Raw genomic sequence first — 72,089 nt, 5'->3', positions numbered from 1 at the left:
CATAACCAATTCTCTGCATTACATTTCCTTGCTGTAGGCTACTTGAAGTGTATTCTGCTTTTCTTGATAGATTCTGCTGTTGGCTGGATGTTTATGATCCCCCAAATACATATGTTGAAACCCTAATCCCAATGTGATAGTAGTTGGAGGTTGGCCTTTGGGAGGTAAATCATGAGGGTAGAACCTTCAAGAATGGAACTAGTGCTTTAATGAGAAGAGGCCAGAGAGCTAGCTTGTTCCTTTTTCTGTTATATGAGGATACAAGAAGTTAGCAATGTGCAACTCAAAAGAGGGCTCTCACCAAAACCCAACCATGCTGGGACCATGATCTCAAACTTCTAGCCTCCAGAATTATGAAAAATAAATCTCTGTTGTTGATAAGCCACTTAGTGTATGAACATTTTGTTACAGCAGCCCAAGTTTAAACAGATACTGACACTATTTCACAAAGTCTGAGTTACTTGGTCTTATTCATGTTCACCTAACTTTTCATAAAAAAATGTATCATATTTAGTCCTCATACTAATGCTGAGGAATAATTATTATTCCCATTTATAAGTAAAGAAATGAAGCTTAGAGAAGTTATATATCTCACACACAGAAGGTCACAGTGCCAGTAAGTAACAGCGGTTGAGATGCTAAAGAGTTGAGAAAAAGTTAAAGTGGCTGGTCATGGGCAATGACAAGTGGGGAGCAGGTGAAGTGTGGTTAGCAGACACCAGGAGAGTTTACATATCCTTGGACAAAAGTGTAAAACCATTCTGTAATCTGTTTCATGTGAACACAAACTATTTTGTATTCCCACATTAGTAATCAGAAACAATGCACCCAAGGTTGTGTTAATCTATTCCAGCACCAATATCACATCTGACACAGAAGCTAAACTTCATCACTACGTGGCTGAGTTTGTAGTAATCTGCGATCATCTTCCAGGATCCACCAGGTTTATGCAGGTGCCAGACTAGTAAATAGAAATAGAATGGCAACCACTATCTTAGATTTTTTACAACTTTAAGGTTGGTGCTGATCACTGCCATTCTTCCTCAGATAAAATATTGTGATTTTCTATTTGGTCAGGGTCTGGCAGGCAGAGTTAGATATTCTATTTGATTTTTCCTACTACAATAGCTCTTATCCCAAAGACCAAAGAATAGGGAATGTGCCAAATATAAAGCATGTCTATTCCAATTATACAATCAGAAACGGGGGAAATGATGACTTTGGAGCCAGGCCTAAGTTTACTGCATTTTATTGCCTGGCTCCCATTATGTCCCCACTCTAACAAGGCATTCTGATAGCAACCTGGACCCCATACCTAATAGTTCTCAAAAGGTTTGGGCATTCTTCTTTCCACATTCTAGAGTTACCTTACTAAATGCCCATAAGTCCCTTTGGAGAAACAGCTGGGGACACATTGCTAAGTACATTGCCATGGTGTTGCAGGGTTCTTCCTCTAGGGGATCTGGCATTTGGCCTCTCTTTCAGTCAATGGAATCCTACTGTGAAACTGCTTGAGGGCCAAGGATCAAGACTTTTAAGTAAGGCAACTGCTCTCAAGCTTCTGATCATTGATTCTTGAATTCTTTGTAGAGATTAAATAGTAAATTGTTGGTTATCCATCTATTTTACTGCTAGAGACACCATGTTCTATTAAGCATCTCCACACTTAGAATTTCATGAGAAGACTGACCATTTCTTTCCTATTGCATCTCTTCTCATCAGGAGAGGCCAGTGTCTTTAATTTGGTATAAAGAATTTCAGAACCCTAAAACAATTCTCATTACTAACGTACCTATGTCTCATAATATCTATGAGATGTCAAAGTCAAATATAAATATCAACTTGCAGGTATAATCCAGCCTATGAGGTGGTAACTGTAGCCATCCTGCATTAGGAAGGGCTTCCACTAAACTTGAAAAGAACAGACTTTGTTGACATTTGAATATTTAAAATTGTGCCAATACCTTACTTACTTTTAAACTAGGAAGAGAAAATATAAACACTACTTTAATTCCTTCATCCATAAGGGTTTTTTTTTATCTCACAAACTGCTTCTACTTTCCTTTCTGTCGTATTGCATAAGAGTGCAAAGAAACATAAAAGTTAGAGAAAGAACACTCAGGGAATGACTTCACTATTGAAATGGCACTACTAGGTAGTGGAAAGATGTTGAAAAAAAAGAAACTGTGGTTTCACTGCAAGATTTTTAACTATAAATATTTGGACATATCTTATCCAGACCCAACAGGGCTGAAAGAAGGAACATTTTTATTTGTTCAAGCTTTCAAAGATACCGTGGAAGAAAATTAAAAAAATCAGTAATTATATATTAACTGTGGCAAACCATATAGGATATACGTAAACTCAGCAAATACTGACTTTTCCCATTTTTAGAGCTGAACTTGAAAGAATCCAACTGCTGTGTAAAAATACTGACGGTGGGGGGAAATGGTATGTATAATAATCAGAAGAGAAAATGGGCTCTTAAACATAACATGAGCAAGTAGAGAAATGGGGTTATTTAGAAAGGTGTCAAACAGAGGGTGAGTGATTTTAATTAAAAAGAAAACATGGAAGAGGTACCTGTGTTAGCATAAGGCAGGTAGAATTGGGTGGGAATGTGGTGTCAGTCTTGTCAGGTTCCTTACACATAGGTTCTATGAGGGCAGAAGTAAGGAGGAGGGCTATGTACACTTTAATGGAGTGTGTAAATCATGAAATAAAGACATCTTACACGCTATCTGTCCCCTCATAATCTATTATGTATACAAAGGGAGAAATTATACATGTACATATACTTTTCCCCAAAGTTGTTATTTTATTATATCATATCATAAATCTCAGTTTCTCTAAAATACCACTGGCTAGACCCAAACTTGTACCTGCCTTTGGAATGTGTTTCTTTGTTTAGTTTAGTTTTGTTTTTAGATGTATGGTTTTTTAGTATCTCTAATCCCTGGAAGCTCTCTGTTTTTCAGGTAAACAAACAAAGAGTACAAAATACATTCACGATATAACTCTGTTTCCCTCTGCAATCTGAGTATGACAGAACTTCATACTCTCAAGCTCAGATTCAGCTCAAACCAGAACTCACCAGTTAAACAATAATAATTTTGGATCACTCATTCTACTATTAAATGGAGTAGAAATTATTTTAATCTAAAAATCCTTCTAGTCTATACTTGCTAGACCATAAAAACTAAATATCATCTAAGAAAAGGACATTATTGCCATTGTCTTAAATTGATTCATAAAAATAAAAACAATATCCTCATTCTTAAATATTAAAATAAGTAATTACCACATTAATAAGGATATTGCTGAAATAGCAAATCATATCTCAATTTTAATTCTGAATTCAATTAAGTGATATCCATACCAATGATAGAAACAACTTTCTTATGCAACAGATATATAGATACTTAATGGATTGTCTCCATAAAGTTCTAATTATTGAAATTTGTTATAATATTAACCAAATTAACTGAATATATGTTTATGAAAAGTCAATGAGTATATTCATCTGATATTTGATATAATTGTTTTCAAACTAGAAGACCAGACTTCATAACCCAAACAAAAAAACAGCAGATCCCAGAGAACAGAAGCTGTATTAGGGCAGGTAAAGACAAAGAATTAACGAATTTTGGGAGGTTTATGTAAAGGTCTGCAGCTAGTTTTTGTCTCTAGAAATAGTCAAATGTGTAATTGCTTTTCTCAAAGTGTTCAGAAATCTAACTGATGAATGAAATTAAAAACATGGAGACTGAGGTAGAGATGGGAAAATGAAATCAGATTACAGACAGACCATCTGCCAAAAGGTGATAAATGAACAATGGGGGAGGGGGGGCAGGAAAAGCTCTGAAATTCACCAGTAGCAGCCATACAAAGAAAGAAATCCAACTTTCTTCTATGAACTTTGAAAAATGATAGCCAGGAAAGAAATAGGATTCTGGCCAGAAGAGCAGAATTCCTAACTAGGGCCTCAGAAGCTATATTGGAAGAAAGAAGAAGAATCTATCAAATTCTGACAAATGTCACCAATACTACATAATTTCTATGTAATTAGAAAAAAATCATAGTAAAATCCTCAAGAGTAGGTGCCCAAATTATTAAGACAGGGTCTTGGACCCTCAGCAAATGCAGAAGAAACTTCAAGGCTTTCCATTTTACAGGGCTGTCCTCTGAATTGAGAAAATGACATGAGACCCCAGATTATACTGTCACAAGACTAAGGGTCCAACTCCAACTAGAAATGGATAAAATCTACAAACAGAAAACAGAGGCTAGGTCATCCAACATACGCTGCGTTCAGGCCTTAATAAGATCACCTCTTTCCAGTCCTATCCCCATCAGCAGCAGGCTTGAAAAAGTTCAGTCTTACCCCATCAGCAGGCTCTGAAAAAGTTGCTAGAACTCACATAACACAGCTCTAGATCTAAGCTCACAGGGAGGAATAGTTCTCAAGTATGGTAAAGGCAAATTGTAACCACCCACTCTCTGAATCAGTTTCAATTTTGTTTACAGCTGCTCCTATTTATCATAAACTAAATGAAAAGTAACTTAGGGAGCCTGGTGCCTCAGTTGGTGGCACATGTGACTCTTGATCTAAGGGTTGTGCGTTCAAGCGCCCCACGGGGCATGGAGCATACTTTAAAAAATAAATAAATAAAAATAAATAAATAGATAAAAATACTCTTACTTCAGATGGAGACTTCAAAAAGAACCCTTAAAAAACAAATGAAAAGTAACTACACATACACTCATACACATTACACCAAAATAAAATAAAATAAAATAATCATGGGAAATTATGGCATGCAAAAGCCAGATGAAGAATTTATTTGGGGAAAAAAATAACCAAACTCAATGAAAAGAAGATATTCCCTACAAGCACATCATGCTATAAAAGAACTTAATAAGGACATAAATTCAAAAATATAAAAGCTCAAAGCAAAGATAAAAAACCAAATGAAATAAAAAGACAAACTCCAGAGCTACAGAAACAGAGATCTCAAACACCATTTGTAAAGCAATAAATAAATTATAAACATCAAGCCACAGACATACAAAAAAGTATGAGATTTTTTTATTTAAAAAAATTTAACATTTATTTATTTTTGAAACAGACAGAGACAGAGCATGAACAGGGGAGGGTCAGAAAGAGGGAGACACAGAATCTGAAACAGGCTCCAGGCTCTGAGCTGTCAGCACAGAGCCCAAGGCGGGGCTCGAACTCACAGACCGCGAGATCATGCCCTGAGTTGAAGTTGGACACTTAACCGACTGAGCCACCCAGGAGCCCCAAAAAGTATGAGATTATTAAGTGCATATAAAGGACATGAACTAAGAGTTTAATCAAGTAGAGAGAACATGCTACGTGTAGAAGGAAAAGCGGATCCAGGACAAGAAAAGAAGTATATGTGGTGTGGCACATGCAACAAATGACACAGAGAATATGTCCAAGATATAATATTGAAGTTTTCTAAAGTAATGAAAGAACTAAAATGGCAGATTGAAAGATTTAAGATGTCCTGAAATATAAAACCTATGAGGCTTTCCAGAGAACCAAAAGGTCCAATCTATCAGAAGATAAACCAAAAGAAAGATCTCAATAGAAACAATGTTAAAAAAGGATTATGCTGTCTGATGGGCACTGGATCCACCTACATGCAGAAAAAAAATAAAACTAAAACCTCAGTGACATTTACGTTCTAGAAAAAGAATGCTATTCTAACATTTGACAAAGTAAAGGGAATAGTATAAATAATAAAAACACTGAAGGTCAAGTAAGGAAGTTGAAAGCAATATAAGGACTCACTTTCTTACTTTCACATAAATAAGAAGTCACATAATACTCCATAAAAATTAAATTTAGGGGTGCCTGGGTGGCTCAGTCGGTTATCCGTCTGACTCTTGGTTTCAGCTCAGGTCATGATCTCACAGTTTGTGAGTTCAAGCCCTGCATGGGGCTCCACGCAGGTAGTGCAAAGCCTGCTTGGGATTCTCCTTCTCCCTCCCTCTCTGCCCCTCCCCTGTTCACTCTGTCTCTCAAAAACAAACAAACAAACAAAAACAACAACAAAAAAAAACATTAGATTTGGAATTTTTAACATCATATTGATGCTTTTATAATCTTTTTTCTTAATTTTAAGGGGATATTTGTGGACGTTTGTGGTAAAAATTATTTTCCAAACTAAAAAATCTGTTTAATTTTTCTTTGTGTTAAAACATTAGATAATATGGCTAAACTAGAGTTATTACATAACTCATTTTATGAAAATTATTGCTATCTGTGTGTATGTGTGTTGAGGAGTATACATCTTTGTCTGGGACCTGAAGCATAGCAAATTGTCTGTAATAATATTTACTTAAAGCTAATGATTTTTTTTTGAGATTATAAAATTTGTGGTGATACTTTGCTTTTTTTCTTTGTTGTTCTCTATTTTGATTCAATTTTCACATATCATTATTATATCAATAAGAAAATCATTTTCCCCTAAAATTTGTGAAGAATTAATGGCTAAGATAGTGACAAGTCACACACACACTTGGAAATATTTTGCTATTTCACAGTTTTCTTGGCTGAGACTTTGTTGAGCTAAACAATTTTATCCTAAAGAATAAAAAGCTTTTAGCCAGCTAAAAATAATGAGTTTTCAGAGAGGGAACTGGACAACAGAAGTGCAATATTTTTTTTTTTTTTGAGTCCAGCAAAACACTTGGGAAAAGCCTTATTGACAATAAGGGAATAATAATAAAATTTTGCATTGCATAGTACTTTCCACCTTCAAAGTTTTCTTCAGAGAATATTTATGTCTTATAGAATACCCTGAAGATACTAGGAACAATCTTGTTTTTCATTACTTAATAGGAGAAACAGTTACAAAAATAATGTCTGCTTCCCTCTAAATTTATGGATGATTGTTGGTTTTACAACATACTGAGTGTGGAGCAGGCAAATTAGTGATTTGAGAAAAAGATCACAATTTAAAACCTAAACAACACTTGACTTTTACATCAATGCTAGACCAATACATTTATATTTCAACCTAAATGTACATCATTCTCATGAGACTCATCATCCACCATTTGCAGAAGCATATTATGAGTTCAAACACCTACTTAGAGTGATAGAAATTAAACTAGAAGAATTTCTAGCTCAATTTCTCTCATTTTACAGGTGAGAAAATTGAAATCCTGAAGCTAAAGGGGCATATAATTCACCAAAATTCATTTAGCTTGAGTTCAAATTCACATCTTCTCTCAGGCCTTTGCTCTTTCTATACCACACAGAAAGATATAAGCCATCAATGCCTTCCAAAAATGGTCATTGGATCCTTAGAACAAACTTTCCTTTAGTTATACTTTTACATAAGTGACTTTTGTTTTTCCAGAAAATTGAAAGCAATAGGAAAATAACACAGAAGCAACAGTATGATTAAGAGAAAGATGATTAGAAAGCAGAAGACTAAGATTCAAAATAATTCATATGTTCTTGCACAGAATTTTTCAAAAGTCCTAATTAGAAATACAAAGTCTTCATTTTACCTCATGTCGAGGAAGACTGCTGTAAAATAATTATAACCCAAACCAAAGGATTTTATCATGATTACACATAAATGCATAGCTTACAGTCAGTGTTCCATTTAACTTTCATCAAGAAGTGGCAAAAAAAATAACTAAAAAATGAAGCCCACCAAAAAACATCTATAATCTAACCAAAGACATATTATACTGTTTTGTCCAGATTTTTAAAAAAAATAGAAACCTTTATAAATGCATAGTAAAATAACAAAGGCATGGGAGACATATAATTTAGATTTTGGACAGCTAACCTTAGGACCCCAGGTATTCTGTGCTGCTAGCTAAAGACTCAGTACCAAATATGGGCATTTTTATAGAGTATAAGCCCAGAAGGTACAGCCAATAACCAAAAGGTAGGCACAGGGCAGAAGGAGCCAGAGGAACATGAGCTACTTTCTCGAGGACCCACATATGTGGGTGATGATTTGTGCATGATACCAAACTGAAGTGGGTAGAGGCATGAATAACTGACAACCCACATAGAAAAAGGGAATTCATGAGAAAGAAGCCTGGCACTTGGAAACTGAGGGTAGGACCAAAACACATGTACTAATGTACTAGTTGCAGAAAAAACAAAACCAAACTCTTAATTCTTCCCTGTTTCAAGACATAAATCTGAAATGGGCTAAAATAATAGAAAAGGATTATTAAATCCAGGATAAAGGGTATGGAGACAGGAGCCAACAAGGACATTGTACCTAATTTGATGTCTGGCACCAGGTCAATAATCCATATTGATTTGTTGACTTTAATTGATATAAGACAACATTTGGCATGGTCTGTTCCTTGCAAAATAGTATACATAGCAACCTCTAAAGAGAACAAAACTGTAGGTGGAAAAAGAAGAGGGTGATAAAGATTTTCCTCTTTCATATCCTAGGAACTGACTCTCTTCAATTTAAATCTCTGAAAGCTCGTTAGCTAACCTCACTAATAAAATATCTGTACCCAAGCAATGGAGAGTTCTAAACTTTACAATGTCACTGACAGCAAAAGATAAGCAATGCTACAGTGCAATCCAACAAGAATCCATCATTTCTTTTTTTTTTTTAATTTTTTTTTCAACGTTTATTTATTTTTGGGACAGAGAGAGACAGAGCATGAACGGGGGAGGGGCAGAGAGAGAGGGAGACACAGATTCGGAAACAGGCTCCAGGCTCTGAGCCATCAGCCCAGAGCCCGACGCGGGGCTCGAACCCACGGACCGCGAGATCGTGACCTGGCTGAAGTCGGACGCTTAACCGACTGCACCACCCAGGCGCCCCCTTCATTTCTTTAAGATAATCTTTTCCCTACATTTTTGCTAAATATCCAAAAGTAGAATTCAATGACATCTTCAGAGGCTCCCAAGAGTAAGTCTCTTACTTTGCTAATTAGGTACATCAAAAGCAAATGCAAAAAAGCTAGATATACCTCTACAGTTTCACAATACACTATATACTTCTCAGTTTATATTTACACATTTATAGACTGAATATTCAGAATGATTTGGTTAAATTGGCATCAATGCCAAAATCAACCCTTCTGACATCTTCTGTCTTTAAAAGACACTATGTTAATGTACCTTTCTGTGACCATAAAAGCAGTAAGGATAATAAACAAAAAGACATCATTTGAAAGCAACAGATACTACTTTACAGTAAAAAAAAAAAAAAAGACTTTAAATGATACTGTGAGTACTAGGAAAGAGATTTTTGTCATTTATACTTTATTAAAAATATAATTTCACTCATTACAAAATAAGAATTATCAATACTGTTATTCTCTCAAGCCTATAGCCAGAGACCAACAAGATTTATCCAGATTGTGCATCTCACCGACCTTGTGCTATTTGCCTCTGCTCAGATTTGGGCCTTTGTAACATGTGGAAAACCAGAGAAACTGACATTCAGGCAAATGTTTTAATGGTTTTAAAAGTTCACATGGTGGCAAACATTTAAATCTATAATTAATGTGAAGTTTTAGGAATTTCTATCTTTCAATGACCATAGTTCATCATATAACCAACTGAGGCAAATTTGAGATTAACACAGGGGTAATAGCACTGGCTTTGGAATCAGAGACTTGAAATAGAATCCTCACCCTGCGTCTTATTAGTAACCTGAGATAATCATTCAACCTCTCTAAATCTGTTTCTACTTCTATAAAAAAAATAAGAACAATATTATTAGTTATCTTTTGGAATGTTGTGAAGATTAAGTCACATCATATAGGTAAAGAACTGAGCATTGCTTGGTGCAGAATAGCTATTCATTGTTCTAGAATCTTCGTTATTCTTATAAATAGGATAGCGCATAGGAAGCTTTCAGACAAGTGTTGGAGATGTGATTCTAATCATTAGCATTTAGCAGTTAACAATGCCAGCCACTGCTAGTTGGCAGACAAGTACTGACCTTCACCAGAAAGTCCCTGTGATTGACCGAATGTTAGCTCCCAACACTACCCACACATAAGCTAGTGGGAAAGCCTCCCTCTAATAAATGTCACTAGTGTTTCTAACGTGCCCATGAAGTATTGAAAGAGAAATTCAGAGGGCTCTTCCATTTCTAAGCAAAATTATTGGATTTGATTCAAACAAATAGTCTGCCCATTCCCAAACTGTTTGAAGCAATCCCCAGAACACAGAGCAAAATGTTTTTTGTTTGTTTTAATTAGGAATGTCTTTTTGATGCTGTGTCATCTAGCAGCAGGGGCCTAAGGAATACTTCCCTTGCTAGTCATTAAAGCTGAGACCTACAAAGCATTCATAAAGCTGAGACTCCCACTTTGAACAACCATCAATCTCTAAATTTAATAAACTTTCTAGCCAGAGCTTCCACTGCCAGTATAACGGGTGACCAGTATACACTAAATGAACCATGGTTCTTTGTCTAGCAACATATTGATTCTGATAGATGGCAAAGGCCAACACAGAAGAGACCCTTAGGGGAGCTGTTGAGAAGTTAGCAGTATTGCCTATTAAACTTAACACCATCCATCTACACATACCCTGCGAAAGGTCTGAAAAATCACGTTATTCTTCTCACATGTCCATTGCGGTGTACGCATTCGTTTTAATGTAGGAGGTCTTCAGGGATCTCAATGTCTGGTTCTTTTTAACATTTTATGTGCCACATAGACTAAATGGAGTACAAGGAAGAATGATTCTTCCTTTCTGTGTCCTAAAGGAGAATGCAAAAAACATTTATTCATATCAGCCCTTATGTGGTACTACATTTGAATTGGAAATGAGAATTATTTTCTATCTCCTTATTTACTTCCTTGAATGTAGTGTGAAGTAGAAAGAAAGGGCACTAGAAGCCAAATAAGTGATTTGCCAACAGACAGAAATTACCCACTTGCATCACACTTGAACTATTAGTATAATTTACTTCTTGCCATTTCAGTGCCATTTTTACCCTACAGTGTGACAATTGAAAAGAATCATCATCCAGGCACCAAGCTGTCACGAACCAGGAGTAATAATTCCTCAAAGAAAGTGCAAAATTATTTAACTCTGCTAACCCTTGCACACTAGCATAAGTATCTTTCCAGTCACTTTGAGTAGAATCTGCCATGATACTCAGTCCCCTTGAGCATTAACAGGAATGCAGCATGAGCAGGTAGGAGGCCCATCCACGTCTTCCACTCCCAGCCTACTCACTCACCAGCCAGGCCATGGTGAACCATGCTCCCCCTGAGTATAGCTGCTGTTCTTTACTGCTCCTGTGGAAAGGAAAGTGAAACATCCTTTCCAGAAAATCCACTGCAGTTGCAGCTTTTGGTAGAGGATACTGAGAAAGGCTTTCTTCTGCCTGGAGACAGAGTTGAGGGATGGAGAATGTTTGAGAGGAGACAGAGTTGAGGGGTGGGGAATGCTTGAAAGGAAACTAAATGGGTTGAGGGCATTTTTTCAACATGTGGGTTTCAACATGTTTCATTTCACTTCAAAAGAGGATGGTTAGTAATATACAAGGAGGGGAAGGAAACAATGCAAATACAGTGTTTTGTATATACTAGTAGTCCCTGCTGGTTTATGATCACCCCAGGTAGTATGAACTTCTACAGGTAAGATATAACTTCAGCCAATTTTTGAGGAAATACCAACACAGATGGAACCTGATTTTGAAATAAAAGGTCTAAAAAAAGAATTAAATCCTCCAAATGCAAACATTCTCCAAGTTTTCAATGACTATTTATATGACTACATAAAGAATATTTCTTCAATAAAACTTTATTTTTATCAAGTTTTTAAGGAACCACTAGACTAAGTATTCTTGAAATAATCTGAGATGTGAACAAAAATGTATTCAAAACAAGTGCTAACTTCAGATCAAATTTATAATAGTAAAAAACAAGAAACATTTTAATGTCCAAAGCACTGCTAATTAAGAAAATTATGTATTCCAATATAAGAGGGTATGTATACATTAAAACTGTTGTTCACAAAGTTTTTATTTACATGGGGAAATACCCATAACATAAAGTTAAATAGAAAAAGTGATGTGAAATAGAAAAAAGAACATATTTGACGAATCTGCCAGAGAAAGTGGGGGTATTTGTTTTTCTTCTCTCCTGGGAGAAATGGGGTTGAGGAGACAAGGGAGGAAGGAGAGTAGGAGAGATAACCAAATAACATGAGGAAATCACGCAAGATCTTTAAAGAATAAGAATTCCCAATATTCAATTTTAAAACTGCATTTGCCAAAGTAAACTCTTTTTGACCCTCTAAGACCCCCACTTGGTGTATGTTACAAGCAAAGTCCTTGTGAGAGAAGGGTATTTGGGAGGAATTCAAAGACAGATGCTGATTTCATCTTTGGGTACATGCTTGGATAGATATAGAGAACTTCAAATGAGAATTTGCTAGGGACAGTAAGCTGGTACCTGAAGTGGCCGCAAGGTTTGGGAAGGGCTCCAGGTTTGAAAAAGAGCATGTGATCAAGGTCCTATAGTGAGCAAGTGGCATGGCAACATCTACACTTTTAAAACAATGGTTGCCTTTTTTTTTCTACTCCATTGCCCATCAGTGGGCTTTCCAAATCATTCTCTAATGGAAATAGTTACTTTGACAATTAGGAAAAATAGCAGCCAATCACTGTAAGGAAGATATTTTAGTACCTACATGGTTTAGTACCATGCAAAAGCTGTCCAACGGCACTTGGGAAACAACCAGGCCTATAGTTCAAGTGGTGGATAACATATCATTTGGTTGGAAAGGGAGCCCAAAAGTGGTCAAGCAAAGAAAAAACAATTTAGACCCCAGGAAGGAAAAGTAGGCATCATAGAAATCAAACAAAACATGCTGGGTATTTTAAAGGAAAGCAGCAATATCTTGGAAAGCTAGAGTCGTTTGGTAATAACAATCATGGGGCGTTGACTGAGAAAGGCCCTGTGATAATTGCTCTGTGTGTATTAGTTCATGTAAATTCATTGGTTTAACAAATGTATGAGGTAAATGGTATGGTTATCACCAACTTAAATATGAGAAAACCAAGGCACAGAGTGATTAAATAACCTAGCCAATATTACTCAGATAGTAAGTGATATTGCCAGGATTTGAACCCAGATAGTCCAACTCCAGATCTCCAAAAAATAACAATAATAAGGACTTACTATGTGCCCTGCACTGTGTTAGGGGCTCTTGCATGAATTATCTATATAATCTACACATCAACCTCTTGAAATAGGTACTACTGTTACCTATATTATAAATAGTAAAACCATCTCAGGCTTATGGGGAAATGTAGCTCGTTGGTTCATACTTTACCATAACTTACGGTGCCAAAATCTTTTTATTCTCTTATTTAAACATAAGCTTTTAATCCCATGGGCAAAAAGCATACTAACATTATAAATATGTTGATTATTTATACAATCATGCATTTATTCCTTCAGATGACATTGTATAATAACCAGATGTTAGTGTTTTCCATGACAAAACATGAAAGTCACTTTTAGGCAGGAAATGTGTTTCAGTATATCAACCTTGGCTTATATACACCTGCATCATTTTTGTGAACTACCTATATGTTTGTGATTCATGGTTGTATCAGCAGTTAAGGCTCAAGCGATCTCAAATGATTTAATATTAGTTGACATAAGATATGATTAAAGTTTGGTAGAGTTGTTGGAGGTAATATGAGGAGAATGGAAAATAAAAAGGAAAAAACAGAGAAGAGAGAACATTTTAACAAATGTTTTCCAGGCAAAAGTCTAAGCTCTTGAGAATACCTGAAGATTGGCTATGCCACTGTACTTTGTTTCAGATGGCTATAGCACCCTCTGGTGAATAGCACATGTATTTCACAATTTTCTCCAAAATAATATAAATAATAACATAGAGTGGCTTTTAGAAGTAGCTCTCTGTTTTTTCTTTGTTTGTTTTTGTAAGGAAGAATATGCCCAAATTGATTCACTTCATCTCAGAAGCTTTTCTAACACCAAAGTGAGCGTTATATAACATGTAAATTCTACATATAGAAACAAATAAGAAAAAGGGGGACCTGGGTATTTTGAATTAACCAATTTAGTTGTGAAGCATGATAGTTTAGAAGAAGCAGAAGACTGTGAATTTTATATATAATGTATACCACTAATTTTTTTTCTTCCTTTTTATGTTTAAATTTCAAAACGTCACTGAGCTGAAGCACATAAGCATAACCATACAACTTTGCTTCCCTACTTCTTTTAGGTCTCTACTCATGTGTCACTTTCTCAGTGATATTTTTACTAATCATCTTACTTATATTCACAGCCCTCAACACCTTAAGCCCTTCTCTGCTTCATTTTCCACCAGTTAGGATGGCCAAATAAATTTTTGTCCAAACCAAGACATCTTTGAGAGTGAAAAGGGATGTGTGAGTATTTAAACTGGGACAAACAGGCAATGGGAACACTGTGGCAAGGTCATCTCACTCATAACACCTATAATATTCTAATGTACTACACATTTTACTTTTTCTTTTTCTTTTCCCAATAAAATGAAAGCTTCACAATGAGCAGGAGTTTTGCTTGTTTTTTTTTTCCTCATAGCTATAACCCCAGTGAGCTCCATAATATTGGTTGAATAAATGAACATGTTTACCTGCTGTGATTATTCAACGTGGCTGCAAATTCTTGTTCATGCTCCTCATTGACAGGTGACACTTATTTCCCCTTTCTTTGAATCTAGGCTGGCTCTCTGACCACCTCAACCAATAGAATGTAGCAGAAATGTGCCATGACAATTCCAGGCCCAGGCTTTAAGAAGACTGGTAGTTTTTATTTTCTGATTCTGAGAACTCTTGTTCTTGGCATGCTTTCTCTTGCAACCCAGCCACCAGGCTGTGAAAAGTCCAGACTACTCTGGTACAGCAGCCCAGCTGAGTTTCCAGCTGACAGCTAGGTTGAATGACCAGGTTTTCAGTGAGCCATCTTGTCTGTTCCAGCCCATTTGAATCCTCAGGTGACTACAGTCCCAACCATCATCATATGGAATAGAAGAACTGCCCAGGTAAGTCCCAGAGAAATAATGAAATAGTTGCTGTTAAGTCACCAGGTTCTGGTGGTTTTGGCAGCAATAGGTAATTGTAACATCTGCTATATCTATGGTAGGCACTGTAAGGACACAAAGTGAGTAGGAAAAGATCGGTCTTAAGGGACTATGAGTTTAAAGGGAGAAAAAAAAATCATTCCCATGAATAATGTTTTCTTGTAAGGTCATTACTGCTAGAAAAAAGCCAAAAGTAATTTAGGAGTCTATAGGAAGGATGCATTCAACAAGAATTTGGGAAGTAAAGACAACTACATTAAGTTGGTGGAGAACAAGGAACACATCACTAGACAGAATTTGGCAATTAGAGTCAGAGGGGCAGAGTTACTGGAGGAACAAAAGCTAACAGCACAAGCACAAAGGTAAAGAAAGAAGCATGAATAACTATTCACCTAACAAGAAGCTTGGTTTGACCAGGACGTGGGCTTTATGAAGAGAAAGGAAAGCCAGAAAGGAGGATTAGAAATACGTAGTCCCAAAAGTTGTGCTAGTACTTGGATTTCTTTCATGGTCAGAAGTAAGTCAGATGGATTTTATTTTTAACATCCACTGAGTTTTCCATCAGTGATTATAGACATTATGTGTAATCACTGTAAGTGGAAACTTTTTAAAATATGAGAAAGTAAAATCATTTTAAATTCCTCTTCCCAGAGTTAATCACTGTTAATCTTTTCTTCTTACATTTCCTCAACAGAAACATGATTACAACTGGAATGCGGGAGTTTGTATCCTCACTCTTTTGCTAAAATTTATTTCATAACTATCCACTAATTAAGGATCCTCTGAAGACAGTTTTAATTATGACATAAAATTTATCATATGAAAACACAAAAATTTCTTTAATAAATATCTTGCTAGTAAATATTTACATTGTTTCCAAATTTAGATATAGCTATTATGAAAATGAACACCAGTTGTGCCTTTACCCAAATATACTTGGGATAGCGCCATTGACCTCTACTGAAGGATTCTATAAAAAAAATAATCTTACAAAATATTGTCATAACTATTATGGATTGAATGTGCCCCACTCTGCAAATTCATATGTTAAAGTTCTAACTCCCAGTGTGGATATATTTGAAGATAGAGCCTGTAAGGAGGTGATAAGGGTTATATGAGGTCTAAGGGCAAGGCTCTACTCCAGTAGGGCTGGTGCCCCTATAAAAAGAAGAAGAGTTACCAGGGTGCTCTTTCTCTCTGCCACAAGAGAAGGCAGACCTCTGCAAGCCAAAAAGACAAACCTCATCAGGAACCAAACTGGCCAGTGCTTTATCTTGGACTTCCTAGTGAGGGCTGGGAAGAAATTGTAAGAAATACTGTTGTTTAAGCCACCCAGTATGTGGTACTTTATTATGGTAGTCAAAGCAGACTAATATAGTTTCCATAAAGATTTGGCTGAGAACATTGTTAATTACATTGTAAAGTTCATGTTAATGAAAAAAATTTCATTTTGCAATGAGAAAATAATTTTATTATCTCATGGACATCAAATTGAATATGAATCTTTATGTTCAATTTGCTTCGCTTGCTTGAAATCTTCTAGGCAAATATGTGGCTCTCTTCTCTTTGTCCCAATTTCCTCATTTCTTATTTCATATTTAATTAGAGCATATTTATCTTTATAAATAACATTAATCCTTTTTTGAAACAGGCAGTTTGCAAATAAATAAATGAAAAGATGAAATTAAATGAACATTATTTTAGCCACTTAAGAATAATTAAATACAACAGAGTAGTGTTATGATGGAGCTAAGCATTATACAACTGTTAAACCAGAATCGTTATATGAATTGATTGACAAATATCACTATTATTTACATATAAATGATATAGTGGAACAGTAACAGAAATCATGGAAATTGCACATTCGGTCAGAGGCAAAGCTAAAGAAATATACTTATTTTCCCAAATCATAGCCAGACAAAGAAATGAGATTTTAAAATTCCTTGAATAGAGAAAGTTTAATAATTTAAGGAAAGGCAAGTGTTGCCTTCATAATTTCATTAGGAGAGAAGACTCAGAGGCTGGGAGGATAATAACAACAAGACTCTAAGAAGATCCAAGCTAAATAAAGTAGATGATCTAAATATTTTGCAATTCGACCTTCATTGTAAAAAATACAATCTTCATTGTATTTTCAATGTGATCAACACAATGTGCCTTAATGTTGAATGAAAATTTAATTTTTTCACGTCTCCAAAATAGCATCATACTAATAAATGCAACCATATGGATCACATGGCTTCCTAAAGGTACAAAACAGTTTTCACTGACAGCAATACTAAGTTTTAAGAGGTTCAATTAGGCATACAATGTATGTGGTAGTTTGATCTGAGCTTTGAGGAAGGTTTTAGGGCTAAGTGAATGATTGCAGAGTGGGAATATTTTGGCAGTAGCTGAACAGTACTATGAGATTTTCAGCCAGTGAAAGTTAAATGCAAAATCTGTTCAGATATCTTATGTAATAAAAAAAAAGGAAGGGGTGAATTCTTTAAAGGGATGTAGTTCTTTATATTTTGAAGGGAAATGTGTAAAATATACAAAGTGTCATTTTCTAAGAGGTAAGATCTTCAATCCAACCAATACTTCTAATTAGGATACTTGGGGTTTTTTTCCTAAAAAAATCTAGTGAAAAATTAACTAGAGACATTGAAAGTGTATTTATGATAGCTATGGCTGAAATTAGTGAAGCAAGAGAAAGAACAGGCTAGACAATATATCAAATGGCACTTCCTATCAGATTTATGTGGTGTAGTATATAGAACATGGCTTTGAGGACCAAATGTTCTGGCTCAAAACATTATTTCTATGATCCGTTGAAATATGGAAACCCAGTCTATATACATTCATTTTCTTTTTTTTTACATTTATTTATTTTTGATAGAGACAGAGCACAAGTGGGGGAGGGGCAGAGAGAGGAGACACAGAATCAGAAGCAGGCTCCAGGCTCTGAGCTGTCAGCACAGAGCCTGTCGCCGGACTCGAACTCACAAACCGCGAGATCACGACCTGAAACCTAAATGGGAAGCTCAACCGACTGAGCCACCCAGGTGCCCCAAATATACATTCACTGTCTAATCTTCAACATTAGCCCGTGTTATGAATGAAGAGACTGAGACAGAGGATATTAATTTGTATGAGATAACAAAGCAGGTGAGTGAATCAGAATTCTGATACAGATTACTCTAAAGTCTGTATTCTTTCTGCTTCATGAAAATGAAGTGGAATACTTGCAAGAACTGTGAAGGACCTCAGATTTTAGCCTATCATACTTTCATAAGTGTTAGCAGAAGACATGAAATTCCTGGGTCAGAGACAAAGGGCTTTATTACTCATAGCACAGAAGCAGCATGAGCTTCATATTTAAATCTCTTCTCCCCCCAACTAGTAAACCCCATGGGGCAATAGGAAGGCCCCAGTGGGCTGAGCACACAGTGGGTTTGGTCACATTTTATAAAGCCTGAGTTTAGGAAACCCCTCAATCTTTAAAGAGTAAAGCTAACTAACATTGTCATTCTTTGTCCAAGAGGGAGATAACACTTTCACTGTCCTGGTCAGGAATAAAATCTGCCCTTTACCTCTATAGGGGGTATGGAGACCAAGACTGTATGATATACAAACATCCTTTAAAACATAGCCAGGGGCAAAAGCTGCCACAAGTCACAGAAAAAAGCCATGAAGAATTGTCACCCACACTTCAAATAGTATCTAAGGAAACATCTAAATGAAGTAGATTGTGAGGTCCATTAGGCAGTCTGACAAAGGCCCAGAGAGGTGTGATCAAGTTGTGTGTGGTTCATGTTCACATATATTAATATCTAAATGTGATTCAAATTCAGGTCCTTTAGGCCTGGGGTCTATGCCATCAGCTCATTTACAAAGGGACACAAGGCAGAGATGGTTGTGAGCAAGGAAAAGACATGTATCTTGGTGACAGAAATTAGTAAAATCAAGTAAGATATACGAGCTTCAGACAAGGACACTATGCTTAAGGCAGAAATTCATCCTACACAGGAAAATCTAAGCAGAAAATCAGTTGTATAAATTAAGTCCATCTGTAAGGACAAGCTCCATTCAATTTACTGAGCACGCAGGAAGTTAGTATCTCACTCCAGGGCAGGGGCAATTTGTTTTCTGACCAGAATAATAAAGATAATGTCTCCCTCTGGGGCAAATATTGTGCAGTTTAGCTTGATTCACGGATAATAGCTAGAATAATTCTAGACTTGGTGGACTTAAAAGCTTTAATACTCTTCTCACCTAGATAACAATTGGCTTGCTAGCTGGGCAGGGCTGTGCTTGTTGATAAAAGCACTTCCAGGGGATAGAGATCTGGGGAGGCAGAAATTGACAGAGAGAAGAGATAAAGAGCAAAGTTGGAGGTCACTTTTTCAAAAAGAAAATGACCAAGTGAAATGTCAACAGAAAAAAAAAATACACGTGCCTTTCTACACAAGCTAAACTACAGCAATCTTTGCCCAGGAATTAGAAGTGAAATGTCAAGCCAATTCAGAGCAAGAGCCTACCTGATGGCAGAGCCAAAGAATTAGAATTAGAATTTGCAGAGAAAATGTTCCCTCCTAGTTATTTAAAGAAAACATTATTGAGAGCTCAGTTAAATTAGGTCCAAACTGGTTTGAAATCCAACATATTACTTTTTTCATGTAATCCCTAGTCACTAGGTAACTAAACACTTGCAAGGTTTTAGGAATGCTCCTTTAAGCACTGTATTGGGAGAATATGATCTTTTTGCATAGTTTTCACTCTGGTAAGCAGTCTCAGATTCCGTTATATTTGAATCCTGCATTCATTTCTTATAAAAAGGTAATAGCATGTCATGTATTATATTTCAGTCATTTCCATAATAAAAGTTAAAGTTAATGCTGATAATATCACTAATTAAAAGAAAGTCATATATATATATATATATATATATATATATATATATATATATATAGCAAATAGCTAAGAATAACTGAGAATAAGCTAAGGGACATAATTTTTATCTACTTAAGAATCACTGTATTCTCTTGGTTTAATTTAAAGTTTTGATCATAATAAACTTTTCCTAGGTCTGAGAGAGCAAGAGCAATAATCATTTATCTTCAAACTTTCTGTGGAACAAAGAATAATTCTCATTTAACTTTAAAAAATTGATAAAGGAAATGACAAAAGATAATTTTTTATTCAAGTAACTTTAACTTCTTCAGTATAATAATCATGCTTGCATAGAAAAACATTTATTAAAAATGTAAAATGATGAGAAATCTGGTTCATTTTCTCAGTTACGATTTATTGCCTAAAAACTGAAAATACTTTAATTAAATATATGAATATAGTTTGGAAAGGAATCTAAAACTTAAACATATTTCGTTTCCAAAATTTCAGTGGAATTAAAAATATTTCTTATAAAATATAATGTATAGTGTACAACATGATGACTATAGTTAATAACATTGCAGTTAATAGATCATATGTCATCTACAATAACGTAGTTAATGTTATATACTTGAAAGTTGCTGAGAGTAGGCCTTAAGCATTCTCACCAGAAAAAAAAAAAATTACTTACTGTGTGAGATGATGGTGTGTTATCTTGGTCTTCATAACCACTCTACAATGTGTGTGTGTGTATAAAAATCATCACATTGTACACTCTAAATGTATACAATTAATTATATTTGTCAATTATTCCTTAATAAAGTTCGGCGGGGGGGGGGGGGGAATTCTGTAATTCGTAAAAGTAATGTGATCTTGGGTGCCTGGGTGGTTCGATAGGTTAAGCATCTGACTTAGGCTCACGTCATGATCTCATGGTTTGTGAGCATGAGCCCCGCTTCAGGTCAGCACAAGTCCTGCTTCGGATGAGGCCCGCTTCTCTCTCTCTTTCTCTCTCTCTCTGCCCTCACTCATTTGCACCCTCTCTCTCTCAATTAAAAAAAAAAAAGTAACGTGATCTTTATTTTCAAGATTGTTTTTTTAAAAAATCTTTATAGATTAAAAAGTATTTTATAATTTCAGTATTATATTTATTATTTATTCTTAACTGAAGTGAGAAAGTTAAGTGAGGGATACAGAAGCCAAGCAAGTCTACCGAAAATATTAATATGCTACATTTTCAGTTTAGCACAATTTAAGTTATGAATTTATGGTGCCAAGAATGTAATGAGATTACCTGAGAAAATTAACTCAGGTCAAAGAAAAATATATTTAATGATCTATAAGAAAGAGAATTTCTCTGCAAGTATGGAGAGGTCCTTCAGTCTAAGCCAAATGTTCTAAACCATCAAATCTCAAAATGCTGGAAGTGTTGGACCTAGAAGTTATTACTGCTCTTCCATTCCAAATTGTGAGAACATAAACATGTCAAGGGGAGACAAGTGCTTGTGGGTCTCTGAGTTAGAACATTAGGATACAACAGCCCAAGTTGCAGATATATGATTCCTGGGCTTGACTTTTCCTAGCTGAAAAGGTTAGAAAGGTAGGAGGGAAAAAAGAAAGAAAGGAAAACCTCAAACTCAAACTTACTACTTTATTGTTAATAAACATGGGTAATTATATTTTAGCTATAAAACTAACAAGTGCTTAACTCACTACCTCCTCTGACAAACTAAAAGCTACCTTGAGCAGGTAACCACAAATTTTTAGTATTTTTAAAAATTATTAAACAATTTCATCTACCAATTTAATAAAGAAAGGATTTATGCTCAATATAGAAGAATAAAGTTATACAGCATGTTACAAAGGAAGCTAGGCTTTACTTTTTAAAATCTTCATATGAAAATATCCTATCTATCCAATACTCTAAAATTATAGGTAGAAAACCAGAACAAGGGAAGGACTATTTTTAAATGAATTTTACTGAACAGAAGGTCTTCAATTATAGAAAAAAAATAAACTCCAATTCTAATCTCAAAAATAGATTAAAAGCAGTATGTTTGAAGCTGAAATAATTCACAAAAAGAAAACACCTTTTACCCTGGACAGCAGTAAGAAGGGAGAGCTGTGTCCAATCCCTGCCACTGACCCTGAGCTGAAGCTGGGTGCTTCACCACCTTGCAAAGCTTTTCAACCGCTCTGCTGAAACCAAGCTAGTTACCTCTGAGGACCCTAACCCGGAATGACTGACTTCAGAGTTGGGATATTTCAGGCTATCAGTTCTGTCCATGCATCTTACCTCTCATTCTTTGTTACTGCCTTTTCCTGAATTTAGACTTTTTCTCCTTCACTTTCATCACCTAACTACCTTATGGTTTCTTCACAACTTCTGCACAATCAATTGCCTCTTTCCACACTGTTCTCTTCTTGCAACCCAAATTCATACCCAGGGCCTTCTAGAATCTCCATTCCACAGCACTCATCATCCCCTTCTGAAAGTGCTTTCTCTACCGTTATAAACTAACCTGCCTCTCCCACATTGCCCCTTCCTCCAGTCTCCCCACCATCTTCTAACCTATGCAACAACTCATTGTCCCTTTTAGTCTCGTTTCTCCCCTTGCCGCTATCATCTCCTGACCTCTGAGTAACTCCTCCAATTCTTTGGGGATTTCCTATTTGACTCAGGGTCTTGTCTCCTCTCCTAAGTGCTTTTGTCATCCTGAGTCATCTAGACAGATGATCTATCCCACATGGTAGCATGATTTCCAAACCTTTTTAGTTTCGGCTACCTTCAACCTACTCTCTGTATCAATCACCCCCTCCCAGAGCAAGTTCTTGTCACCCAAGGAATTGTCCCATGTTTGTTTTCTTTCATGCAAACTGTTCTACTTCAACCACTATTTCCTTTCCTTTCCGTATCTCATGCCCTTACTGACAACATCTCTTCTGCCACAAAGAAGGATACAGGCCCTTGAATTATCCATTCCCTTCCAACCTATTGATCCCTTTCTACCCACTTTTCATCCCCTAGAGCCCATGGTTTGTCACCAGAACCACTCTAGCCAGCATCTTCAAGTCCCTAGTACCCACATAATTCCACTGAAACTAACCAGCAAAAACTCTAACCTGGAGGAATACCACAAACCCATCTTGTCTGTTCCTATACCTTGGGTGACTAGACTCTGCTAGAGAGAAATCACATGACTCTAAAGCTTGGATCTACCATAAATTCTCATTTCCAACCCCAGCTAGGCTCTTAGCACTGCCTAGCAATCCTGCTATGACTTCCCCATCAGTTATTCATAGTTCACTTATTCTTAATATAGCTCATTCATACTTCTTCCAAATCTAGATGCAATTTGTTAATTAAGGGACATTTCTGCCACAACTAATGTCAAAAATACAGTTGATATGTCATTTTTGCCAGGTTTCCAGGGGGACAGAGATAGAAAGTTAACCAAATGTTAATTTCTCCTACATAAAACTGAAGGTTTGGTTAACCCTGTAGCCATACAAAAGTTTCATGTTTTATTGATATAGTTCTGCTTCCATATCTATTTTCCACACTAATCAGTAATTTCTTTGAAAAAGGAACTGAATCTTATTTGTATGTATAGTTCTGTAGATAGCTCAATAACTACTGCAGTCTAAAAATATTTGGAGAGCAGTAAAAGAGCTCTCTTACACTCTCTATGAGCCTAAAATTAATCTATGACTGAAAGTACAGTTTACTTTTCATAATCAGAAAATACTGGTACATAAGATGAAATTATGATCTGAATACCACACTATAATTAAGGAATCAAGAAAGTATGAAATATACTTTAGTAATATTTTCTTCAAATATGCTTTAATATTTTGAAACTTTTAGTATTTGAATAGGTAATTCTGTTTAAAAATACATTAAGTATCTGTGATAGACTGATAATGGTTCCCAAAGATATTTCCATGGTCTAATTCCTAGAACCTGTGCATGTTACCTTATATGGCAAAATACATGATTCAGGTAAGGATCCTGAGAACAGAAACCTATCCTATATTATCCATGTGGGCCATAACTGTAATCACATGTATCCTTATTAGGGAAAAGTAGATGGAGTTTTGAAACAGAAATGAAAGAAGGCAATGTAAAGATGATGGTGAAGATTGAGTGATGTGGCTACAAATCAAAGAATGCCAAAGACTGTTGGCAGGCACTCAGTAGCTAGAAGAGGCATGGAACAGATTCACCCCCAGAGTCTCAGAGGAGACTGTAGCTCTACTAACCCCTCAATTACAGGTTTCTGGAACTGAAACCATGAGAAAAAAAATTTCTATCATTTTAAGCCACCCAGTTTTTGGCGATTTGTTTCAACACCCATAGGAAACAAATATAACATTGCCATGTGTCAGGCACCATATGCGTCTCTAAAGACATGAAGATTAAGAAAATAAAAGTACAGGGAGAAATGGTCCCTGACCACTATTAGTTCTCAATGTAGTGAAGGAGACATAAAAATTTTTAAAAAGTCACCATACAGTATGGTTTCTATGTTGGAAATATGCACTGGGGCTAAAGAAACACAGAGAAGATATCTACTAAACTAATGTGGAATTGTAACACCATGGAATGGCATTTGGGAATCAAACAGTTAAAAGAGCATGGTAGGTTTAGAGAATGGCAAGTAAACCGAGGTGGATCATCTGTGGATGGAGATGAAACTGGAATGGTAGATTATAAAGCAATATATTGTTCTTTAGACAGACAATGGGAAGTCACTGAAGGTTTTCAGCAAGAAATCAAGGCGCCCTGATTTCTGTTTTCAAAAGATAACTCTGAAGCATTTGTGTGGAAAATTCGCTTACGTAGAATAACTCACTCCCCAGATGATGCCCAAAAAATGAAGTGTTACCTAACTAAATTTGTTCCAATAGCAGGCAATGAATTTTCATTTGTTTTGGCAGCACAGTCGCAAGCTAGTATGCTTAAATTCAACTACTAGACAGGTCATTAACATTTCTTTACTCAGCCAAAACAGAATTTTCAGTACCTTCCATTTCCAAAAGACTAGGTAGATATAGAACCTCAACTTATCACATGGAGGATTATTTAAAAGTACCCAAATAGGTTTTTTAAGGCAAGAATCTGGGAAATATACCCTCCCAGAAAAGATTTCTTATAACCTGATTTTTCCCCTTCTAAATACTGAGTAATTTTCTCCAAAGGCTATTGAGTGGAGAATAAATTCATTATGGCATTATGGGTAAGAAATTATTAACCTAATTGAGTCCATGACTTATTCCTCAAGAAAAAAAAAATCCCTACGAAAGAAAGCTGTTAAAAACTTCTTAAGGGATAATAAATGCTGGTCTTTAAAAAATACAGGAAGTAATATAAACAAGCTGCTTCTGTTAAGCAGTGGTCAAGGTGTACCAACAACAATCTTACAGTTCTCACTGTGGAAGGAAAGAAAAGAAAAACTACTTCCTAAAGTAGCCACAACTGAGTGAATAGAAGTTAGAGATAAAAATCTACATTTTGTGGGTTTAACAAATAATGCAGAAATGCCAGACCAAATACACATTTTAAAACAGTTCTGTTCATCCAACTTAGAGGTATTTGTTACTTAATGAGCCCACTTTTTAGGGCTTCAGTGCCCAAGCCAAGCATTGACCATTGACCAAGAATTACAAAAGCAATGGTCTTGAATGTTCACCATTAACAGCAATCCACAAAATCTAGGAGACCATGACCCAAGTTATATTCAAAGACAAACATTTTTATTTCCAATGATCAAATCAAGCCATACATCTCTGGTTCACTTTTATCCTTGATCAATACAGCCAAAAGAAAAGGAAGGGGGCAGTAAATAACTGAGAGCATGGGTAATGAACATAGCCAAACAAGACTTATTTTTGCTGGAATATTCTAGATTCACCAATTAATTGCTAACCCTGAATTTCATGTTTTTCTTTTCTGACCCTAATAAGTCTTTCTTCTCTTTTTTTTTAACTGACCCTGATTATACATATGGGAAATTCAGTGAATGGAAAAGAAAATAAAATAATCATTAATGAACATATCACTATATTTTGTACTAGTGATAAAATCTACTTTAAAATTCATGATTCTCAGTGAATGTGTGACTAGAAAAATACTGGTTTTCAAAAAAACTATATATATATATATATATATATATATATATATATATATATATATATATAATGCTCTACACTACCACACACTATAGACTTGGCACAGAGCAGAGAAAAAAGTAAACAGTCCTTGCTCTCTGCATCAGTAAATCTAACTTTACTGCTGAGTCAAATTTTACAGGCAAAATATTTATGATACAACAGTAATTCTTTAAGAAAAGATAATGGTAAGATTCTGATTAGATATGCATTGGAAATTAGATGTTGGACTTGAAAATCAGTGTAACAGAATCTCTCTTCCTCAACAAGGGTGCACATACCAGAAGGGTCTAATTGATTCTAATCTTCATCATACTTCTCTTTTAATTCATACAATTGTGCTATTTCCTCTGAAATCCAGTTGCTTATTATGAACAAAGCATCTGTACATTATTATTATGTACAAAGCATAATGAGAGACATCAGGTAAGTATGTTGAGGGTAGAGACCATGTGGTATGGAGACAGTGGTAGGGATCTCTGGGAATCCTATGCAATGTTTCAAATTGAGAATAGTGCCTATGCGTGTGTGCATGTGTGCATGCACATATGTGTGTGTACATGCACATATGTGTGTATTCGTGTTTGTGCATGAAGTATAGAGGGATTGAATGATCCCTTAATTGTTTTAAAAATATTTTCAGCTAACAAACAAATGTGTGTGAGTGTGTGTGTCTGTGTCTGTGTGTGTCTAAATTTTCAATTCTTTCATCTTGAGATCTAAGGAGTTTATTCATTAAGCATAATCTTGCAAGATTATAAAATCCACAGTTAAATATAAGATTGGAAAATCTTCAGGACAATCAGTTCTCAGCAGCTCTATTTTGTGCTTCCAGAATCACTGAAAGATGTTTCTGAGGTAATTATTTGAGGCAATACTGGACTAAGAATCCCAAAAGAACATCCCATTCAACATTGGTTGAATTAACAAAAGATTTGCAAAAAAAATAAAATAAATTTTGGACATTTTCAAGACTAAAAAGATGTTTTCTAAGAAAAAGAAGAGTAGTAAATAGATATTTTAGACAGAGGAAATTACATGCCCAAAGGTACAGAAGCATGGAATAGCATGGAAAGTTCAGAGAATAGAAAGTAATTTTGCAATACACTAGGAGTCTAGAAGTTTGAGAGAAGTTGAAACAAGTCAAGCTCCTTGCCCTCTACGCCAAAAGCTCAATCTTGGACTCTCATCTCTGTTTCCACTCTCCCCTCCTCAACGTACATTACAAACACATTCCCCAGGGGCACCTGGGTGGCTCAGTAGGTTAAGCATCCAATTGGGTTCAGGTCATAATCTCATGGTTTGTGGGTTCAAGCCCCACATCAGGTTCTGTGCTGACAGCTCAGAGCCTGGAACCTACTTTAGATTCTGTATCTCCCTCTCTCTCTGCCCCTCCCCCACTCATTCTCCCTCCCTCCCTCTCTCCTTCCCTCTCTCCCTCCCTCCATCCCTCTCTCTCTCTCCCCCCCCCCCGTTTATCTCTATCTCTCAAAAACAAATAAACATTAAAAAAATTTTTTTAAAAACTCCCCAAATCTTTATTTATACCTGAGTGTGACTTCTCATTCTTATTAATCTCGTTCTTTCAGGCAGCATGTTGTACTAGTATAAGCATAAGTTTGGAACTAGACAGAATTGGATTTGAATCACCGCTTGCTAAATTAGAAGCTGTGTGACCTTAAAAAGGCTATTTAATCTCTGGGTCTGTTTCTTTCTATGGAAAATGAAAAAAAATAATGCCTTTCTCGTAGTGTTGTTCTGAAAATTAGATGAGAGAATACCTCTTGAAAATATATGGCAAACATTAATGATTTTTTTAAAGAAGCTAGTTCTTCCCTTCCACTACTATGAGAAAGTTCTAGAAAAGGGCATTTTTCAAAGGCAAACAAAAGGTAGGGGGGACTTCTTTTCAAGGCAGGTTATCCTAGTGTGAATTTCAGCTTCTTCATACACTACTAGCCACACAGCAATGGGCTCAATTCTCTAGTCTTCTGTTTCTCATTAATAAAATAAAAGTAATAAATCCAATCTAGAAAGTTGTATTAATCAGATAAAATGCACCTCTCCCATTGTCCAGCACTTTTAGGTTCTCCTCCCCTGAATATTCTCTCAACACCTATGTGAATACGCTGACAACTTCACTTAACCTCTATATCGAAGCCTGACCAACCTCTTCACTACCGGTGTTTGTGTCACCATCTTTAACTCACACTCATCACCTTTCATTTCTGGGCAGTCATGAGCTATTTCTGACTTCTTTCCTTTACTTTAGGGATTATTAACATCCACTGTTTTCCTAAAAGTCAAATTAAAAATAGAAAGAAAACTGGTGAGTTTCACTCCATGACTCTTCTTAGCACTTGCTAGAAGACAAAATTAATATACATTACATTAATAGTAAAGAGGATGGCTAAGTCAGTCTTTTGAACATTTATTAAGGACATAATATGGATCTATTACTTAAAAGATTCTCAAAATCCTACCTTTTTTTTTCTTTTCATCATGGTAAGTATACTCTTTAATCCTCATCACCTATTTCACCCACCTGCCCACCTACTTCCCTCTGATAACCATCAGTTTCTTCTCTACAGTTATCTGTCTGCTTCTTGGCTTGTGTCTCTCTCCTTTTCCTTTGCTCATTTGTTTGTTTCTTAAATTCCACATATGAGTGAGGTTACACAGTATTTGTTTTTTTCTGATGGACTTATTTTTCTTAGCATTATACTCTCTAACTCTATTCATGTTGTTGCGAATAGCAAGATTTCATTGTTTTTTTATAGCTGAAGAGAATTCCATTGTATATGTATACCACATCTTCTTTACCTATTCATCTATTAATGGACACTTGGGCTGTTCCCATAGCTTGTCTATTGTAAATAATGTCACAATAAACATAGGAGGGAATGTATCTCTTTGAATGAGTGTTTTTCTATTTTTTGGGTAAAGGCAGCAGAAAGTGAAATTAAGAAAATAATTCCTGGGGTGCCTGGATGACTCAGTTGGTTAAGTGTACGACTCTGGATTTCAGCTAAGGTCATGATTTCACAGTTGTGAGATCAAACCCCATGTTGGGCTCTGTGCTGATGGCACTGAACCTGCTATACATTCTCTCTTGCCTCTCTCTGTCTCTCTCTCTGCCCCTACCCCCACTAGCGCCCTTTCTTTCTGAAAATAAGTAAAACATTTCTTTAAAAAAGAAAATGGTCCCATTTACAACTGCACCAAAAACTATAATATGAGAATAAACTTTATCAAAGAGTTGAAAGATCTGCACCCCAAAAACTATGAAACACTGATGAAAGAAATTCAAGACAACAGAAAGAAATGGAAAGACATTCCATGTTCATGGGTTAGAAGAATAAATATTGTTAAAATGTCTATACTACTCAAAGCAATCTACAGATTTAATGCAGCACCTATAAAATACCAACAGCATTTTTCAAAGAACTAGAAAAAACAACCCTAAAATTTTATAGAACCACATCTTGAATAGTCAAAGCAATCTTGAAAAAGAAAAATAAAACCATAGGTATCACAACGCTATACTTCAAGTTATATTACAAAGTGGTAGTAATTAAAACAGTATGGTACTGGCATAAAAATAAACACCTACGTGTTTCAATAGAATAGAATAGAAAACCCACAAATAAACCCACAATTATATGGTCAATTAATCTTAGACAAAGGAGAAATGAATATACAATAGGAAAGACAGTCTCTTCAACAATGGTAATGGCAATGGGAAAACTGACCAGCTACATGCAAAAGAAAGAAACTGGACTACTTTCTTTCACCATACACAAAAATAAACTCAAAATGGGTCAAAATCTTACTCTTAAGGTTATAGTATAATGGGAGAAAAGGAATTATCCCATGTACCAAGTGCAATACATAGTACATAATTTATTTTATATTTATAGCAACTCAGAAATTAAATATTTATTGGTTATCCCCATTTAAGATACAAATCCGACTGAGCTTTACAGTAGTTATAACTAGTCTAAGGACACCAAAAAAGTAGATTTGAATTATTTTCAAATAATTTTATGGTTACTTTTGAAAATCCATTTCCTATTTCATCAGTCTGCAGGGCTTTCCTATGTAATAGCGTTGCATATTTATATATGCTGTACTGAATTGCCTCCAGCTTTAAGAATTTTTCAGACTTCACTAAGGAAAATATCCCATTATCTCCTGAATTTCATGGTTTAGCAACACAGCACATAAAATCAAGCTACTCCATAGTGGAAAATAGTGTATCTCATTCCTGAAACCAATTTAGGAGTACATTCAACATACCTCTTATAATGGTAAAAATAGACTATGAAGCAATTTTCAACCCCATAAAATGGAATCAGTGCTCATTCCAGCCTTGGGTCCATCATATCATTAATATGTCTGAATTTTAGTAAACAGTGGGAATTCCAAAACTTTAATAAAGGCCAACAAATTCTTTTCAAATCTTGTAGGAACAATGAAATAATCTACTTTATAAAAGAAACAAGCTTTAATCTTGTGTCTGAACAACAACAAGGAAAGCAAATCTATGAATTAGCAAGAAAGTCTTAGAATAGCATATTTAATCATTATTGCAAAAGAGAATGCTGTTCTTGGCCATCAAAGTTTAAATAGAAGATTCTATATGCAATGATTGTATTAGAAATGTTGATAAGGGGCATTTTATAGTATTGTTTTTAGACAGAGTAAATTCATAAACATGGTATCAGTTGATAAATGACTAGTCATAACTCTATTTCTAAGCAGTGAGTAATTAAGAGAAACATATGAAATAAGTGAAATTATCCTCTTCCATTTTGATGTTCTTATGAAACTTCCAAATATCATTCGAATCAATGGGAAGATCTTTGTTAACTCTACCTTTGCAAGTTTGATTAGAATTTTTTTAATCCCACAAAACAACAACAAAAGTGAAATCTGTCCAATAATGTGTTTTTTTTTTCCAAATTATTTTTCCAACTTCTCTGCCAAAGCAAACACATGGTATGTGTTAGTCAGCTGGGTCTGCATTAATTCATCAGTTGTATGAACCACCCTGATTTTGTTGCCAAACCTATTACACTAAACCCCACTGTTTTTAAAACTTAACTCCAAACATCCTTTTAAGCTTGCAGAACATTCTAAATGCAGCTTAAATACACACTATTTTTAAGTTACTTTTTTTGTTTTTTAGGAAACTTTGGGAATATTCCTCTTGGATAAATCCTACATTATAAGTTATTTTGGTACCTGTTAACAGAAAGGTAAAATACAGCCCGTTTTTCTTTTTGGCACAAAGGATAGAGAAAAGGGAAAGCTTACTTTATTTTTGTTAAGATTTTTAAAAAATATTCTCAGAAGCAATAAGAGCTGTTAGAATAGTTTGACAAGAAATGTTATCAGATGGTTGGAATCCAGAATTTTAATGCACAAATATGCATTTTATTCTTTCTCCCACAGACTTGTGTCACTGGAAAAGTCACTTATTTTATCATAAAATAAAAAATACTCATTCACCCTATGATGATTTTAACCCTCACTTAAGGAATGTTATATTTATTGCTGTCCTAGATCTTCAACGGTAGGGTTGATACTGACAATTACCATCTCCTTGTTTCTGAAGAAAAGAGAACAATAGCCCTTTCCATGAATAAGCATAAATTGTTATGATAGCAATGAAAAAGCAGCTATTTAACAACCACGGATTGAATCTTTTCAATTTTCAAAGGTTTTATCCTCAATTTATATCACATTCTAGCATTTAATTTTAAATTAAGTAAATTTCAATTCAAGAAACCTGAGATTTAGCTACCTAATTTGGATATTGTATATTTCAATGTAACCTTGTCTACCAACATCTCACCAGAAGTCAATGACTGAGAATTGCAGAAGATAACATTCACAAGCCTTCACCCCTATATCCCTTTTTACTTGGATCTATTCCCACCTGCTCTGTCTTCCCTCTGGTTAAAATGTGTGAACTCTTCGCAAAGGCCAGCCTCCCCACTTACATTCTGATCTCATCTCCTTTCTCCAATACAAGAACATTGTTTCCACAATTCTCACTTCTCTTTCCTACACAAGTTTTCTACCTCCTCTGAAATGTTCCATCAACAGGTAAAATGTTATTCTCCCACCCAAGAAAAACAACCTCTAATTGTCTCATTTCTTGTTTCCTCTACTCTAGTAAATAGTCCAAACATCTCCTTCCCTTTAGAGGAAAATGCCTCAAAAGACTGTTTGTGCAAATTCTCTCTTAAAACCTCTCACAAGATTATCTCCCACCACACCACTGGAACTGTGCTTGTGGAGGTCACCAATGACCTTCACGTTGGTAAACCCAATGGCCGCTTTTCAGTTCTTATGTTACTTGATCCCTCAGCAGCTTGTGACACAACTGGTCATTCCCTCAGTCTGTAAACATTTTCTTCACCTAGCTAATGCAGTCCCAGTTATGCTCCTTCTTTACTGGCCATACTTTTCATTCTCCTTTGATGTTTCCTCTTCATCTTTCCAACAACCTTTAAATGTTGAAATACCCAAAGGCTCAATCCATGCATATCTTTTATGCTCCCACTAACTCCCTTTCATCCAATCTCTGCTATAACTAATGTCTCCAATTATAGCCTGACCTTCTCCCCTAAACCCCAAGCCGGCTTACATATTATATCTCCACATGGATGTTTAATAGATATTTCAATTTACCATGTCCAAAACTAAGTTCCTCATCTTCATCTGCAGGTGCTCAGAGAAAAACCCTTTATACAGTTTTCTCTCCCAACTCACATTTAATCCACAGCACATATCATTAGCTTTATCTTCCAAATATATTTAGAAACTAACCACTTTCTAGTATTCCCTCCATTAATCACTATTTTAAGGCCCCCTGAATTATTGTCAATAGCCTCCTACTAAGGAGGACTAACTCTGATTCCACCTTTTCTCCACTTCAGTTTCTGCTCAACACTAAAAACATGTAAGTGGATCAAATCCTTCAGTAGCCCTTATCCTAACCAGAGAAAAGTCTAAGTAATTGCAACGGCTACAAGGTCCTATGCAGGCTGGCCCCATGTGCCTTTGTGATCTTATCTTCTACAATCCCACTTATTTACTCTGCTCTAGTCACAATGGCCTCTTTGATTGCCTTGAATTTGTTAGGCATTCTCCCACTTCAGGACCTTCACAATTGCTATTTTCTTTCCTGGAATCTTCATCTTCTAAGTACAACCATGGCAAATTTCTTTCAGCTCCTTCAGGTTTTGACTCATATATTACTTTCTCGGCATGTTCTTCCCTGAGCATCCTACTTAAAACTGCAATCATCCTTCTGTATACCTTCTTACCTCTTCCCTTGGTTTATTCCTCTTTGGCATCATGATAACTTAAAACACTGTATAATTTACTTACGTAGCTTCATTTCTGTCTCCCAATCCCCACCTGGCAAATTCCAAGAGGGCAGGGCTTTTATGTGTTTCGTTCATGCCCATAAACCCAGTACCCAGGGAGCTGTTTCAAAGATAACAGTTGCTCAATAAATATTTGTAACATAATTATATAAGGAAGGAGTAGAGTCTATGGTAGTTAAAAAGCACAGGTGTCAGAGTCAGGGAGATCTACATATGAATCCTTGTTCTGCCTCTTACTAAATAAGCAATTTACCTTGGAGAAGTAATTTCTCTGAACCCCAGTTTCCTCATTATAAAAAGCATTGTATAAAAATCATACTTAGCATTGAAAATCATTTTTATAAAAAAGGATGAGATCTTGCTATTTGTGAAAACATGGATGAACTTAGGATTACCTACACTAAGTGAAATAAGTCAGACAGAAGATAAATACCATGATTGTACTTTTATTGGAATCTTAAAAAACAGATGCATAAACAAACAAAAAGCAGAATCAGACCTATAAATACAGAAAACAAACTGATGGTTGCTAGAGGACTGGGAGTGTGGGGATGGGCAAAATGGATGAAAACAAGTGGGAGACACAGACTTTCAGTTATGGAATAAATAAACCACAGGAATAATAGGTACAGCATAGGGAATATAGCCAATAGTATTGTAACAGCATTTTATGGTGACAGATGGTAGTTACACTTGTGGTGAGCATAGCATAATGAATAGAGTTGTTAGATCACTATGTTAGGCACCTGTAACCATGTAACATTGAAGGTCAACTATACTCAAGAAAATTATTTTTATAAACCTGAAAGGAAATGATAAAATTTAAGCAAAATAAAACAAAACTTTTGTGATGATTCATATTCACCATCAATAAAGAATAATATTGTCCAAATGTATACAATAAATTGTAATTGCTTTACTTGACCACTTAGTTAATTGTTTTTCACTAAATAGTTCACTAAATATAAATTTCAAAAATAATTTTTCACTAAATAGTGTCATTTGAGACTTGGTCATTAATAAAATTATAATATATTTTCCCCACCAGTTTTTAATTATAAAATGTAATTTTATAAATAAAAGTTTTTAAATATATTTTCCATGAAGAGTTCCATATTCAATTTTATTTTATTCTTTTAATTTTTTTAACGTTTATTTATTTTTGAGACAGAGAGAGACAGAGCATGAATGGGGAAGGGGCAAAGAGAGAGGGAGACACAGAATTGGAAGCAGGCTCCAGGCTCTGAGCCATCTACCCAGAGCCCGATGCAGGGCTCGAACTCACGGACCGCGAGATGGTGACCTGAGCTGAAGTCGGACGCTTAACCGACTGAGCCACCCAGGCGCCCCCATATTCAATTTTAAAATATAATATTATAACATTGAACAAAGGCATTTTAAAATAATAAATTTAGATGCTAATTATTTTGGTGAGCTCATCTTACATTGAGCTTTATTTTAAAGTTGTTCTTTATTTTGTATTATGGCCCTAGGCTATTGCTCTTACAGAAGAAATTCCTTCCACCATTCTTATCCACAGGATATCTCCACCCACCTACCACCATCTCCAAGGTAAATAGATTGTACTTGACAAAACCTAATATTGGCTCTTTTCTTAGATCCATAGATTTCTATTTTCCATAGATTTCTGTCTCCTTACCTCCCAATATCCACAAAAAATATCACCAACTCAAGCTATAGGAAAATAAAAAAATAACTCTTTTCCACAAAAATTTTGAGGCCCTTTCTTCTAATCTACTCCTCTTATTAAAGTATAGGATAAGTGGAACACTGACATACCAAGCAATTCAAGTTCACAAAATTATTTTATGAAAAAGTTGGATCTTGAATCCATTTTGGCAAATGGCCCATGCCCTGCTTTGTTTGGAGTTTTGTTTTTTTCTTTCTTTCTTTTTTTTTTGACTTTACTAGTTACCCTCAATTATCTCCTCAGTTTTACTCTAGAGCGACACACCTTATCTGTGGTGTTTCCTTTTCTTAACACATACATGCATGATTCTAATAAACATTTTACTGTTGTTGCATATTGTGATTAGATAACTTCCATGAAATTATTGGTGTAGTAAAAGCCTAGAAGAAACGCAAATGCATTTCAGTTATTAACTGTTTTTACTTACTTCTTAAATTGTAATGTAAAGTAAGTTGGATGTATAACAATGTGCTTGAATTTTTATTAATAATTATTATTTTTATGGAATATATTATTTGCCAGCTGATGTTCTAAGAACAAGAATTCATGCTCTGCATCAGCTCTCAACAACAGAACAGAATATGAATGGAGATCTAACTCCTAAACTCTTTCCATTGCTGCATGAACACTTGACTTGTTTCCATATTAAGAAGAGCAGTGTCTACTTTCTATATGAAAAGATTCTTAAATGCAATCAAATTTATTCATTTCCTCCTTCCATTTGTGTCTCAGAATATTGAACTCCCACAGCTCATCTCCAAACAAGCTTTTTCTAAGATGTTTTGGTTCAGGTTATTGGATGATTTCATTATTTTGACAGAGATTTTTTTTTAAAAAAAATACTATTGTAACCCTTCATCCTAAAGTATATAACATTTATGGTTAATTTTGATGACTAGAAAGACAATTCATTCATAAGTAATGCTACCAGTCATATAAACTGTTAAGTAGAGGTCAAAGGAGCTTTGTATTTAGCACCTTTGCAGAATAGAAAGTGGCATTTCATCTCTTGTTGCACCAATATTGGTGCAGTAACTTTACTAATATTGGCTAATGTAGGTCTCCATTTCAAATAAAGTTTGTAACTCAAATATGATCAGGTGGACATTACAGCAATATTATCTCTTTCTGATTCTCAGAAATTTTATAATATACAACCAAATAATATATTATTACTTTTTTATATGGATAGGGTAATCCTCTGATAGCAGCATCAAAAGTTTTTTAAAGTCCTCATATTTTAAAGTCCTCATATTCCATGTTAGTGGAAACTTCAATATCCCTACTGAGATAGTAACTCAGAAATGTATATTTCAGTCACTGAGGGAGAGCTTTCAATGGGCATGCAGTTTTAACTCAAAATGGAATGTAATATTTAATGCATAAGTATATATCTACTTAGGCAACATTGTAATAGATGAAAATAATCAGAGGAGAATCTTAATAATGGAAAAATAATGTCTTAAATTTCTGAAATCTATCCCTCCTTGCCTATATCAGAAATGTTTTACATGCTTTTGGCTCATAATTCAAGAGTGCATTAACAGAGTTCTGAATTCAGAGTTCAGAATTTGCCAGGAGTCATGGATTGATTTTATCTTCGTTTGTATCTTACCAACTGTGTGAAATTACTTTTTTCTTTATATTTTAAGAAACTTACAGTTTCTTTGGTGATAATTCAATAGTATTCCTACTGCTAAAACATCTTGATTCAATATTAACATTTTATATGCAAAGCTTAAGATTTTATCATTTAATTAAAATTTTATTGTGTATATACTACTACTAGGTCTTTTAAAAATAATGGATATGCTTGCATTAGATATTATAGAAATAAAACTTTTCAATAGTAAGTCAGATACTAGAATCAATGCTACCTACACAACGGATGAAACTAAATGCACACAGTATGTTTACACCAGACAGTAACCAAGAAGACAGTAAATTCACTGAATCTTATAAATCAGGCCATTTCCTAAAGTTTTTGGTACACACATGAGTAATTTACATATATTTTGGTTTTATGTTTTGAGGACTGACTTATGAGACCATACAAAATGGAAAAAGAAATCTCAGAATATTTTTAGGTTACATAATATCACTTATTTAATATGGAAGAAAGTCTAAATAAGATATATTTATACCTATACCACATGTGTGTGTATACACACACACACACACACACACACACTTTTATATATAATATATTCTATACATATTATATATATATATATATATTATATATACATATATTCTATTCTTTAGATATCTTTGGTCTCCCACATGAAATCCCCCACATTCCAAAAGTACTACCTACTTTTATGGAAAGCTAGTTATTCAGAAAATATTCTTAGGTTTATGTTATATTCTAGAGATGTTAGATTCCAGGGATCCTATAAAGATGGTGTATCATTTAGGCAAAAGACAGACATGTAAATGAATAAATTACATTGTCTTTAAAAGACTATAAGAATAAACATTTCTATGAAAGCAAATAAGTACTGTCTAATTACGTAGAGAATTAAATAAATGTTAGAAGATACAAAATTGGTGCTGACTCTTAGGGTACAAGTAAAAGTTTGTCAAATAATTAATACAGAACCCAATTAATATAGGACATTTGAGTTTTACCTTGTAATATATGATGGAATCTTGTATTCACAAAGGAGAGAGAGATAATTAGATTGAGGTTGTAGAATGAAAAAATATCTAGAAATAGAGTGGAGGATAGATTTAAGGGAGTAGAGGTTGAAAGGCCAATAATTAGATGACAATTGTAAAGAACTTAGAATGAAGATTATTGAAAATTTATATGGCCTAACTTAAAGCAAGTCCAGTTAGGATACAGAAATGGAGACATATGCAGTATGTACTTGAAGATATATTTTGGTAGCAAAGGATGTAAGAGAAATTCATATAATCAAATGCTGGAGATTATCCTGACCTATGGGTGTAAGCTGGAAGACTCAGAAAGTACTGAAGAGTAATGTACAAATGAAGTGAACAAGAAAGAGTAATATCATAGACACTGAAAAAGAACATCAAAGTAGTTCTACAATGGTTAACAGTGTCAAATACCATAGAAGGACTACATAGGATAATGTCTGGAAATGTTGCAAATCAGGAGGTCAGGGTGGACCTGAATGAAAGCACTTGTATAACAGTGGGAATAGAGGTCAGGTTGTATCAGACTGAAAAATGAAGAATAGTTGGAGAAGTAGAATCAGGGAACTGAATGAGTCTATGATTTCATAACATTTGGCAGTGAAAGAAAAGATGGTAAAAGTATAACAGAGCAGATTGAAGGAATGTTCTCCTGGGTTATGAGTGCTTCGTAAATCTAAGAAGGAGGACCAGTGGAGGAAAAGTGACCAAAGTCTTAGGACAAAAGGAACAATTTCTGAACTGTGACCCTGATGAGTCAGGAAGTGATAGTAATAGTAATTTTCATACTATGTACCAGGCACTGCCCTTCATGTTGTTAATGTTTTAATTATTGCAATCGACTTCAGAACTTTATGAGCTATGTATCTTCATTGTATCCATCTTAGAGATGGAAAAACTTAAATACTGAACTGACCCAAGTGAGGGAGGGAAAACAAGAGCCCAGGAAGCTGGGAATCAAAGACTGTTCTCTTAACCACTGTGCCCTACTGTTTCTGAGGCCTTTGGAAAGAACCTGAAACACAGATTCTTATAAAATAGAAAAGAAGGAACTGATGGGTGACATCAAAGGTATGTATAGAAGTGAAGTGGAGAAAAAAAGAAGTGGAGGGGAGAGAAGCTGATTAAATACTTACTTGATAGCTTGTATTTTCCCTATGCAGTATAAGGCAAACATCATCTGTTAATGATTAGGCATTTGGGAAAAGGGTAAAAAGTCTGAGAAACGTAGTAAACTCTTAGGGATACCAGACCAGAAAGCTTAAGAACAATTCTGACCATTAGCCATCAACCTCTGTTCACTAAATCATCTTCTCTACATTATCTTAAATGCTTACAGGAAACTTTACAAGAATTATTATTCCCATTTACATTCATGGCAGCTGAAGATCAAAGAGGTTAGGAATTTGCTCAAGATCTCCCAATTAATAAGTATAGAAGTTGGGATACAAATTGAGGTCTAGAACCAATGTTCATGTCCATGCTCTTTGACTCTGCTACACTGCCTCAGTAAAGAATAGAAAGAGACCACTAAGGGCAAGTAGAGGCAATGCTGTGAGGTATTGAGGGCACAGTCTACAATGAAAAGCATAACTGCCGCATAGCATCAATCTGCATAGGTAAGCAATGCTCCACACCAACACAAGGCAATGTTTGAACCCACATTAGAAACAGATAGTGGCTGCTTTCGATTGTGGTAGGGAATTAACTGGTTAGGTGAGGATGGTGGAAGCATAAGGGGTAGAGGGAAAAGGTAGAGCCAGGAAGGAGCTGTTAAACTCAGAGAAAGGTGGTAGATTGTGGCCATAAGAACCAATGGCAGGTTGAGAAGAAAAAATAACATGAAGGATCCAAAATGTTGAAGAGAGTGAGATCTCTGAATTTAATATTTTTACAGATGGAGTTCAATAAGGTTGGACTGGCAGCGGAGCTTCTCAAACTCTTAGGCAACTGTTTAACGATTTTCAAGCTTTCAGGCATACCTAGCGACAGTGTTCTTTATTTACCTTAATTAGTTCTAGTGACATCCCAAACACTGCAGAAAAGATTACTTCAGTTTCCATAAGCTAAAAGCTTTATAGAATCAACCTTTGTCCCCCTTGAGTACTGATGTTAAAACTATGAAATCTATTATAATTCCAACTTTTTTAATGTTTTAGAACTTTATGAAAGTGGGCAGTTCTTCGTCTACTTTTGAAATTCTATCAGATACACTGAGTTTTATGCCCCTATTTTATATTCCATTCTGTGGCTACAATCACTGTGTTTGGCTGGATCAGCTATCACTGCAGTACTTGGCAGTGTGGACCACAAACAGTAATTTCCTACTTCCGGAACCTGTCTGATGACAGAGTTTGTACCTTCTGGTAAAAACCAGTAATTCAAGACTACAACTATAATGTTACAAATAATCATTTTCACCCCACATCCCAAAATGTTGCATCCAAACAACCTCTTTTGATATCACTGTTTAATATCTATCTCAATTTACCAACAAATTAATGTACAGATTTCATTCTAAAACTGAAACCAGCAAGACCTGAGCAGCTGCTTAACTACAAATTCTGCCCTGGCCACTTAAAGTCTCTCAAGCAATAGAAAATCTTGGCATTACTACTTGATTGACCTCCTGATCAGTTTACAGAATGAGCTGTCTTAATTTGACTCAAAGAAACGTAAGTACTGGGGCATAGCATAGCAGTTTATTGTGGGTTTAAACTAGGATGGTTCACCAGCAGGATTTTCTGCTGAACATGTATTTATAAGTGATAGTCTAAAGTGATGTAGCTATTTCAGCAAATGTGTTGTATAAGCATATGTCATTGATGATTATCAGAAATGTATTCCCATACAATAAGAAAGTGGTTCTAGATACTATAGCTCCACTGTAAGAGGCAAACTTTCATACTCAGAAATATTTTAATAAGAGATATAGTTCATCTTCATCTTTTTTTCTACAAGCATAATAAGCAGTAAAACCTGGTGAAGGCTGAAATACGTAGCTTAGGTTTTACGTTCCATATCCCTGAGTGTACCAGATTATCTTCTAACACTGATTTTGTAATGTTCTGCCTTGCCTGGTTTTTAAATATTACAAAGAAATATGTTTCCACTACTCTTCTTGGAAGATAAATTCTCCTCCAATCTTTAATGCCATATTCAATGTTTAAAACACCCATGTAAATTCTTTCTCACAGTGGAAGTTTTACTTGTTGAACTTTTTTTATTATGATATAATAGAACTTTATATCCTAAAATGAGAATATATACCCTCCACAACAGGAAAATTACCTTATCTGATAATATTTTATGTATGTGAGTAATGAGATGACTAGCTATCCAAAAAGAGATAATAATTCATTACCACACCCAGTAGAAATCATTCCCTCCTTAAAGATAGAAATGATGAAGCAAAATGATTTTTAAAAGTAAAATCACAAGTTTAAAAGATGGCAACTGGCTTTGGGTTGTACATGAGGGTAAATGTGATCTATATGGAAATATTTTTACAAAAATAGATTCTCAAGAATATCAAGCTATCATTTATTTTCTGATGCCGTTCATTTTTGGGTTTTTTCCCCCTTTTCTTGTTCTCCATTCATTTTACTCACTATTTGGCACCAGACTCAATGAACATATTTCTTCTGTGACCTAGAATTGACTTAGTACATTGTACAAATGCAAATATTGAAGTTAATATATTTTATATTAGGACAGAATCCAGAAATATGTAAAGAAGGGTGTGTGTGCATGTATGTGTGTGTGCGAGTGTGTGTACTCCTTATTTTATCTAAAACTTAGGGAAGTTATAGTTGTCATATTTCCAAGACAGAATGTTTACAATAAATTTGGTAAGGTATAATATCTTCTAAATTGATCTTTTAAGACTAAATCTAATTTATATTTGATAGTGTCCATTAGTGAATAATCATCAGCACCATCACACCATAATACTGCTTTTATGCTTTATATAAAGTAAATGGAACTATCTTTATTGTGAAACTATTTTGACAATATTAACTGTTAGGAAAATAGAGGATAATTTTTCACTGAAGTGATTTATTTGCTATAAAAACCTGCTATGCAATAACTTGACAAAGCAGGGTGTCGGGGGAAAGGAGGGTTTTTCAAATGGGATATTTTGGCCCTGAGATCAAAGAGAAGTGAGTAGAAGCAAGACGCACAACAGAAGCTATGGTTGTGCATAGCACAGCTAAGCTGCTATGAGCAATTAATGGACATACCATTGATTACTCCTTCAGTCAACAGGTACATTTTTCACTCACATCACAGGACAGATGGGTTTTGTCAACTGGCCTTCCTTGATGATTTGGGATCTCGCTTCTCCATCTTGTGTTGCTGACATCTTCCAGGGCCTCCTTGTGTCCTCTACATTTAGTCAGCCAATGAGCAAAGATCATAAGTGAAGATACCCCATCAGATGCTTTATGACTAGACTTAGTAATGGTATATATCACTTCCACCCACATTCATTTGGCCAGAACCAGGCAGATGGCCTGACCTAACTGCAAGAGGGATCAGGAAATCTAGCCTTTAGGGTGCTCATAAAGAGGACATGAAGTTAGTGAGCACTATGGTTTGTACCACGTCTCCCAAAAAGGATATGTTAGTGCTCTAATTCCTGGTACCTTAGAACATGACCTTATTTGGAAACAAGGTCTTTACAGAGATATCAATTTCAAATAAGATCATGATGATGGGCCTTAACCCAATTTGATGTGTCTACACAGAAAGGGCAAAATTGAACAGAGAGGCAGACACAGACAAAGGAGAACATTACATGAAGAAACACAGGGAGAAGACAACCATCTACCAGCCAAGAAACACCTGAGGCAACTAGAAGCCAGGACAGGCCTGGCACAGATCCTTCTCTGGCACCTTCGGAGAAAGCACAGCCCTGCTGACACTTTGATTTCAAGCCTCCTACCTCCAGAACCATGAGACAATAAATTTCTGTTTGTTCTATACCACCCAGTTTGTGGCACTTTGTTATTGCAGCACTTGGAAATTAACACAGTGAGCATCTTGCTGTTCTCTGCCACCCTTTCATCTCTGATACACAGAGGCTAAATAAATCAGAAAAACTTTCCTAAAAAAATAGAACCAACTGAAAATTCTGGCTAAAATATTTGTACTTATTAAAAGCATCAAAGAACTAATAAGTTAAGAAAATACTAAGCTGAAGTATAAGGGAAGTCATGAAACCATGGTACTACAGAAACAGAGCCACTTTTGCTTTGAGGACATTTAAGAGCTAAATAAACTTGAGCATAAAGTTGGCAGGTCTTGAGGGTGAGGAGAACAGAAGAGAAGACCTAGAATCTCCTCAAGTTGGAGAGCTTAAAATGTGCTAACAGAAGTATAATGTAACCCACACACATACTTTTAAATTTTTGAACAGCCACATTTCCGAAAGTAAAAACAGGTGAAAGTAAATTTAATAACATATTTATTTAACTCAAAATTTTCAAAATATCAATGTGTAATGAATAGAAAAATGTATTGATGAGATAAATTACATTTTTTGTATTATGAAATCAAGACCTAGTCTGCATTTCATAATGTCAGTATGTATCAGGTCTGACCAGATACATTTCAAGTGAATAGTCCCATGTGGCCAATGAATGCAGTACTTGACAGCACAGGTATAAACTTTCAAACTAAAAGGCACAAATAATTGGGCTGAATAAAAAAAAAAAAAAAGACCCAACTATCCACAACAAATAAAGACCCAGCTAGATTAAAGGTAAAAGGATAGGACTTCCACTTATACCAAATGGAATAACACCCCCCAAATGGATAAAATCTATGAAAGAATACTTGTAAAGACATTGAACTCAAGCAGTGAAGGACAGTAATTCATGAGAAAACAAACAGAAAGAAAACAAATCAGGTAAACTTTCTGAATTCCCAGCTGACTGTCCAAAGAAATTTCCACCTGTGGTACAAGAAAGGGATCCACATAGAGTCTACCTGGACCTGAGAGTCAAGGGAAGCTTAGACAACTAGAATTCACAGAGAAGTGTACCAGAGAGGAGAGAGCTGCACTGAAAAAGACCTCCAACAACCTGTAGGAAAGCCACCTTGACAGAAGGTAAGGCCAGCACATACAATCTAAGAAACCAACCTGAGGCCAAGAAACAACCATTAAGAAGATTAGAGGGGAAATTCCTGAAGCTCACACAGGGCCAAGAATAGTTCCAGTTCATATCAGCTAGAGTGGAAAAATAGGAAGAAAGAAAAAAAGAAACTCTCATAATTTATAGGATATTGGGTAGAGTACTCAGAAAGGTTCTGCATCTGTAGTGGGTTTAACCCTAGAGTAAACCCTATTCTGCTCCTGCCTAAAAACAGCTTTAAAACAAAATAAAAAAGAGTCAAAATATTTCTAAGTAGAACAACTACATCCCAGAAAAAAGTTCAGGAATATTTTTGTGGGGGTGCCTGGGTGGTTCAGTAGGTTAAATGTCTGACTCTTTAAAAAATTTTTTAGCGTTTATTTATTTTTGAGAGAGAGATTGAGAGACAGAGCATGAGTGGGTGAGGGGCAGAGTGAGAGGGAGACACAGAACCTGAAGCAGGCTCCAGGCTCTGTGCTGTCAGCACATAACCCAATGCGGGGCTCGATCTCACAGACTGTGAGATCATGACCTGAGTTGGATGCTTAACTGACTGAGCCACTCAGGTGCCTGAATGTCCAACTCTTGATATCAGCTTAGGTCATGATCTCCCAGTCATGGGTTCAAGCCCCACATGGGGCTCTGCACTGACACTGCAGAGACTGCTTGGGATTCTCTGTGTCCCTCTCACTCTGCCCCTCCCCAACTTGTACATGCTCTCTATCCCTCTCTCAAAAATAAATATTTTTTTTTAAAAAAAGAATATTTTAGGGAATATAAAAGCATCCAAGAGCACAACAAGATAAAATTCATAATGTCTGGCATCCAATAACAAATTAGCAGGCATGCAAAGAAGTGATGTTTCATAACTCACAGTGAGGAGAAAAATCAATGACTCAAAACCAACCCAGAAACCATCAGATGCGAAAATTAGCAGATAGGACAATAGAAATTATTATACTCATATTCCACATTTTTAGAATACTAAAGAAAGATTAAGCATGATATGTAGACATAGAAGCTATTTTCAAAAACCACAAGATGAACTTCTGAAAGGTGAAAATTATAATATCTAAAATGAAAAACAGATTGGGTAGGATAAACAACAGATAAGAAATTGCAGAAGAAATAGTAAACTTGAAGACATAGCAATAGAAAATATTCACAATGATCTACAGATAGAAAAGAGGGCTGAAAAAAATAAAAAGAGCAACAATGATCTATGAAATAATTTTTAGTGCCTTATTCTATTTGTAACTGAAGACTTTTAAAAATTTATTTATTGTTTTGCAAGAGAGCACAAGTGAGGGAAGGGCAGCGAGAGAGGAAGAGAGAGAATCCATACTGTCTGCATGAAGGCTGATTCAGGGCTCAAAGTCAAGAACCATGAGATCATGACCTGAGCCAAAATCAAGAATTGGACGCTTAATCGACTGAGCCACCCAGGCTCCCCTGTAACTGAAGTCTTTGAAGGAGAATAAGTGGGAGTGTACAGAAAAAAAAAGAGTTAAAGAAATAAAGGTGGAAACTTAAAATGTGATGAAAACTGTTAACATACACGTCCAAGAAGCACAGTAAACCAACACAAGAAAAGGCAAAAAAAAAAAAATTACACTAAATCAGAGCATCAAATTGCTTTAAATGATTAAGAGGAAAATGTTAAAACAGCCAGAGAAAAACACAATTAACATAAAAACAACAAAGGTCAGAAATGATAGCAGACTCTGTTTGGAAGCAATACAAGCTAGAAGCTGGTGGAACATCACTAAAATACTAAAAGGAAAAAAAAATTATGTCTATAATTCTTTACTCAGAAAAAAAAATAAAAGGGTAAGAGCATTAACAGTGAAAATGTTTTTTTATATATTCTTTTGTGTGAAGCTACTTGCAATAGAACATTTCTTGTCAATTATTTAAAGCTTATTTATTTTGTGAGACAGAGAGCATGAGCAGGGAGAGGCAGAGAGAAAGAGAGAGAATCCCAAGAAGGCCCCATTCATTAGCACAGAGCCTGACACAGGGCTCAAACTCACAAATGGTGACATCATGACCTGGGCTGAAATCAAGAGTCAGATGCTTAACCAACTAAGCCAACCAGGTGCCCCCCTTGTCAATTCTTTTAAAAATGTTTCAATGCAAGAGATGGTTATTTTTTTCTTGAAAATTTATGAACTAAATGTTTCTTATTTTAAGGACTAGGAAATAGAAGAATATTTGCAATTGTCAACAAAAAAATTTAAGGTATAATAAATATTAATAAAAATAATCACTAAAACTACTTGAATAAGGATAATAGTATTTTACCGCCTTGTAACTTGGCAAAGAGACTGCATGATAGCTGTCTATGGGTCTTGCATTTTACTTCTTAAAAAAGTAACTATTAGAAAATGTAATAGATATATTTTCTGAAACAAGAAAAATCTGTTTTAAAAATGAATAGGTGAGGCACTTGTCTTTATACCCATTTGTAAGCATTAAAATGTTCCTATTCAGCATATTTTACAGGGAAATTACCTATGTGGTGTACCTTTTTGGCAGCAGAATAGTAGCTATAAATATCCACGAAGGTCACCTGTTCAATTTCTTCTTTTTCAAAATACTTAATGGGGTCCTTTGGTTTGAGACATTTTAAAGATAGCAAAAGTATATGCTGCTTACTGAACCCATATTTATAATGAACAGTTCATTTATAGTCATTATATATACCACAAACTAGAAATAATATATAGAATCAATGAAACTATTCTGATATTAACTAATAGTATTTCTCCTAAAAACTTTAGCCCCAGAAATAGAGTGAAATATCTTGTCCTCATCCATATCACATTCTTTCATTGTTCCAGAACTGAGCAACATTCTATTCCAATATGTAATGATCTTAATACTTCCTGATAACAAAATTAATATTCTAAATAAAGGCTTTTCTCTAGCTTCTCTGTTAAAAACCTCAAGGTTTGGTAGTTAAAATTACACAAGCCCCACAAACCAAATTTCCAATGCTCTATATCTTTTCCTCATTTTTATTCTATAAATATATGAATGTTGAAAATTCAGAGAAGACACTTATTATTGAAAATGAAAATATTTCACTCATTTCTATAATCAAAGTGAGGGAAAATGTTCTCTGGTTTTGATGGGAACAGTCTTATGGACCTTTATAACTTTATATGAGGTGTTGTGGGGGTGGTAACATAATATATTTCAGACTGTTTTCTTGAAGACAGTTTCTTTACCATGAAGAACTCACTCAAATTTTCACTTTTCCACTACTAAAATATTGTCTCTCAACTTACTAGCTATGTCTTTTGAAATTATAAACACACAGTTACATCAAGATAATGGCTTTTAAATTTTCTGACCAGTGATGATCTGTAAATTGCTATTAAGCAAGACAGTCCCACCATCACAACATGGTCATAAATCATTAATATTGGAATAAGGTCTTAAGGAAGGGTGCAGGTAGTAGAATGAGAAAGGAGATCAGGACTTAAGAATGACTCCTACCTGAGCAAAGAAACCTTGATAGTCTCATCTAAGGATAAGTTTTATCATCTCTATAAATATTTGAAGGAAAACAAAGGTATCAAATAAGCATGTGAATTGTCATAAAAGTTTTTTAATGTTTTATTTTAATTTTCAGAGAAGAGAAACACAGAGCACAAGTCGGGGGTGGGGGCAGAGAGAGAGGGAGACACAGAATTCGAAGCAGGTTCTAGGCTCTGAGCTGTATGCACAGAGCCGCATGTGGGGCTGAAACTCATGAACTGCAAGATCATGACCTGAGCCAAAGTCATAGGCCCAACCAAGTCAGCCACCCAGGCTCCCCTGTCATTAAATGTTTTTAAAATATATTATGTTGCAGTGTACAATATTATACAATATGAAATAATGAATGTACCTTAATTTCTAAACATTTCATCTTTTTTAATGTTTATTTTATTTATTTATTTTTTTTTTTTTTTGAGAGAGAGAGACAGTGTGAGCAGGGAAGGGGCAGAGAGAGGGAGACACAGAATCTGAAGCAGGCTCTAGGCTTTGAGCTGTCAGCACAGAACCTGATGCGAACTCAGGAACCGCGAAATCGTGACCTGAGCCAAAGTCGGACACTTAACTGACTGAGCCACCCAGGCGCCCCTTTCATCTTGTTTTTTTTTTTTTTTTAAGTTTACTTATGTATTTTGAAAGACAAAGAGAGAGCACGTTTGGGGGAGGGGCAGAGAGGCTGGGAGACAGAGAATCCTCAGCAGGCTCCTCATTCTCAGTGCAGAGCCTGAGCAGGGCTCTAACTCAGGAACCATGAGATCATGACCTGAGCCATGAGATCATGACCAAGAGTTGGACACTTAACCAACTGAGCCACCCAGGCACCCTCAAACATCTCATCTTAATTGTAAAGTTTAAATTTTGCAGTACTGTCATTCTTTACCTAAACTTGTCCTGTGTTGTTTATTATACATAAATACAAAGAAAATAGGTGTGATATGCTGAAATATGTACATACAAGAAAAAGAAACACAAATGAAAAAATAATGCAAAGCTTCAATGAATTTTTCCTATTATAGCTAAATGGCTTGTGTTATGACAAGGAATACAACACACTGGTAAGTTATAAGTTTCTACTTCCACCCTGTTAGTCAACAAACTAAATACAAATGTGTCAAGCCATTTTCAGTAAATATAAGAATCAGACCATTATTTGTTAGGAGTATCCAGTGGGGAGCATTTTGATAAGTAAGGAAACATTTTTTAGATGGAAACTCTAAATCTCCTTATGGTAATTGAAACCGCCTACGTTCATCTGAGGTCTTCTACGGCATCACAGAGCTTTTGCTTAACTATTTGATTGCTTACGTTTTTATCCAGCTCAAAACACAGGCTTCTAAGTTCTGAGTGTACACTCTGAATCACAGGCAAAATCTTGCCTTCAGAACACAAAAACAACTAACTATAGACAGTCATTCATTCTCAATTTATTTTACCCATTAAATAAATTTACTTTTAAAATATTAACTTCTAGCTAGTTTCTCCAAAATATTTAGGAAATACAAAGATGCATGCAATAGGGTTCCTGCCTTCAGAGACCTAACCAAACAGTTGAGGAGACTAATAGATATGAAATGGAAAATAATAAATAATAACACAACAAAGTAGGAATTTAAGTTCACTTAGTAGGATTTAAGTGAATTTTTATTTGAGGCTAAAAATCAAGTATCATATAAAATTTCCCCATTGATTTTAGAGAGGTATTACTCTCTAGATTCAAAAAGCTGTTAATGTTTTGCTCTTCTTATGACGAACTGATGGTCTCCCAGTGACAAGTTGTGTTTTATCAACTAGTCTTTATCTCTTATGAGATGAATCTGTCTGACTTTTCAATCTATACAATGATGAGGCATGTCATTCAATCATTGTTTTTTGCCCTAAATTCTGTAGTTATATTCTGCATTATATTACTTGATCAGTATAAAAATATCACTGAATGACTTCAGGCAAGCTGAATTTTTTATCACCCTCTCCCAGATCAGATTAAAGAGGGGAAGAAACATTCAAATAAACCTTTTGTCACTGTAGGGGTTCTATTTAATGCAATAAATTTACATTCTACATATCGCTATCAAAACTCTGTTTTCTTAGGTTTCTTTCTACTCAATTAATAGATCTTCAAGCCATTTTAGAAAGGATGCAGGATTTAAAAAAACATAAATACAAATAAGCTTACATCAAATGGAGAATCTGTAGAATAATAAATTTTGATCTTTCTTTCTTTACCATTTAGAGAAATAAAAGAACTAATTTCTCCAGTTTTCTTTTTTTTTTTTTAATTTTTTTCAACATTTTTTATTTATTTTTGGGACAGAGAGAGACAGAGCATGAACGGGGGAGGGGCAGAGAGAGAGGGAGACACAGAATCGGAAACAGGCTCCAGGCTCTGAGCCATCAGCCCAGAGCCTGACGCGGGGCTCGAACTCACAGACCGGGAGATCGTGACCTGGCTGAAGTCGGACGCTTAACCGACTGCGCCACCCAGGCGCCCCTCCAGTTTTCAAAAGAAGAGAAAAACCACATAATAAGATGGGGCTCTAATATCTGGGCACATGTTGAAGAATATGAGCCCAGACAACAAAGCCTGGTGACATGTGACTAATGATTGTGAGAATGCTGTTACACACACACTCACATGCATGCACCACAGGCACACACACACATGCTCACATGCTAATTTTCTGTGCTTAATTGAAACTGATTCATTACAAACAATGCCAACAGTTCTGCATAATTACTTTAAAAGTGAAAAGAAGCCCAAATCCAATGAATGAGAAAAAGAGAGAGAGAGAATTAGCTGTCTGATTCCAAAAGCATCCATCTTCTGATCCCATTGCAAATAGCATACTATTGTGGGCTAAAACACATGAAGGATTTTGAAAATATGTATTATTAAGGGAAGCCAACATGTTTTCTTATTAAATTATTTGAGGGTAAACATTCTAAGATATCCCATTTCTCTCATATTACAAGTGTCTTTATAAAAACAAAAGAGAAGGTACATGTAAGCCACATTTGGGGCTTGAGGGCACCCCAAGTTCTTAAAAAAACACTTTTAAGCTTCAAAGTACAATCAGCTAAGCTAGAAAGCAAGGCATGTCTCTAAAAGAGCCACTATTGTCAAATTCTTGGGATCTTGAAAACCAAGTGAAAGGAGATAAAAAAAAAAAAAGAAAAGAATTCAAAAAATGATTAAAGTTAAGATCTAGCTCTTGAAATGATCTTTACCAAATGACAAAAATCCTTTTTAAAAAAAAAATTAAACCTGGGGGTGCCTGCGTAACTCAGTTGAGTGTCCGACTCTTGATTTCAGCTCAGGTCATGATCTTGCAGTTTGTGACATCATAGAGCTCCACATCAGGCTTGAGATTTTCTCTCTTCCTCTCCCTCTGCCCCTCCCCTGCTTGCACAAATGCTCTTTCACTTTCTAAAATAATACATACATACATACATACATACATAAATATCAAAAATCAAACCTAAATTTGAGCAGCCTAATCATTAGTTCATGCTGAAAAAAATCTTGCCCAGCAACAGTGTAATAGGAGTCTAAGAGTATGATGATTTAAAGATACTCAAAATTGGTTAAAAAGATGGTGAGAGAAAAAGAGAGCAAAAGATGATGATGGGGAGGATTTTATAATAACTTGGTTATATAAACCAGTGAACATGAATTCCTTTAATAAAAAATTGAAATAAAGCAGAAAGAGATTAGCAGGCCCAACAGAAACCCACTAAAAAGACATGCAATTGTCTCTAAAATCTGTTACAAGCAAGAAAAAGAGAAACCTACTCCTACTTCCTGGGCAATAAAACATGGAAAGCTTCATCTGAAATAAGTGAAAAAAGACAGAATCCTTAAAATAGTTATGATCCTAATTGTCTTTAAGTATCCCCTGTGATTACAGAAGAAAATTGAAATCATTAGTGCTTGCCTTAAATATATAAATACTGAGTAACATCTAAAATTATCCAACTAATTGAGCTAACCCTCAATCTAGGTATAGAAAATTGCATTATTTTCTCATTTTACAAAGATAAATTTAAGGATTAAGTTTCAAGCTGCAATAATTTTAGGAAATTTTATAAGGAATGAAAATAATTGTGTAAAATAAGATTGGATCTTGAAAGCAATAAAGGATTTGTATCATTTGAGTTGCTTAAAATATTAAAGTTTGGGGAGCGGGATGTTTTTCTTACTTAGCTTTAAAGATTCTGAAGATAATTTTGATGCTGGTTTGAAGGGGCACATGCACCCCAATGTTTACAGCAGCACTATCAACAATAGCTAAATTATGGAAAGAGTCCAAATGTCCTTTGATTGATGAATGGATAAAGAAGATGTGGTGAATATATATATACACACACACACACACACACACAATGGAATATTACTCAGAATATTATATGAAATCTTGCCATTTGCAACAACATGGATGGAACTACAGTGTATTATGCTAAGTGAAACAAGTCAGAGAAAGACAAATACCATATTTCACTCATATATGAAATTTAAGAAACAAAGCAGATGAACATAGGAGAAAGGAAGCAAAAACAAGATAAAAACAGAGACGCAAACTATGAGACTCTTAAAGACAGAGAACAAATTGAGGGTTGCTGGAGAGAGGTATGGGGGGAATAGGCTAAATGGGTGATAGACATTAAGGAGGGCACTTATTGTGATGAGCACTGGTTGTTATAAGTAAATGATGAGTCACTAAATTCTACTCCTGAAACCAATACTACATTATATGTTAACTAACGTGAATTTAAATTTAAAAAGGTAAAAATAATTTTGAAACTATCCCATCAATTGAAAGTTAAGAGCTCAATTTTTAGTACTTAAATTGTTTTACTACAAAATGTAAAACAGGACATAGTTTCAGCAGTTTAAACTATGAGACTGGAGGGACGCTTGGGTGGCTCAGTGGGTTTATTACCGACTTCAGCTCAGGTCATGATCTTGTGCTTTGTGGGTTCAAGCCCCTCATCCGGCTCTGTGCTGGCAGCTCAGAGCCTGGAGCCTGCTTCAGATTCTGTGTCTCCCTCTCTCTGTCCCTCCCCTGCTTGCACTCTGTGTCGCAAAAATAAATACACATTAAAAAAAATTTTTTAATAAAAAAATAAATAAATAAACTATGAGACTGCAAACGCTTACCAGTGATAAGCAAAATGTTATATTTTATTAACTAAGAGCAATACTGCTAAATATAATATGTTTATTTAGTGCTTGAAAAAGAAAAGTGTAAAACAAACATTTTTTTTAACTTCCAAAACCTTAGTATTTGAATAAGAAAGACAGAATTTTATATAAAGGATAAACCAACAACCTTAACCTTTATCCTGGCCTGCCAAGGTGTTTTTCTAGTCAACTAATATTCACAACAATTTTTAATTACCTCTAATTGAATCTTCAATCTTCCCCATAACCTATCCCAGATCCCTCATTTCATTATCAGCAAATAATTACGTCTCTTATATAGCAAAGAAAATGCACACCATTGGACAGGGACTCCCATTCCCCACAAGGAATCTATATACCTGCTCGTACTTTACCCACCCTTTCCTCCTGGACCACTGATCTAAGGAAGGTGCCTCTCTTTTCTTCTAAGGCCAATACCTAACATGTGCACCAATGCCCATCCCCTGTTCCTTTACCAGAAACTCTTACTTACTTATTGTATTCTCCACTTGCCCTACTTTTCCATCAGTATGATAAACAGTCTCAAGTATCTCTTGCCTTTAAAACTTTCCCTCAATTCCCCTCTAGCTACTGTCCTATTTCCCTTTACAGCAAAACTTCTGAGGAGTGTGGCTTTATATTTATGACTTCCCTTTCCTCATCACTTTCTTAACTTTCTGCGGTCTGTGTTCTATTCCCAACCACTCCCTCATATCACACTTTGACTAGTCATCAGTGTACTCCACATTGCTAACCACAACAGTTACTTTCAGCTCTCATTGTGCTTAAGCTTTAGCAGTAAAAGCCAAAAGAGTTCACCACTCCTTGAAATGCTTTTCCTTTGGCTTTTGTGAACTGAATGCTCTTGGTTTTGCTCCCACCTCCCTGCACTCTGCTTTTCAAGACCCTCCATCAACAAGTCATTCTTTTTTTTGACCAGGCTTTCACTACTGGAGTTCTTTAAGAGGTCTTAGCCCTCTTATTCTTTAAGTCCACAGAGGGAATTACTTTGTCCTTTATAATAATAAATTTCTAATAGTAAATGGGATGGAGGAATTAATTTTTTTACAGATAAAAACAATGAGGCTCCGAGAAGTACAGTTATTTGTTCAAATATTCAGGAAAACACTTCTTCCCCAATTCAGATGCTTCCTTGTGGAAAGAACTCTGTTAGAGTAATAGTCTTGGCCTCTGTCAACCACCCTACATACTCCTCTCCACAGCAAGAAAAGAGGTTATCTTATCAGTATACTTAATACAAGAAATTGGGCAAGCTCAGATCCACATAATTCTTCTCTCTCTTTGGGATTTGCCTGCTTGCTGAAAGCAAACCTTCATCTACTCTTCCATGCCATAAATGTGAAGTGCAAGCCCTCATGGGGAAAAGCTCCCATTTTTCAGTGAATCTATGACTGGGTAACTGTAATCAGGGGGGAAATCTGAGAAAGCCCCCTTGGCTAACAGATTTAAATTACCTTTTTTTTCGTTCTCTACCTGATGTTTGTTTCAATTAGTTTGGATCATGGATGAAGAAAAGGATTTTTACGCATTTATTTTCACAAAATACTTAGATTAATAACATGTAAATATATAGTCAGGAATATAGTTTTTAAGGCCTTCATGATTAATGGAACATAAAAGAATTTAAATTTGCACAGCTAATAAAAAAACTTGATCTGCTAAATTCTTGAAATATCAAATAGATGGATATTTGAGCATCAACATAATAATATAGTAATGAAAATAATAGTAATGATAATATGGATTATAGCTCATTGAATAAAATAAGAATTTTAATTTGTTGATAATAAATGTATAGGTAGATAAAGGAGAAGGTAAAGGTCTTCCTTACATAAAATGTCAACTCACAAATGTAGAAGGAACATGGGTATCAGAAAAATCACCATTTTGCAACCATCAGAGTAAATATTTGTTCAGGCAAAACACCAATGAATGCTAAACTCAATGGGGGAAGGGGATGAATTTCATAAGGAATAGGATATTTACATTGTCTCAAAATATACCCCCACAAATCACTTGATTAATTATAACATAAAAAACATTATACAGTGGATAAAAAGGAAAAACTAGTATCCGCTATAGGGAGCAAACATTCATTCATGTACCTTAGGATATAGTATGCTGAGCAAAACATATCACTTCTGTGACATTCTAGCCAAAATTCATAACCGAAATCTAATAATGAGGAAACAAAAGATGAATCCAAATTGAGAAAAATGCTACAACATAATTGGCTTCTTATAAACCCATAATTGGCTTCTTATAAACCCATAATTGGGTTCTTATAAACCCATGTCATGGAAGACAAAAAAAAAATGGCTGACAACCTATACTACATTAAATAAGGCTAAACATATATGACATCTAAAGGCAACAGGCGGTTCCTTCTAGACTAGGAAATACTCTCATCAAGGATGTTATGGGGTAACTGTTAAAATTGGAATTGAGACTACAGATTAAGCTAATGTATTAATGTTAAATTTCCTGAATTTGATGAAAATACTGTGGTCATAAGAGAAAATATCATTATTGTTAACAAATGGTCATTAGAGTGTTAAAAGATAAAGGTAAAATCTGCTTTCAAGTTATTTAAAATATTTTTTTCAAAAAAATTATGTATGTGTGTATGAGAGAGAGAAGAAAATGTGGAAATATATTAAAAATTGGTAAAGTTGAGTAAAGACCACCAAAAGAATGCCATAGTAGCCATACTTATATCAGACAATCTAGATTTCAAAATAAAGACTGTACCAAGACTTGAAAAAGGGCATCATATCAAAATAAAAGGTCTATCCACCAAGATCTAACAATTTTAAACATTTATGTCCCCAATGTGAAAGAATCCAAATATATAAATCAATTAATTACAAACATATAGAAACTCATTGATAAAGTACCATAATAGTAAGGGACTTCAGGGGCACCTGGGTGGCTCAGTCAGTTAAGCGTCCGACTTTGACTCAGGTCATGATCTCGTGGCTTGTGGGTTTGAGCCCTGCATCGGGCTCTGTGCTGATAGATCAGAGCCTGGAACCTCTTCAGATTCTGTGTCTTTCTCTCTCTCTCTGCCCCTCCCCCACTCACACTCTGTCTCTCTGTCTCTCAAAAATAAATAAACATGAAAAAAATTTTAAAAATAGTAAGGTACTTCAACACCACATTATAGCAATGGACAGATCATCTAAACAGAAAATCAACACAGAAACAATGGCTTTGAATGAAACACTGGACCAGATGGACTTAACAGATATTTTCAGAACATTTCATCTTAACACAGCAGAATACACATTCTTCTTGAGTGCACATGGAACATTCTCCAGGATATATCAGCCAGATCTATCCGGCTGGGACACAAATCAGCCCTCAACAAGTTCAAAAAGATTGAGATCATACTGTGCATATTTTCAGACCACAGCACAATGAAACTCAAAATCAACCATAAGAAAAAATTTGGAAAGACAACAAATACTTGGAGATTAAAGAACAACCTACAAAAAAAAAAGAACATCCTACTAAACAATGAATGGGGGCTACCAAGAAATTAAGGAGGACATTAAAAAGTACAGGGAAGCCAATGAAAATGATAACATGATAGCCCCACACCTCTGAGATGCAGCAAAGGTGGTAATAAAAGGGATATATATAGCAATACAGGCCTTCCTTTAGAAGGAAGAAAGGCCTCAGATACATAATCTAACATTACACCCTAAAGAACTGGAAAAAGAACAGGAAATAAAACCCCAAACCAGCAGAGGATGGGAAATAATAAAGATTAGAGTGGAAATCAATGCTATCAAAACCAAAAACAAAACAAAACAAAACAAAACAGGAGAACAGATCAATGAAACCAGGAGCTGCTTCTTTGAAAGAATTGATACAGAATTGATAAACCCCCAGCCAGTTTGATCAAAAAGAAAAAGGACAGGACTCAAATAAATAAAATAAAAAATGAAAGAGAAGAGATCACAGCCAACACTGCAGAAATACAAACAATAATAAGAGAATATTATGAGCAATTATATGCCAATAAATAGGGCAATCTGGAAGAAATGGACAAATTCCTAGAAACATATAAACTACCAAAACTGAAACAGAAAGAAATAGAGAATTTGAACAGACTGATAGCCAATAAAGAAATTGAATTAGTAATTAAAAACCTCCCCAAAATCAAAAGTCCAGGGCTGGATGACTTTCCAGGGGAATTCTACCAAATATTTAAAGAAGAGTTAACTCCTATTCTTTTGAAGCTGTTCCAAAAAATAGAAATGGAAGGAAAACGTCCAAACTCATTCCATGAGGCCAGCATTACCTTGATCCCAAAACCAGAGAAAACCCCACTAAAAAGGAGAACTATAGACCAGTTTCCTTGATGACCATGGACACAAAAATTCTCAACAAGATACTAGCCAACTGGATCCAACAATGCATTAAAAGAATTATTCACCATGATGAAGTGGGATTTATACCTGGGATGCAGGGCTGGTTTGATATTAGCAAATCAATCAATGTGATACATCACATTAATAAAAGAAAGGACAAGATTCACATGATCCTCTCAATAGACACAGAGAAAGCATTTGACAAAATACAGCATCTTTTCTTGATAAAAAACCTCAGGAAGGAAGGGATAAAAGAATCATACCAAAAAATTATAAAAACCGTATGTGAAAGACCCACCACTAATATCATCTTCAATGAGGAAAAACTGAGAGCTTTCCCCCCAAGGTCAGGAACACCAGATGTCCACTCTCAACACTTATTCAACATAATATTGGAAGTCCTAGCCTTAGCAATCAGACAACACAAAGAAATAAAATGCATCCAAATATGCAAGGAGGAAGTCAAACTTTCACTCTTCGCAGATGACATGATACTCTATATGGAAAATCCAAAAGATTCCACCAAAAAACTGCTAGAATTGATCCATGATTCAGCAAAGTCACAGGATATAAAATCAATGCACAGATATCGGTTGCTTTCTATACACCAATAATGAAGTAGCAGAGAGGGAAATCAAGGATTCGATCCCATTTACAATTGCAACAAAAACCATAAAATACCAAGGAATAAACCTAACCAAAGAGGTGAAAAGTCTATACACTGAAAACTATAGAAAGCTTATGAAAGAAACTGAAGAAGGCACAAAAAAATGGAAAAATATTCCATGTTCATGGATTGGAAGAACAAACATTGTTAAAATGTTGATATTACCCAAAGCAATCCACATATTTAGTGCAAACCCTATCAAAATAACACCAGCATTCTTCACAGAGCTAGAACAAACAATCCTAAAATTTGTATGGAACCAGAAAAGACCTGGAATAGCCGAAAGCAGTCTTGAAAAAGAAAACCAAATCAGGAGGCATCACAATTCCAGACTTCAAGATGTACTACAAAGCTGTAATCATCAAGACATTATGGTACTGGCACAAAAACAGACACATAGATCAATGGAACAGAATACAGAACCCAGAAATGGATCCACAAATGTATGGCCACTCCTTGACAAAGCAGGAAAGAATATCCAATGGAATAAAGACAGTCTCTTCAGCAAGTGATGCTGGGAAAACTGGACAGCGACATGCGGAAGAATGAACCTGGACCACTTTCTTACACCATACACAAAAATAAACTCAAAGTGGATCAAAGACCTATATGTTAAGAAGGAAACCATCAAAATCCTAGAGGATAAAGCAGGCAAAATTCTCTCTGACCTTGCCTGCAGCAACTTATTACTCAACACGTCTCCAGAGGCAAGGGAAACAAAAGCAAAAATGAACTATTGGGACCTCATCAAGATAAAAAGCTTCTGCAGAGTGAAGGCAACAATAAGCAAAACTAAAAGGGAACCAGCAGAATGGGAGAAGATATTTGCAAATGACATATCAGATAAAGGGCTAGTATCCAAAATCTATAAAGGACTTATCAAACTGAACACCCAAAAAACAAATAATCCAGTGAAGAAATGGACAGAAGACATGATGAGACACTTTTCTAAAGAAGACACCCAGATGGCTAACAGACACATGAAAAAATGTTCAATATCACTCATCATCAGAGAAATACAAATCAAAACCACAATGAGATACCACCTCACACCAGTCAGAATGGCTAAAATTAACAACTCAGGCAACAACAGATGCTGGTGAGGATGCAGAGAAAAAGAAACTCTTTTGCATTGCTAGTGGGAATGCAAATTGGTGTAGCCACTCTGGAAAACAATATGGAGGTTCCTCAGAAAATTAAAAATAGAACTACCCTATGATCCAGCAATTGAACTACTAGGTATTTATCAAAAGGATATAGGTGTGCTGTTTCATAAGGGCACATGCACCCCCAATGTTTATGCAGCACTATCGACAATAGCCAAAGTACAGAAAGAGCCCAAATGTCCATTGACAGATGAATAGATAAAGAAGATGTGTATATATATATACACACATATATATATGTATGTATATATATATATATATATATATATATATATATATATATATATGTAATGGAGTATTACTTGGCAATCAAAAAGAATGAAATCTTACCATTTGCAACAATGTGGATGGAACTAGAGGGTATTATGCTAAGTGAAATTCGTCAGAGAAAGACAAATATCATATGATTTCACTCACATGTGGAATTTAAGATACAAAATAGGTGAAGAGAAGGGAAGGGAAGCAAAAATAATATAAAAACAGGAAGGGGGACAAACCATAAGACACTCTTAAATACAGAGAAGAAACTGAGGGTTGCTGGAGGGATTGTTGGTGGAAGGATATGCTAAACGGGCAAAGTGCATTAAGAAGGACACTTGATGGGATGAGCACTGAGTGCTATATGTAAGGGATGTATCACTGGATTCTACTCCTGAAATCATTATTGCACTATATGCTAACTTAGATGTAAATTTAAAAAATATATATTTGAGTAAAGAGTTTCTACTTCTTTGTGCTATGCTTGCAACTTTTCTGTAAGTCTGAAATTATTTAAAGATAAAAAGGTTTTTAAAATATTTAAAAGATAAATCAAATAGCTGTTCATTAAAAATACTTTCATATTCCTAGATTAAATCATTTTCACTTTTCAGAATGCATTCATACACATTCTCTGCCTTGCTCATACATCCATCTCACAAATACAGTATGCAAGACTATAGTGTCTGTTGTGCAGGTAAATATAGCAGTGATGATCAGAGAGGCCAGACCACTTCCCCTGAGCCTCATTGCTGTGAGTGACAAAGTCAAAGATAGAACACATGTACTTTCACTCATTGTCCAGTCTTCTCTCCACTATATTATTTCTTAATGTCTGACCAAATAATGGGATTTTTCAGAGTCACCTCAAATATATAAGTGCATTAAAGTTTAGAGTTAAGAAAATATGAGAAATGTATTCAGTCAATACAAATATCTCTATTTCAGAGAGCTTCAGAGACCAATATATACACAAAGGTAGGTCAACCATGTGTTTAACAAATATAAATGAAACACAACCAAGAAAAATGCCCTATGTCACCACCATGCAGCATTCAAAATTTTATGAAAATTAAATCACGTATATCAGAAGTGCAATTGTACTAACACTGTATTCACATATGCAAATAAATATACTGCCTCAATTTCTAGAGCTAACAATCTTCCTAACTCCTCTATGTAAAAAGGAACATTGGAATTGTTGATTAACAAAATCTGCCTCTTCTACTTTAAATAGTCTACTTCAGTTCAAATACTTCCATCTATTTAAAATTTAGCTCTGTGGGAATGCAAGCTGGTGCAGCCACTCTGGAAAACAGTATGGAGGTTCCTCAAAAAACTAAAAACAGAACTACCCTACAACCCAGCAATTGCACCACTAGGCATTTATCCAAGGGATACAGGTGTGCTGTTTCTAAGGGACACCTGCACCCCCATGTTTATAGCAGCACTATCAACAATAGCCAAAGTATAGAAAGAGCCCAAATGTCCATCGAAAGATGAATGGATAAAGAAGATGTGGTATACACACACACACACACACACACACACACACACACACACACACACACACAATGGAGTATTACTCGGCAATCAAAAAGAATGAAATCTTGCCATTTGCAACTACGTGGATGGAACTGAAGGGTATTATCCTAAGTGAAATTAGTCAGAGAAAGACAAAAATCATATGACTTCACTCATATGAGGACTTTAATAGACAAAACAGATGAACATAAGGGAAGGGAAACAAAAATAATATAAAAACAGAGAGGGAGACAAAACAGAACAGACATACATATGGAGAACAAACTGAGGGTTACTGGAGGGGTTGTGGGAGGGGGATGGGCTAAATGGGTAGGGGGCACTAAGGAATCTACTCCTGAAATCACTGTTGCACTATATGCTAACTAATTTGGATATAAATTTAAAAAAATAAAAAATTAAATTAAAAAATAAATAAAAAAAAATAAAATTTAGCTCTGTATTTGTTCTGATTTAAAGAGTCCTTTTGGAATGTTTAGTGTTCCTAGGGAAATACTCAGTCTTTAAGAGTTCCCTCACGCTCTTCCCTTCAAATGGCATCTGACTAGGTGAGGGAATGTGCCCCATTCCCACAAAGGTTGGAATGGGCTCTGGTGTCGCAAGGAGAGACCTTGTACTCCTACCTGGTTTCTGCTGGGTTAAGGCCAGTCGAGTCTGCTGCCTGCATGGGTGACTGTGGTCTGCCTTTTGGTGGTTCTCCTATGGGCCTGAAGTTCCTCCTGGTCTTCTTAGAGACCCATATATCTGCCTGGATGTTTCTATAAGCCCTTATCCCACCCTTGAGCGTGGATCTGCAGAGTGCAAGGCTAGTAGTCAGGAGTGGAACACAACAGAACACTGCCATCCAGTCTCTCTGCCAGCTCGGCATCCCTCTCTCCCCTCAATCCACTAGGGCCTAAAGAAGGGGACCTCTCCTTAATTCCCCTATTGTTTTGTTTTGTTTTGTTTTGTTTGGCCAGGACTTCCTTCTCACATCCCTCCTCAGATTACAGATTCGTGATTCAACCTCAGGACCCAACAAAGGGGAAAAACCCAATAAAGGAGTACCTAATGGAGGTATAAAAAATCTAATGTGTCCATTACAGACATATAAACATTTGAGTATGTCTCCTAGCTAGGCAGAGTCCAGGAATGAGATAGACCACATTCTGCCAGAGCTACTCTCAAAAGACAACTTTTCCACCCTTTTTGGGTTTGGAGGCAAAGGAAAGACATTATTTGGAGTTTTCTTATGCATGCATAAATTTTCAGTTCAGTCAAAGTTAAATAAAATCTAACTGAGCAAACAAACAAGAGGAGCAGCAGATCACCCCACCCCTACTGTCATTCCATTCTGGCACATAGAACATGATCATGTGTGACAGGCACGTGCATGGGAGACATCCCTCCTTTCACTCTCCAGGATAAAATGATTAAACAGTATCAAAATCTTTGCTCCCAAGTTGACTCTGCTGCAGCTTGAAGCTTCCATATGTTCTTTTTATACAAATAAGTTTCACTTGGTAGGTTTTGTCATATATACTTTTTTAATTTTTTTAATGTTTATTTATTTTTTAGAGAGAGAGAGACAGAGTGCAAGCTGGGGAGAGGCAGAGAGAGAGGGAGACACCGAATCTGAAGCAGGCTCCAGTCTCTGAGCTGTCAGCACAGAGCCTGACACAGGGCTCAAAACCACCAACCGTGAGATCATGACCTGAGCCAAAGTCAGACGCTTAACTGACTAAGACACCCATGTGTCCTGTCATATATTTTAAACCTAAAATATATACCATCTTCATTAGTTCCATAATTAATAATTAAAAACTAAAACATTTGATTATATGTAGATATCCTTACAGACTCAAATTGAGTTAGAGGAAGGCTCAATATGCCTAAAGCAGTACTACTTTCATGTCCTTAAATTCCATCTCTTCTAATGTCCTTTTTCCTGAGCATAAATTCACTGGCCAGACAGTAACTATTATTTCACAGGTAATTTGGTGAGGCTTCTCAGAGTCAAAAAGGAAGGCAAAATATAAATGGAAAGTCAAACTTTTATCATAAAGTCAAATCATACAAATAGAACAAAGATCAGATAAACTATTGGAAACTTTATTTGAAGCAAAGGAAGACTTGCATGGGTGAAAGGCAATGAGCAAAAAGAAATAAAACTTCAGATATTTATGAGCTTATATCTTAACATAATCTTACCAGGCATAATATTGAGTATTTATCTAATTAAACATCTACAGTACACAATTTGAAAGAAAGCCTTAACCTCTGGAAAATGGAAAATATTTCCTAAGTAATTCTGGTCTGTTGAAAGAAGAAAAGCCATGCTATGCTCATCCCTAACCATAAAAGGCAACTGAAAGGTGACTTCAGGATCCATTATCAACATCTCTAGTCTGTTATTTTGTTTGCTGCGTTTTTGTTTTTCCTTTGGGGAAAGACTTTTAAGTATTTCAAGGAGGTTATTTATTTTCATATATACTGCATAAAATTAAGATAGCTACGTAATGCAAATTAATTACCTTAGTTAGCTAAGGCTGGCTTTACAAATATCATAGACTGAATGGCTTAAACAGCTGAAATGTGTTCTTTTACAGCTCTAGAAGCTGGAAATTCCAAGATCAAAGTCCAGCAGGATTCAATTTCTAGTGAGAATTCTCTCCAGTTTTCAGATGGCTGCCTTCTCACTATGTTCTCACATGGCAGGAGAGAATCAGAGAAAGAGACAGAGAGATGGAGAGAGTAAGAAAAAGAGAATCTCCTTCTTCTAAGGCCACAGCCCTATCAAATTAGGGCCATCCTTATTAACTCATTTAACATTAATTAGCCCCTAAAGAATCTACTTTTGGATAAATCACATTAGGAATTAGGGTTTCCACGTACAAATCTTGATGAAGAGACACAATTTAGTTGATAACATTAATCAACAAGTTTCTTAGAAATAATCTTTTGGATTCTATAATACTATTTTCTACTGATACTTCTTGATCCTAGTAAAAATTACATAAATAAATTAGTGTCTTGATTGAAAATGATGAAGGCCAGGGGTGCCTGGGTGGCTCAGTCAGTTAAGCGTCTGACTTCAGCCCAGGTCATGATCTCACAGTTTGTGAGTTCAAGCCCCGTGTCAGGCTCTGTGCTGACAGCTCGGAGTCTGGAGCCTGCTTCAGATTCTGTGTCTCCCTCTCTCTCTGCCCCTCCCTAGCTCATGCTCACTCTCTCTGTCAAAAATAAATAAACTTAAAAAAAATCATGAAGCCCAGAATTATGAAGTCTCGTTGACCCCAAGGTTGAGAAGCAAATGTTAGTAATTTTCTAAGCTGGAGGGATTTATTACCAAATGTTTGAGACCATGATCATTATTTAACAGGTCACTGCTAGTATAATTATCAGGTCTTCACCTCTGAAAGTTGAATGTCCAAATATGTGTTTTCTTTACTTCTGCTGTGTTTGTAACCCAAGGTTTAAATATCTACCTTAAAAACTCTGAGTTTATCTTGACATTTTACTTAACAACAGGAGTCAGTTTTCCTCACCATAAAGTCCACTGGGTTTATGGAGGAGCCAGTGATCATCAAAGCCAGAGTCAGGCAATGAACTGGAAGAAAGCATGTTATGAAATTCTTCTGTCAAATCCACTAATAAAACAAGACCAATAAAAATGAATTCATGTTTATTTTTCCCTTATTCTTACTTTGACTTTTACATTCTTTTGATCCTTATATCTATGACTGAACAATATCAGATTTGACTGTAAGACTTATAAACTATTTTCTAAAATATCTGAAACAAAAAGCAGATATCTTCCTCTTGTGGTTTAGTATCTATTTGCTAAGAGCAAAGGATGTCAGAAAGTAATGCACCTAGGCTTTCTGCCTTCTGCATTCCAAGTCCTGAACAAATTTATGTAACGAACTGAATTTCCCCATGAAAATAAATTATTTCCTTTGCATATTTGAAGATGCAGATGAAAAAGTTAAAAGCATACTGAAGGATCTCAAATATTTTACCAGTTAACAACACTTTTTTAATTGAGGATCTGACCAGACAGAAGTTAAAATGTAAGCAATATTTATGAAAACACCATTTGCTTTTGTAAATGATGCTATTGATTGTCTATAAAAATGGAAAACAAGTATAAAATGCTTAAATCAAATCCCACAGTTAGCTATCTAAACAGCATTCTTTTATTTTGGTTTTTGTTGATCTTTTTTTCAATTTTTTAATTTTTTAATTTTAATTCCAGTGTAGTTAGCATACAGTTTATATTAGTTTCTGGGGTACAATGTAGTGATTCAACAATTCCATATATTTCTCAGTGCTTATCAAGATGAGTGCACTCTTATGTTTTAATCTATACCATATTTTTATTTATTTGTTTTTAAAGATTTTGTTTTTAACCCCATGTGGGGCTCGAACTCACAATCCCAAGACCAAGAATCACATGTTCCTCTGACTGAGCCAGCCAGGTGCCCCTAACCTATATTTTAAAATCTGAAGATAAAAAGCCAGAATATCAGATTTAGTTTTTTTATTTTCCTGCAGCCACTCATCTTCAGAGGATATACCAAGTGCTGTCAGTGTCAAACAGAAAGAGAACAAAAGGGGTTTAGATAATCAGTTCTCTCTAACTCATGTGGCTGTCTCAGCCATCTGACAAAACATGGCAAATAGGAATAGTAAAAAGGGAAAGGCACAAAAGAGATCAGAAAGTCAAAGCTATCTTCCTGTGAAAAGAATCTAATGTCAACCTGCTGTTTCACCATTGATGGGGTGAGTATTTATTCCTTGAGATCTCTTTAGCTGGTTGTTTGTTTTTTATTATTTTTTTAATGTTTATTCATTTTTGAGAGACAGAGACAGAGACAGAGTACGAGCAGGGGAGGGGCAGAGAGAGAGAGGGACACGGAATCTGAAGCAGGCTCCAGGCTCTGAGTTGTCAGCACAGACCCCGATGCAGGGCTCAAACCCACGAACTGTGAGTTCATGGCCTGAGCCAAAGTCGCTCACTTAACTGACTGAGCCACCCAGGTGCCCCTCTTTAGCTGGTTTTACTTTGTTTCTGGTATCTAAGTAGGTTGAAGATAGTCTCTGTGTATTTAGTGCCCATGTTTATTTCTTAACAGCAGGTTCAGATCATTGAACCAAGACCACCAGCTCCGAACTCAAATCCTTACACATCCATCCAATTGTTTTAAACATAGCTGAAATAAGTGTATTTTTGGCAATACAGAGCCTGGCTGCTTTGCATACTCCACAAAACACTCAACATCTGACAGCCATAGGTTTCATGGCTATGAAACACCCCAAATTATTATTGTCCTTCTGAGTTCTCTGACCCAGAGACTCCCACTCTGCTCACTGTGTTGCCAAGCGACATCACCTAAACACCATCACCTAAACATTAATTTCCCTCTGTGATCCCCCTCTCCCCAAAGAGTTACCTTGTCCTCTTCCCCTTCCAGATTGTGGCCCTGTGCTACTGTCTCTGGAAGGTCTTCTGCTGTCCAAGTTTGTTATATATTATTATTATCTCACGGTTCTGTCTATTCCTTGATCAGCCCCCAAATCCTCAAACTCACCACAGTTTCTTTAACTATGCGATAGATTTACGGCAATTTGAAAAACGAAATTATGGTTGTATCTAGCTCATCAATACAAAGGAAAGGGCAATGTAAAACCCAGGTGGGGCAATATGTAAAGCATAAGTGTACATTTAATGGATCATAACTGAAAAAATTTATCATAGATTGTTTAAAATATATATATATAGGTCCAAGTATAATTATAAGCAGTTTAACTTGATAGATCAATTGAAAGCAAATGAAAGAGAAATTAGGTAATATGACAATTATATTTATCTTAGTACACATTTTAGAAAATTGGGGGAAGTGTCTATTTCCCTGTAATAGAATAACAATAAGAAAGCTACAGTTCATGGATTGGAAAAATTTTTCTGTGAAAGTTTAGATAGTAAATAATTTGGGTTTTGCAAGCCACATATGAGCTCTGTCTCCTACTCCTTTTCTGCTTCCTTTATCTCCTTTTCTTCTCCTTTTTCTCTTCTCCCTTTTCTTGCTCCTCTTTTTCCTCCCAGTTCTCCTATTCCTCCTCCTTCTTGTTTTTCTTTTTTAGCAACCCTTTAAAATGTGAAAACCATTCTTAGCTGACTAGTCATACAAAAACAGCAGCAGTTTAGATGAGGCTCATAGCTATCTTTGCCAACCTCTTATATAGATAAACAAAACAAAGCTAGTATCTTTACTATTTTCCAATATACCATAATGTCTACTTATTTTCTATTTTCATGCCTTTGAATTTGCTGTTTCTGTCATCTGGATTGACCGTCTCTCTTTCTTCGCTAATTTGAGCCACATATCCTTTAAGACAAAATTCACATTTCACTTCCTCCAAGAAACTTATCTGACCAACATATGGCAAAACTAATATTTTTGTCATGAATATAATCATAGAAGTCTATGAAAAATCATATAATTTGTTATTTGCATTCACAATTCCAGACACCAATATCAAGTTGCCTCATGTCCAATTTATCAATAGCTTCACTGATCATGTTTCAATATTGTAATTCTTTTAAAATCATGACTACTGTGCTCTTTAAATTTCAAATTAAGTGGATCATATTGCTTTTAAGTGGACCATATTGTTTTCCTATCAAGATTAATTCTACCAATTTAATATATTTGTTCTGACTGGTGGCTTTAAAACAAGTATAAAGTAAAGGAAGTTTTGCGTCTGCTTAGGATCAGAAAACCACAAGAGAATGTTGCTATCAAACATTTTTCTTTAGTCCACAGGAGAGATGGGGTTGCAAAGCAAGTAAATGCACTGAATTCCAAAGAGTGACAAAGTCTGAAAAGAAAATATCACCTTTCACAAAGCATATGAGGATGAGGTGATCACCATAAAAGTAAGAATAAATCACATTAAATTTTAACAAATTCTTAAAGTCTGAGGATTGACTGGTATGTAAGTTTGGAAAAACTGAAATCCCTAGAGAGAAGTATATTTTGTACTCTACAAGCTTTTTTCCACGAGCCTATCTCATGAAAATTTCAAGGCAGGGCAGGAAACCGGAGAGAACCTCCCTCAGTAACACAGATATGTGGGTGTTACTCCCCACATATCAGTTACTCCAGAGGAACATATATAAAACATCTATGTGCTTTCTCAGTTCCTTCTCTTGTCAAAGGAAAAACCACTAGGTTGCTGATTAAAGACATGAAGTGCCACTGCTCCTAAGATTCAGGTAAAAATCCTGTTTCTGGGGGTGTGGTAGAGGCATAATCCCATCTGCTTCTGGGAAATAAATAGGAATTCCTCCTGTCTCCAAGACATAGACATATCTACTATTCCTGAGGGATGAGGAGAAAGGGAAGAAGCATAATTTTCTGCTCCTAAAAGAGGAGCAGATAAATCTCTTGGACTCAAGATCTTACACTGATACAAAGCAGAGGGCTGCTACTGGTGAAAAAGCAGGAAATACTCTCCTACCCAAGATTCTCAATATATAAAAGGCTGGGTTTGGCTGACATGAGAAAGAAAGCCAGGTCTATGAGAACTTCACCCCCAAAGCCCAGGACCATAGAATTCACCTAAAAATGAATCTAGACCAGGATAATAGAGTACCCTCCTCTCCTAACATGAGCAGCAATCAACAGCAATCTATTTGTAGGAGAGGGGTAAGAACATGCAGAGATCGTCTATAGTACAGACATGAAAGGACTGCTGAAAGCTGAAGGTGGAGGAGGAACATTGAAAGAAACCCCCCAGCACTCCATACTCCACTCCTACCACAAGATAACAACAGCTCACCACTATAGGAATTCAAAGCCTGTGGTGCAATAAAGATTAAAACACCAACAACTAAACCCAAACCCAAGTCAAGTACTGACAAAACTGACTCATCCCTCCATAGTAACAACCTGACAGAAGAAATGTCCTCATTTCTGAGATAAAGTAATTATTACTTCAGTCTTTACTGTTCTTCAGTACACAATGTCTGGCGTTTGGTCAAAAATTACGAGATACGCAAAAAAGCAAAGGAAAAATTTCATTGTCATTGATAAGCCCATCAATAAAATTAGACTCAGAGATATTCCATATGGTGGCACTATCAAACAGCATCGTTTTAAGTACAATTAATATGTTAGCAGATCTTCTAGAAAAAGGTGAACTATATATAAAAACAAATGGGAAATTTCAGTAGTGATACTGAAACTATAAAATAAGAGTCAAAAGAAATGCCATAAATATTACAAGCATAATATCAGATATGGAGAATTTCTTTGACATGTTTATTAACCTACTGGACACAGCTGTAAAACAGTATACCCAATAAAAAATATATACTTTTTAAGATTTAATATAAAAATTTTTTCAGGAAAAAAAATCATTGCCAGCAGACCTTCACTTCAAGAAATGTTAAAGGAAATTCTTCATTCAGCAGGAACATGAGACCAGATGGAAATTTGAATTTATACAAAGAAATGAAAAGTGCCAGAAAAAATAAAATAAAGGTAAGCATAAAGATTTTTTTCTTATCTGTGATGACTTTAAAAGATAAAAGACTGTTGGGCACTTGTGTGGCTTAGTCAGTTAAGCATCTAACGTGTGCTCAGGTCATGATCTCATGGTTCGTGAGTTCAAGCTCCACATCAGTGAGCTCATGCCACACTTCAGGTGAGTTTGAGTCCTGCTTCAGATGAGCAGGAGTCCCACTTTAGATGAACACAAGCCCTGCTTCCAGTGAGCACCACCTCTCTCTCTCCCTCTCTCTCTTCTTTCTCTGCCTTTTGCTCACTTGCACCCTCTCTCTCAAATATAAATATATAAATAAATAAAAGATACAGGACTGTCCAAACCAAAAATTTTTTTGTTTATTTATTTATTTTGAGAGAGAGAGCAAGAGGGGCAGAGAGAAAGAGAGAGAGAGATTTGAGAGAGAGAGTGCAGACTAGATGCGGGGCTAGATTCCACCACTGTGAGATCATGACCTGAGCTGAAATCAAGAGTCAGACACTTAACTGACTGAGCCACTCAGGCGCCCCTGTAGGATTTATATTATACATAGAAGCAAAATGTATGCCAAGGGTAACATAAAAGATAAAACAAACGCACAGAAAAAACTCTATCTGAAGGTAAATTATGAAAAATTAAGATGTATATGGCAAACCCTAGACTGAGTATGTTAAAAAAAAGGTAAAGAAAAAAAAAGACAGAGCTAATAAGCCAATAAAGGGGAAAAAATGAAATCATAAAAAATAATTAGTCCAAAATAGAGCAGTGAAAGAAGGACAAGGGAGACAAACTGATACAATAGAAAGCAAATAGCAAAATGGTAGATAAATGGCCACCCTATTATTAAACTAATAATTATATTAAATGTAAATAGTCTAAACTCTTCAATTAAAAGGCAGGCATTATCAACTTGGATTAAAAAGAAACAGCCAACTGTATATTATCTACAAGACACCTTTTTGACAAGGTCAAATAAGTTACAAGTAAAAGAAAAGAAAAATATATATTATTCAACACTGATCAAAACAAAGTTGGAATGATTAAAAATCATATCAAAATAAATATCAGAATAAGTAAAAATTAGGGAAAAGAACAACATTACATAGTGGTACAGAAGTCAATTCATCAAGAAGACATATTAATCTAAATGTACATATCCCGAAGACACAGCCCTAAAATATACAAATCAAAACTGATAAAGTTAAAAAGGGAAATAGACAAATTTATTGTTAGACTTCACTTCTATCTGAATCACTGTTAGTACAAGTGAGAATATCGGTAAAGATATAGACAATTGGGACAGTACTATAAACCAACTTGACCTAATTGACATTTATACAATACTTCATCTAAAAATGGGAGAATAAATACTTTTTTCATATGTTCATGGAAGCTCCACAAAGATACACTGGGACGTAAAACAAACATGAACAATTTAAAAAGTTTAAATCATACAGAATATGTTTTATAATTACAATGGAACTAACCTAGAAATCAGTATAAGAAAAATGCCTGGAAACTCCTCAAATGTTTGTAACTGAAGCAACATTTCTAAGTAACCTTTGGCCAATGAAGAAAACATAAAGGAAATTATAAAATGTTTTGCGTTGAGAAAAAAAAACAAAACACAACACATCAATATTTGTGGAATAAAGCTAAAGCAATACCTAAAACATAGTTTCTAGCATTAAATGCTTAAATTTAAAAAGAACAAAGGTCCCAAATCCATATTTTAAGCTTCGATCTGAAGAAACTAAGTTAGAAGACCAAATTACAACCAAAACAAGAAAAAGGAAACAATAAAACACACAATACCATAGATAGATAGATGATAGATAGATAGATGATAGATAGATAGATAGATATGTATATATATACACACATATATATATGGTTTAAATTCTTTATTCTCAAATACAGATTTTCTTTAAAATTATCATCAAGGGGTACCTGGATTGCTCAGACAGTTGAGTGTCCCGCTCTTGATTTTGACTCAGGTCATAATGTACCAATCATGGGATCCACCCCCGTGTTAAGCTCCTCGCTGAGCATGGGGCCTGCTTAGGATTCTCTCTCTTCCTCTCTCTCTGCCCCTCCCCCACTAGCGTACACAAACTCTCTTTCTCTCTCTGTCTCTCCCTCTCAAATAAAATAGAATAACATAATCATCAAAACATTTAAAGGCAAAATAGAATTGACAGAGGGCACCTGAAGGCTCAGTTGGTTAAGCATCTATCTAACTTTGGCTCTGGTCATCATCTTGGATTTCACGAGTTCAAGCCCCACCCTGACATCTGTGGTGATAGCTCAGAGCCTGGAGCCTGCTTCAGACTGTGTCTCCCACTATCTCAAAAATAAACAAACTTTAAAAAATATAGAGTTGAGAGGTTTTTTATAATGAAAGTCAATTGTCAAAAAGTTGGACTTTTTAATAAGACTCATCTTTATGGGGATGGAAATTTATTTTAAATATTCCTAGCCAACTAAATATACAAAGTTAAAGTTGTTTACTTTCTCCTGTAAAATAAACCTTCATAAAGCTTTCACAATGTTTCCACTAATCCATTTTTTGTCACACATAGATTCCTTTTAGATCTGGATTCTTCCCCAAAGAGAAACAAAAAAGCTGTCCAATTTTAAACAAGTTATTTAATAAATTCTAAAATTTATGAAGTCCATTTGGCTCTAAGCAACAATATCTAATTTGAATTTCAAATCACAATTTATAGAGT

At 35.4% G+C, this 72,089-nt stretch overlaps 1 long non-coding RNA gene across 1 annotated transcript; it reads left to right on the top strand.

Moving 5' to 3' along the window:
* Positions 1-14,438: 14,438 nt before the first annotated feature.
* Positions 14,439-69,358, top strand: LOC128315531 (uncharacterized). Its single transcript, XR_008298365.1, has 4 exons — positions 14,439-15,061; positions 35,046-35,124; positions 67,628-67,747; positions 69,284-69,358. It is a non-coding gene; the product is annotated as an uncharacterized LOC128315531 (long non-coding RNA).
* The last annotated feature ends 2,731 nt before the right edge of the window (positions 69,359-72,089 follow it).

Source organism: Acinonyx jubatus, chromosome B2, assembly GCF_027475565.1.
Source record: "Acinonyx jubatus isolate Ajub_Pintada_27869175 chromosome B2, VMU_Ajub_asm_v1.0, whole genome shotgun sequence".
NCBI classification, from domain to species: Eukaryota; Metazoa; Chordata; class Mammalia; order Carnivora; family Felidae; genus Acinonyx; species Acinonyx jubatus.
This window is presented reverse-complemented; position numbering and strand designations above follow the sequence as displayed.